This window comes from Gossypium arboreum, chromosome 7 (assembly GCF_025698485.1).
Source record: "Gossypium arboreum isolate Shixiya-1 chromosome 7, ASM2569848v2, whole genome shotgun sequence".
Classification (NCBI taxonomy): domain Eukaryota; kingdom Viridiplantae; phylum Streptophyta; class Magnoliopsida; order Malvales; family Malvaceae; genus Gossypium; species Gossypium arboreum.
In genome coordinates, this window is record NC_069076.1 from 83,828,024 (window position 1) to 83,900,112 (window position 72,089).

Here is a 72,089-nt window from a genome sequence, read left to right on the forward strand (position 1 = left end):
AAGGATACTAGGTCGTTCTTGTCTATCAATATCTCGCCAATGCCATGTCTTTGACATGGACTTACATGAATTATTCCTCGCTCCAATGCCATATATAATATGGACTTACATGACTCAATCCTGTCTCCAAAGCCATATTTCTAATATGGACTTACATGGCTCATTTCGTTCGTCTCTGTCAACCCTAATATCCTAACATTCCTAGGGTTCAACCGGCTTTCTAACACTTTTCCTCTCATACTTCACCTTAAATTCGACTTTAAATATTTTCATAACATAAATATATAAATGCTGAAATTGACAATAATAATGTAAAATAAAAGAATATTGCATTTATTTATCAGTAAACTTACCTCGATACAAAATGTGACTAAACTTTACAATTTAGTCCTTTACTTTTCTTTTCCCGATCTACTCTCAATTTCGCTCTTCTTGATCTATAATAGCAAATTTAGCTTATTTAATATCAACATTTATCAAAACAACCCTTTACTCAAACTTTGGAAAAATTACATTTTTGCCCCTAAACTTTCACATATTTGCACTTTTGCCCCAAGGCTCGTAAATTAAACTTCATCCTATTTTCTTATGTTTTATGACATGCTGATCATTTTTCCCTTCTATGGCAACATCAAATTCACACACTAACATGTACTTATGCCTATTAGGTATTTTTACCGATTAAGCCTTTTTACTCGTTTTCGCTTAAAACCAAGTAGCACAAGTTGTCTAACATAATTTAAAACCTCATATTCCATCATAAAACATCAAAATACACAAATTTCACCTATGGGTATTTTTCCAAATTTGATTCCTAACTTAAATTATTGCTAGCATAAGCTTTATCGAGCTACTGGATTTCAAAACGTAAAGATCATTAAAACGGGCTTGGAATCACTTACTATGAAGCTTGAAAGTTGAAGAAACCCTAGCTATGGAGAGAGGTAAGGTTCTGCTGGTAACTTGAAGAAGATGATACAATTTTATCATATTTTTTACCTTTTTATTAATGTTAATAACCAAATGACCAAAATGCCCTCCTTACTAAACTTTCAAAAATTCCTTCCATGTCCTAATTTTGTCCATGAACTTAAAATTGGTCAAATTACCATTTAAGATCTCCTAATTAATATTCCAAAATAATTTCATACTAAAACTTCTAGAATGCAAGTTTTGCAAATTATTCGATTTAGTCCCTAACCTCAATTTAAGCACTTTATGCATAGAATTTTATCACGAAATTTTCACACAATCATGTAATCATACCATAAACCTCAAAATAATAATAAATTATATATATATATAATTTTTTTTACCCTAAATTTATGGTTTCGCAACCACTGTTCCGTTTAGGCCCTATTTCTAATGTTACATTTCTCCCCTTTAGGGATTTTCGTCCAAAATCTTACCGTGAAGAGATATGGGTACTGTTTTCGCATAGCCTCTTCGGGTTCCCATGTAGCCTCGTCTACCCCATGTCTATTCCATAGTACTTTCACAAGTACAATACTTTTGTTCCTTAATTGCTTTACCTCTCGAGCTAGAATCTTTACTGGGTTCTTCACCGTAAGTCATGTCCGGTGAATCTCAACCTCTATTTGAGAAATCACATGTGACGGATCTAAACGATAACGATGTAGCATAGACACATGAAATACATTATGAATCTTCTCTAACTCAATCGGTAAAGCTAACCGATATGCTAATGGTCCGACTCTCTCAATCACTTCAAACGGTCCAATAAAACGTGGACTTAGTTTGCCTTTCTTGCCAAATCTGAGAACTTTCTTCCACGGGGATAATTTCAAAAAAACTTTGTCACCAACTTGATATTCGATCTCTTTTCTTTTTAAATCTGCATACGACTTATGCAGTCTGTTTGAAGCTGCTTTTAAACAATTTCTGATAACTTTCACTTTTTCTTCCGCTTTTTAACTAGATCAACCCCAGAATCGGCTTTCTTTAAGCTCATCCAATATAAAGGTGTGCGGCATTTACGTCCATACAAAGCTTCATAAGGTGCCATCTTCAAACTTAACATCCTTCCGTAGCAGGTCTCAAATCAATGGGGTAGCTATCATGGAAAATCCTCCACAAATCGCTACAATATCCGCAAGACCAAGAAAACTTCTAACTTTTGATACATTTCTAGGAGGCTTCCAATCAACAATGGTTGAAATCTTACTCAGATCAACCTTAATACCTTCACCGAGACAATATGTCCAAGAAAACCAACTTCTCGTAACTGAACTCACTTTTGTTGAACTTGGCATACAACCGATTATCTATCGAATTTGTAAATCGTTCTCAAATGCTCGCATGCTCGGTCTCATCATGAGAATAAATCAAAATATCATCAATGAACACAACTACAAACTTATCTAAGTATGGTCTAAAAATTCGGTTCATTAAGTCCATAAAATGGCAGGAGCATTAGTCAAGCCAAATGGCATCACAAGGAACTCATAATGACCATACCTAGTCCGGAAGCGCTCTTCAGACATCGACTCTTTAACTCAGAATCGATAGTATCCGGATCTCAAATCTATCTTGGAAAACACAGTAGCTCCCTTCAATTGATCAAACAAATCATCAATTCTAGGCAATGGATACTTGTTCTTTACTGTTACCTTGTTAAGTTTCCGATAATCTATGCACAATCTCATCGATCCGTCTTTTTTTTTCACAAATAGCACTGGTGCACCCCATGGTGAACTACTGGGTCTTACAAAGCCTTTATCTGTTAATTCCTGCAACTGAGCTTTCAATTCTTTCAATTCCAATAGAGCCATTCTATAAGGAGCAATAGAAATGGGCGTGGTACCTGGAATCAACTCAATACCAAACTCAACTTCTCTAACAGGAGGCAAACCTGGTAGTTCTTCCTAAACACATCGGAAACTCACATACCACGTGCATCGATTCAATTTTCAATTCGGATCTTTAGTGTTCAACACAAAAGCAAGATAAGCTTCATACCCTTTTCTCAAGTATTTCGAGCGGACATAACGAAATTATAGGAAATGAACTATCGACTCTTCCGAATTAACCCAAGAATTTCACCATTTTCACACTTCAACTCAATGAATTTCTTTCCACAATTCACTATCACATCATGTGTAGTCAACCAATCCATACCAAGAATCACATCAAACTCATCAAATGGCAATAGCATGAGATCGACCGGAAAACAAGAGCCTCTAATCATTAAAGGACAATTTCTACATACCTTATCTACTAATACATGCTTGCCTAATGGATTCGATACTTTAATCACAAATTCAGTAGATTCTATAGGCATACTTATACTAGGCATCAATTTCATACAAACATAAGAATAAGTTGAACCCGGATCAATCGAGCAATGACATTAATATCATGTAGAGAAAATGTACCCGTAATCACATCGGGAGGATGCCTCTTCGTGCACGAATAACATAAGTCCTTGCAGGGCTCTAACATCCGGTTTCACACCGAATCTCTAGAGGTACCTCTCACTTGCTCCTACTCCCGGTTGCCTCGGTGATCCGCCTCTAGTAGGAGCATTTCGGATCTAGCACTCTGTGTTACCTCTCGGCTAGCCACTTCTGGACATTCTCGTACAAAATGATCTGGAGCACCACATTTATAGCAAACATTTTCGCCTGCCCGACAAGGACCATAATGAAGTCTACCACACCGTGGACACCCTGATCTACCCTGTCTGACATTACCTACACTCGTAGTCAAGGTGGTCTGAGCCTTCGGATCCTTAAATCTGCTACCTCTATTCTGACTAGATTGCCCTGTCGAAAAGCTAGATCTGGTAGAAAACTCTCTGGGCCTCTTGGATGTAGCCTGAAATGATCTGCTTATCTGTCTCTTCTTTGTATCTTGTGTCTCTATCTCAACTTTGCCTTTTCTTTTTAATAGCTCCTCTGCCTTACAGGCTCTCTCAACTAAAATAACGAACTCTTTTATTTCTAGGACACCCACCGACAATGGATATCATCATTTAACCCATCCTCAAACCTTTTATACAGGATAGCCTCTGTGGACACACATTCTTGAGCATATTTACTGAGCCTGACAAATTCACGCTCATAATCGGTCACCGTCATATTGCCTTGTTTCAATTCCAGGAATTCCTTTCTCTTCTGGTCAATAAACCTCTGACTGATGTACTTTTTATGAAATTCTTCCTAAAAGAAATCCCAAGAGACCTCTCTTTTCGGTACAACCGATACAAGTGTCTTCCACCAGTAGTAGGTGAGTCTCTAAGAAGTGATACTACACATTTCATACATTCCTTGGTGTACAAGATAATTCGTCAAAGACTCTGATAGTATTTTCTAACCAAAATTCTGCTCTTTCTGCATCATCATCTTTTGTTGCTCGGAACTCTTCTGCCCCTTGTTTCCTGATTCTATCAACTGGTGGTTTTTCTCTTACCACTGCACTGTGGATCGGGAAGCTTGAGCTACATGGGTAGCCCGAGAATCATGAGAGGGTGGAGGTCTAATCTGCGGGATTCGCAATGCGAACGAACTCGGCAAACAAATCATTCAAAGCTCGGAAGAGAGCTTCGAGTCACTCATCCCGATCAACTACTACTGGCCTATTCTCGATGGCGCTGCCCTTCGTGGAAGCAGCGCATTACTTTCTACATCATCATCACCGGCTCGCTCGGATCCATTACTATAAAACAAAATATTTAAAAAATCGCCGAGTCGTCACACTATCAAAATACAAGTATGGCATGTATAGCTAGACTTTTCTCACACTAACTGCTACGAGAACCGACTAAACCTGCTCGATACCAATAAATGTAACACTCCTTACCCGAGACTGTTTCGAGAATCGAGCACGAGGCATTACTAAACTTATTCTATCCCTTAAATAGGTTTAAATTGTTTATTTAAGCATTTCGGAATGTACTGCCATTCTGCGTCAGAGTCGCCTAAAAATTCATATCTTGAGTTCAAACTCGAAATTAAGATCCGTAAATTTTTCCTGAAACTAGACTCATATATCTATCTACTAATTTTTTCATAGATTTTTTACTTGGCCAATTAGTACAGTTTATTAGTTAAAGTTTCCCTGTTTCAAAACTCGACTGCACTAACCTCTTGTTACTACGAACCATGTTTCTTCCTGTACAAAATTCATATCACTAAGCCGTTTGTTTCTCTTAAAACTAGACTCAACAAGGATTATAACCATATAAAGTATACCTTCTAATTAGTTTTTACAATTTATGGTGAATTTACAAAGTTGAAACAGGGGTTCCAGAAATCGCTCTGACCCTGTTTCACTAAAACTCAGATATATCATGAAATATAATACCTTTACCTATTTTTCTTATTCCATAAGAAAATAGACATAATAAGATTTAATTTCATATATTATTCATCTTCAAACTATGTTTATAAAATTTTAGTGATTTTTCAAAGTTACGTCATTGCTGTTACTTGAATCTGTTTTTAGGTTACTTTCACATTTTTCATAATTTTCATGTGATAATCACCATTCAATCATACATATTAATAAACATGCATATCATCGGCCATTTTTATTAGCTAATCACTAGCAAGTATTTAACATCATTCATTGTTCATATTATACCAAAAGTGGCTAAGTTTCTATACATGCCATACACAAAACAAAACGTCTAATTATACCGAGTTATTTCTTTGATAGTGTGATCGGCCTCCGACGTTTCCTTCGATCCCCAAGTGGCTAGATAAGTACTATAAGAAGAAGAAAATAAAGAGATTAAGCACTAGGCTTAGTAAGCTTACAAGCAAATAAATCACAACATTCAACATAATGGATAATTATGCATAATATCATCTAACATCATAAATTTCTTTACTTCTCAATTTCTATCTTCTTCTTTATTCCCTTACCTTCTTTCTTACGACCTTTCCTTTTCATAAGTATAATCTACTTTTCCTTTGCTGTTAATTCACTGTAATTTAACTCGTATCCTGACCCGTTGAACCACTCGGAATACTAAGGATACTAGGGTCGTTCCTGTCTATCAATATCCTGCCAATGCCATGTCTTTGACGTGGACTTACATGAATTATTCCTGTCTCCAATGCCATATATAATATGGACTTACATGGCTCAATCCTGTCTCCAAAGCCATATTTCTAATATGGACTTACATGGCTCATTTCGTTCTGTCTTGTCAACCCTAAGAATGTCAACCCTAATATCCTAACATTCTTAGGGTTCAACCGGGGCTTTCTAACACTTTTCCTCTGTCACTTCACCTTAAATTCGACTTTAAATATTTTCATAACATAAATATATAAATGCTGGAAATTGACAATAATAATGTAAAATAAAAGAATATTGCATTTATTTATGTAAACTTACCTTGATACAAAATGTGACTAAACTTTACAATTTAGTCCTTTACTTTTCTTTTCCCGATCTACTCTCGAATTTCGCTCTTCTTGATCTATAATAGCAAATTTAGCTTATTTAATATCAACATTTATCAAAACAACCCTTTACTCAAACTTTGGCAAAATTACATTTTGCCCCTAAACTTTCACATATTTGCACTTTTGCCCCAAGGCTCGTAAATTAAACTTCATCCTATTTTCTTATGTTTTATGACATGCTGATCATTTTTCCTTCTATGGCAACATCAAATTCACACACTAACATGTACTTATGACTATTAGGTATTTTTACCGATTAAGCCTTTTACTCGTTTTCACTTAAAACCAAGTAGCACAAGTTGTCTAACATAATTTAAAACCTCATATTCCATCATAAAACATCAAAATACACAAATTTCACCTATGGGTATTTTTCCAAATTTGATTCCTAACTTAAATTATTGCTAGCATAAGCTTTATCGAGTTACCGGACTTCAAAACGTAAAGATCATTAAAAGCGGGCTTGGAATCACTTACTATGAAGCTTGAAAGTTGAAGAAACCCCAGCTATGGAGAGAGGTAAGGTTCTGCTGGTAACTTGAAGAAGATGATACAATTTTATCATCTTTTCACCTTTTATTAATGTTAATAACCAAATGACCAAAATGCCCTCCTTACTAAACTTTCAAAAATTCCTTCCATGTCCTAATTTTGTCCATGAACTTAAAATTGGTCAAATTACCATTTAAGATCTCCTAATTAATATTCCAAAATAATTTCATACTAAAACTTCTAGAATGCAAGTTTTGCAAATTATTCGATTTAGTCCCTAACCTCAATTTAAGCACTTTATGCATAGAATTTTATCACAAAATTTTCACACAATCATGTAATCATACCATGAACCTCAAAATAATAATAAATTATATATATATATATATATATATATATTTTACCCCTAATTTGTGGTTTCGCAACCACTTTTTCGTTTAGGCCCTATTTGAATGTTACATTTCTCCCCTTTTAGGAATTTTCGTCCGAAAATCTTACCTGAAGAGATATGGGTACTGTTTTCGCATAGCCTCTTGGGTTCCCATGTAGCCTCGTCTACCCCATGTCTATTCCATAGTACTTTCACAAGTACAATACTTTTGTTCCTTAATTGCTTTACCTCTCGAGCTAGAATCTTTCTGGGTTCTTCACCGTAAGTCATGTCTGGTGAATCTCAACCTCTGTTTGAGAAATCACATGTGACGGATCTAAACGATAACGACGTAGCATAGACACATGAAATACATTATGAATCTTCTCTAACTCAATCGAGAAAGCTAACCAATATGCTAGTGGTCCGACTCTCTCAATCACTTCAAGCGGTCCAATAAAACGTGGACTTAGTTTGCCTTTCTTGCCAAATCGAGAACTTTCTTCCACGGGATACTTTCAAAAAACTTTGTCACCAACTTGATATTCGATCTCTTTTCTTTTAAATCGCATCGACTTACGCTTTTCTGCAAGTCGCTTTTAAACAATTTCGATAACTTTCACTTTTCTTCCGTTTCTTTAACTAGATCAACCCGTAAATCGGCTTTCTTTAAGCTCTGTCCAATATAAAGGTGTGCGGCATTTACGTCCATACAAAGCTTCATAAGGTGCCATCTTCAAACTTAACATCCTTCCGTAGCAGTCTCGTCAATGGGGTAGCTATCATGGAAAATCCCTCCACAAATCGTCTATAATATCCGGCAAGACCAAGAAAACTTCTAACTTTTGATACATTTCTAGGAGGCTTCCAATCAACAATGGTTGAAATCTTACTCGTATCAACCTTAATACCTTCACCTGAGACAATATGTCCAAGAAAACCAACTTCGTAACGAAACTCACTTTTCTTTGAACTTGGCATACAACCGGTTATCTCTCAAAATTTGTAAAAGCTGTTCTCAAATGCTCGCATGCTCGGTCTCATCATGAGAATAAATCAAAATATCATCAATGAACAAAACTACAAACTTATCTAAGTATGGTCTAAAAATTCGGTTCATTAAGTCCATAAAATGGCGGAGCATTAGTCAAGCCAAATGGCATCACAAGGAACTCATAATGACCATACCTAGTCCGGAAAGCGATCTTGAGGACATCGACTCTTTAACTTCATGGCGATAGTATCCGAATCTCAAATCTATCTTGGAAAACACAGTAGCTCCTTCAATTGATCAAACAAATCATCAATTCTAGGCAATGGATACTTGTTCTTTCTTGTTACCTTGTTAAGTTGCCGATAATCTATGCACAATCTCATCGATCCGTCTTTTTTTTCACAAATAGCACTGTGCACCCATGGTGAACTCTTGGGTCTTACAAAGCCTTTATCATTAATTCACTGCAATCGAGCTTTCAATTCTTTCAATTCCAATAGAGCCATTCTATAAGGAGCAATAGAAATGGGCGTGGTACCGGAATCAACTCAATACCAAACTCAACTTCTCTAACAGAGGCAAACACGGTAGTTCTTCCTAAACACATCGGAAACTCACATACCACGAGCATTGATTCAATTTTCAATTCGGATCTTTAGTGTTCAACACAAAAGCAAGATAAGCTTCATACCCTTTTCTCAAGTATTTTTGAGCAGACATAACGAAATTATAGGAAATGAACTATCGACTCTTACGAATTAACCCAAGAATTTCACCATTTTCACACTTCAACTCAATGAATTTCTTTCCACAATTCACTATCACATCATGTGTAGTCAACCAATCCATACCAAGAATCACATCAAACTCATCAAATGGCAATAGCATGAGATCGGTCGGAAAACAGTAGCCTCTAATCATTAAAGGACAATTTCTACATACCTTATCTACTAATACATGCTTGCCTAATGGATTCGATACTTTAATCACAAATTCTGTAGATTCTATAGGCATACTTATACTAGGCATCAATTTCATACAAACATAAGAATGAGTTGAACCGGATCAATCGAGCAATGACATTAATATCATGTAGAGAAAATGTACCGTAATCACATCGGGGAGGATGCCTCTTAGCGTGCACGAATAGCATAAGTCCTTGCAGGGCTCTAACATCCGGTTTCACACCGAATCTCTAGAGGTACCTCATTACTTGCTCCTACTCCGGTTGCGTCGGTGATCGCCTCTAGTAGGAGCATTTAGGATCTAGCACTCTGTGTTACCTCTCGGCTAGCCACTTCGGACATTCTCGTACAAAATGATCTGGAGCACCACATTTATAGCAAACATTTTACTTTGCCCGACAAGGACCATAATGAAGTCTACCACACCGTGGACACCTGATCTACCATGCGACATTACCTACACTCGTAGTCAAGGTGGTTTGAGCCTTCGGATCCTTAAATCTGCTACCTCTATTCTGACTAGATTGCCCTGTCGAAAAGCTAGATCTGGTAGAAAACTCTCTGGGCCTCTTGGATGTAGCCTGAAATGATCTGCTTATCTGTCTCTTCTTTGTATCTTGTGTCTCTATCTCAACTTTGCCTTTTCTTTTTAATAGCTCCTCTGCCTTACAGGCTCTCTCAACTAAAATAACGAACTCTTTTATTTCTAGGACACCCACTGACAGTCGGATATCATCATTTAACCCATCCTCAAACCTTTTATACAGGATAGCCTCTGTGGACACACATTCTTGAGCATATTTACTGAGCCTGACAAATTCACGCTCATAATCGGTCACCGTCATATTGCCTTGTTTCAATTCCAGGAATTCCTTTCTCTTCTGGTCAATAAACCTCTGACTGATGTACTTTTTATGAAATTCTTCCTGAAAGAAATCCCAAGTGGCCCTCTCTTTCGGTACAACTGATACAAGTGTCTTCCACCAGTAGTAGGCTGAGTCTCTAAGAAGTGATACTACACATTTCATACATTCCTCGGGTGTACAAGATAATTCGTCAAAGACTCTGATAGTATTTTCTAACCAAAATTCTGCTCTTTCTGCATCATCATCTTTTGTTGCTCGGAACTCTTCTGCCCCTTGTTTCCTGATTCTATCAACTGGTGGTTTTTCTCTTACCACTGTACCTGTGACTGGGGAAGCTTGAGCTACATGGGTAGCCTGAGAATCATGAGAGGGTGGAGGTCTAACTGCCGGATTCGTACGAACGAACTCGGCAAACAAATCATTCAAAGCTCGGAAGAGAGCTTCTCGTCACTCCTCCCGATCAACTACTACTGGCCTATTCTCGGATGGCGCTGCCCTACAGTGGAAGCAGCGCATTACTTTCTACATCATCATCACCGGCTGCTTGGATCTATTACTATAAAACAAAATATTTAAAAAAATCGTCGAGAGTCGTCACACTATCAAAATACAAGTATGGCATGTATAGCTAGACTTTTTCTCACACTAACTGTTACGAGAACCGACTAAACCTGCTCTGATACTAATAAATGTAACACTCCTTACCCGAGACTGTTTCCAGAATCGAGCACGAGGCATTACTAAACTTATTCTATCCCTTAAATAGGTTTAAATTGTTTATTTAAGCATTTCGGAATGTACTGCCATTCTGCGTCGTAGTCGCCTAAAAATTCATATCTTGAGTTCCGAAACTCGAAATTAAGATCCGTAAATTTTTCCTGAAACTAGACTCATATATCTATCTACTAATTTTTTTCATAGATTTTTTTACTTGGCCAATTAGTACAGTTTATTAGTTAAAGTTTCCCCTGTTTCAAAACTCGACTGCACTAACCTCTTGTTACTACGAACCATGTTTCTTCCTGTACAAAATTCATATCACTAAGCCGTTTGTTTCTCTTAAAACTAGACTCAACAAGGATTATAACCATATAAAGTATACCTTCTAATTAGTTTTGTACAATTTATGGTGAATTTCCAAAGTTGAAATAGGGGTTCTAGAAATCGTTCTGACCCTGTTTCGCTAAAACTCAGATATGTCATGAAATATAATACCTTTACCTATTTTTCTTATTCCATAAGAAAATAGACATAATAAGCTTTAATTTCATATATTATTCATCTTCAAACTATGTTTATGCAATTTTTAGTGATTTTTCAAAGTTACGTCATTGCTGTTACTTGAATCTGTTTTTAGGTTACTTTCACATTTTTCATAATTTTCATGTGATAATCACCATTCAATCATACATATTAATAAACATGCATATCATCGGCCATTTTATTAGCTAATCACTAGCAAGTATTTACACATCATTCATTGTTCAGATTATACCAAAAGTGGCTAAGTTTCTATACATGCCATACACAAAACAAAACGTCTAATTATCTGAGAGTTATTTCTTTGATAGTGTGATCGGCCTCCGACGTTTCCTTGATCCCCAAGTGGCTAGATAAGTACTATAAGAAGAAGAAAATAAAGAAATTAAGCACTAGGCTTAGTAAGCTTACAAGCAAATAAATCACAACATTCAACATAATGGATAATTATGCATAATATCATCTAACATCATAAATTTCTTTACTTCTCAATTTCTATCTTCTTCTTTATTCCCTTACCTTCTTTCTTACGACCTTTCCTTTTCATAAGTATAATCTACTTTTCCTTTGCTGTTAATTCACTGTAATTTAACTCGTATCCTGACCCGTTGAACCACTCGGAATACTAAGGATACTAGGGTCGTTCTGTCTATCAATATCACGCCAATGGCATGTCTTTGACATGGACTTACATGAATTATTCCTCTCCAATGCCATATATAATATGGACTTACATGGCTCAATCCTGTCTCCAAAGCCATATTTCTAATATGGACTTACATGGCTCATTTCGTTCATCTTGTCAACCCAACCCTAATATCCTAACATTCCTAGGGTTCAACCGGCTTTCTAACACTTTTCCTCTGTCACTTCACCTTAAATTCGACTTTAAATATTTTCATAACATAAATATATAAATGCTGAAATTGACAATAATAATGTAAAATAAAAGAATATTGCATTTATTTACTGTAAACTTACCTCGATACAAAATGTGACTAAACTTTACAATTTAGTCCTTTACTTTTCTTTTCTCCGATCTACTCTCGAATTTCGCTCTTCTTGATCTATAATAGCAAATTTAGCTTATTTAATATCAACATTTATCAAAACAACCCTTTACTCAAACTTTGGAAAAATTACATTTTGCCCTAAACTTTCACATATTTGCACTTTTGCCCCAAGGCTCGTAAATTAAACTTCATCCTATTTTCTTATGTTTTATGACATGCTGATCATTTTTCCTTCTATGGCAACATCAAATTCACACACTAACATGTACTTATGACTATTAGGTATTTTTACCGATTAAACCTTTTACTCGTTTTCACTTAAAACCAAGTAGCACAAGTTGTCTAACATAATTTAAAACCTCATATTCCATCATAAAACATCAAAATACACAAATTTCACCTATGGGTATTTTTCCAAATTTGATTCCTAACTTAAATTATTGCTAGCATAAGCTTTATCGAGCTACCGGGATTTCAAAAACGTAAAGATCATTAAAAACGGGGCTTGGAATCACTTACTATGAAGCTTGAAAGTTGAAGAAACCCTAGCTATGGAGAGAGGTAAGGTTCTGCTGGTAACTTGAAGAAGATGATACAATTTTATCATATTTTTTACCTTTTTATTAATGTTAATAACCAAATGACCAAAATGCCCCTCCTTACTAAACTTTCAAAAATTCCTTCCATGTCCTAATTTTGTCCATGAACTTAAAATTGGTCAAATTACCATTTAAGATCTCCTAATTAATATTCCAAAATAATTTCATACTAAAAACTTCTAGAATGCAAGTTTTGCAAATTATTCGATTTAGTCCCTAACCTCAATTTAAGCACTTTATGCATAGAATTTTATCACGAAATTTTCACACAATCATGTAATCATACCATGAACCTCAAAATAATAATAAATTATATATATATATATATATATATATATATTTATATTTTATCAATTTATGGTTTCGCAACCACTGTTCCGTTTAGGCCCTATTTCGGAATGTTACAGGATTGGTCAATCGTTTATGACATGCTCAGCGGAAAAAACAATAGCGGTTTTGGTTGGGATGAGCATAGGCAGCTTGTTGTTGCTGAAGATGCGGTGTGGAACTCATATATAAATGTAAGAATTATTTCAAGTCTTTATTATCTTAACTTGACCAAACTTATATCTACTATGAATTCTTCTTTTTTTCAGAGCCATAAAGAAGCCGCTCAATTCAAACATCGTAGTTTCCCTTATTATGACCAACTTACAGCCATCTACGCAAAAGATCGAGCCACTGGGAAAGATGCTCAAACAGCCGCTGATATTATTGAAGAAATAGATGCTGAGGATGTAGCTATTACAAATACTCATGAAGAAAGAAATGATTTCCATGGATGCGAAGCTGATGTTTCTTTGGATGACATGGATCTTTCAGGCACACAACAACAACCGGCTATAAACCAAGGTGATTCCACATTTTCAAAGAGGAAGAAAAAGACTTCTGATGCAAGTGATCATATTTCATCTACTTCATTTAATGATGCTGCCACTTTATTAGCGGAAAAGATCGAGACCGTTGGTGTTGAAATCAGTAGGAGTATTGCCTCTGAGGTGTTAATTCAACAAAGGTCAGAAATGACACTTCAAGAAAGTGCTCTAAAATTATATCCAACGTTATGTGAAGTAGAAGGTTTAACTAAGGATGAGCGCTATCGCGCATTGAGCAAAATTCGGATAATCCAACGCAAATGCTCATTTTCTTTAGTTTACCTTCTTACATGCGATTGGGATGGGTCGGAAGATTTCTTGACGACCATTAAAAATCATAGTTGTGTTGATGATATTTTGGTAACTTTTGTGTTTGTAATAGTTGGATGGTATAATGACATGATAAAATGTCATTACAATCTGTAACTTTTGAGGTTGTAAAATTTTATAACATATGGATTATGACATATAAACTAATGAAATCATGTCACTTTTTGTTAATATATGAATATTATGTTTGGATGTGAAATATGATTCTCAAGTTATTTATTACTTCTTATATTTTACTTTTTATTGTAGAATAATCAAATTATTTGTTTCACTTATGATATTTTAGCACATTATGTAGTGCGGTTTAAAAATAATAAAGTAGATTATATATTATGATTTTTAATTCATTTAATAATAATTATATAAAGAATTTTATTAAATTATATTTAGTAATAAGCTTGAACTTCAAGCATTTTTCCTTCATATTTTACCCGGGTATAATACGTTGCTTCTGGTGCTCTGTTTGAAATTCTTACTTTACCCGGTAAAGTGTGTTGAAACTCCAACATTTTTATTAAATTATTTTTAATAATAATTTTATTAAAATTTAATAATAATAACAATAATCATATGATATGCTAAACTCATTTTTTATATTGACAATTGTGACCTAAGACAACGGTGAAAGGCTAGATTAAAACAAATATATTAGGCATTGAAATGTTCTTAATAATAATTTTATATTAAAATTATTATTAAATATTATTAATAATTATATTAATAATGTTATTAAAATATATATTATTTTATTAAATTATATTTAATAATAATTATATTAAAATATAATTAAATTATTTATTTTTATTTTTATTAAAATATATGTATCAATAATCTTATTAAAATTTAATAACAATAATCATCTACTAACAAAAATTACATTAAGGGTACTTTAGTCATTTTAACCTTTTTTTCTTATGCTATTACAACATCATTCCATTCAACCAAACATAAGAATTCTATTACAATTTATTCCATTCCATTCAACCAAACAGTTGAATTCATTGATTCTGTTCTGATACATTACGAACTTTATTCCATTACACTCTATTCAATTCTGTTTTATTCCATTCTGATGAACCAAACGTACCGTAAAAATAGCCTTTTAACTGGGTGTTTGGTCACTTTTACCTTTTATGATTTTTTTGAAAATTTTAACACCTAATATTTTTTGGTCAAATTGATATGTTCTTGACGAATATGCTGTCGTGTCGTGATTATTAATTAACTAACTATCAACATTTAACCGTTGATACTACAGTTCAAATATAATCAAATACTGACAAAATAATGCCACGTCACTAAATAATTTTAAAACTATTTTTTTAAATATAAAATTATTAAATGCATATAATTTCCAATTTCCACAATTTCGTCTTCCCCATTGTTTCTTTCCATCGTTCACCATCGTCGTCGTCATCTCCAATCTTCTTCCCCATTGTTTCTTCCTTCCATAGTTTCTTTAATATTTAACTTGAGATTTCATGTAAAAATATTTGAAGATTTCATGAGACGGGGAAATATAAAAAATAGGAAAGATCAAACATTCAATTTGAGATTATGCCAATCAACGAATCAAAATTATATAAATATAAACACAACAAAATAAAAAGAAGAAAAGTGAACATCACTGTTGAAATCAAGAATTCTTGGTCAACATTTTCTTGGACAATTTTATTTCCAAAAGAAGAAGAGAAATCCAGTTTTAGAGAGAAACCATGGGCATCATAAAGTGAAAAGACTTTACCTCGCTTGTAAACTGAAAATTGGAAGTACAAGCAGAAATTGAAGTAGCGAGAGAAATAGAGAAGAGGGTTGATTTCTTCATGGTTGGGAATAAGCAATCTGGTTCAAAAGACCTTGATAGAAGCGGAAACCAAAATGTTATTATCTTGGATGGGAAGTTAAATAAGTGAAGAGAAATGGTGAGAAAATATTGGGTTATTGTATTGCGGGGGTTTTGGGCGTGGTGGTTCAACGATGGGAAAATGGGTTATATTAGGGACAGGGGGTGATGGTAGATGGGTATGGTGGTTCTGTTAGGGGGAAATGGGTTTGGTGGGAGGCTATCTAATGAAAATGAACTAGAGATAACAGTGATGAAAATGAACTGTTAGGGGGTAATGGGTTTGTTAGGGGGCAATAGGGGGCGATAGCAGTGATGAAAATGAACTGAAGATTCAGTTGAAAAATGGAGGCCATCTGACGAACGGAAAATAAAATCGGAGACAAGGAAGGCCGAAGCTCAAGGATGGATTTTAAGGTTTTTAAAAAAAAAAACAATGGGGAAGAAGAAACTGTGGAAGGAAGAAACAATGGGGAAGAAAATCGGAGACGATGACGATGATGGTTAACGATGGAAAGAAACTATGGAGAAGAAGAAACTGAGGAAACTGGGAATTATATGCACTTAATAATTTTATATTTTTAAAAAAATAATTTTAATATTTTTAAAATTACTTCTTGACATGACATATAATATAAAATAATATTAAATTAACATTTAATTACATTTGAATCACCACATTAATGATTAATGTTAACCGTTAATCAATTAACGACCAGGTCAATATATCTTATAGTGATCAAACAATCAAACATTGAGGCTATTTTTGGCATTATACCTAACCTTTTTGCCAAGATATTTCTAGTCCATAAAGAATCGCCCATAACTCGGTCGTAAGAGCTGAACCTCTTCCTTTTCGAAAACCTGTTATCCAATTGCCATAAAATCTCGTAACACCCCCTATTGCCGACTAGTTTCCCTTCACGTTAAATGCACCATCAATACTTATCTTCACCCAGCCATGACTAGGTGACTTCCATTTGATTGGAATATTTCGAACAAGCTCACTTGAACCTTCTACTCTTGCTGCATTATAGATATTAATAACAAAGTTTTCAGTTTGTCTTAAAAGCTCCTTAGAATTACTACTTTTTTGCTTAAATATTGCTTTGTTTCTACTTTTCCATAAGTACCAACAGATTACTGCAAATAACACCCCTATTCTGTAGTGTCGGTATTTAATTCTATTTGATTCCTCAAATTAGCAATCATCCATTCTTCCAAAACCATCCCAAAAAATTGATTGTAGGAACTAGAAGGAATCACCTTGGACCAAATACTTTAGCAATTGGACAGTCTCTCAAAATATAGGTAATAGTTTCCTTGCAGCCACCACATGAGAAACAACTAATATCATCAGTCAGCTTTCTTCGAGCCCTTTCTTAGTTTGTTAATAACATTTTACTCATCACCAACCATAAAAAGTGCTTTATTCTAGGAGACAGATCATTCTCCCAGACAACTTTCCATAGAGAATTATGTGAAGTGATCAGATTGGACAAGACTTTTATAAGCTTCCTTCATGAATAACCTACCCGAAGTGCTAGTCTTCTATAAGCACATATCCTTGCCCAAATCATCCTTCTGTGGAGGGCAGACTACTATACACTCCAATATTTCCTTATCAAAACATTGAGTCAACGTACTCCACTTCCATTTACCAGTTGAATCTGTTAAATTAGCAACTTTAAACTCCATAGAACAATCGAAGGATCTCATATGTGGTTGCGGAGAGTCCCCAAACTTGGTATCCAGTTATCACAGAGGAAGCTAACAAACCTCCCATCTCCTATACTCTAACAAATATTCTCACAAAATGAGTCTTATACCTTATTAAGCGATTGCCAAATGTATGAGCAATTAGTTTTATGAATAGAAAAAGGGCATATGTCACACATCTGATATTTATTACGCAAAATTCTTACCCATAGCTTATCCGACATGGTTACAATTTGGAAAGCTAATTTCATCAAGAAGGAAAAATTTTGGGGAACCATTCTTTTTAAGCCTAACCCACATTTCTTCATCGGTTGACAGCAGGTTTCCCAACTCACCAATGCCATTTTCCTCACTCCATTAGAAGACCCCTACACAAAATTTCTCACCATTTTTTCGATTGTTTGACACACACCCACAGGGATCATGGTTGTCTGCATAAAATAACTGGGAATAGTCAACAAAACAAACTTTGACAAAGTTACTCTTCCAGCCAACAAGATAGCATCGATAACAAAGCAATTAGGTATTCAATACAAACTAATGTAAAAAAAAAGATGCTAGCTTACCTTTCGATCTAGTAGAAGCCTCATGTTGTTGCTTGGTATTAAGTGCCTGCTTCAGCTTGTAACCAAGGTGGATTGGTAAGGTACTCAGCAAGGCACCACCTATCTTCACAAGAAACAAAAAGGTTCTAATGAATTGAAAGTGAACCAACTACACTAATGAAAAAACGATACTTAAATTGCATGATTTCAATTATGAGAGCAATTTGAATAATAAAAAATGCAATTAATTTGTTCAACTAACAAAGAGCAGGTGTAGCCTCTCTAAGAAAATCATCATCCATGGTTAAAATGTTTAAAACAACGATATAAACACGATCGACATCCCAAGCATTAAAATGAATTTACAAACACTAGATAACATCTTAAAAACAGATGAGCCACAAGTCAAGTTGGTTTAAAGTTGAAATAGATAACAAAGAGTAGGTTTAGCCTCTCTATTTTGTATGCAAGAAATGTGCTTACAGTTGCAATGGTCTGCAAATTTCATCGATATGTTTAGAAAAGAGAAAACCAAGCCGCTGGATTTGAACAATTTAATATACAGTTTCTCTTTAAACAAAAACTATTAAATATCCAAAAATAGGCGATAGCATGTGATTATATTATGTGTATAATCGTTCATTTCTTGTATGAATTCCGTCATTTCTGCTTCCAAAGAATGTAGATAACTGGTCTCGTGAAAAGTACATAATCATTTGATCTTTTCCCTATTAGCACTCATGTCCATTAATACATGGTTCCTCATTTAGACCGAGAAAGATGCAAGTGCGCATTAAAATAAGGGAAAACAATTAAAGCATCCACTTGCCAATCCTTCTTTGCATGGATTGGCGCATGTAAAATTGGTGACACGGCATCATTGCACATGCTATTGCTACTTGAGGCCTGTAAGTAAAATTTTCAATCACCACTTAAAAAATGTTACACACACTAAAACACAAAACAAAACTTAATGCTTCAAAAGCACTATTATGCGAAACAACTTGAGAACTGCAAAACTAAGGACCTAATTGGTGATATATTAGAAAGCAATTAGCATCTCATCAAGTTAGTAAAGAACTTCAAAATAGGCATAGCCCTTGCGCTTACACTCTAAGCTTCATTCCAAGCTCTTGAAGAAAAGAACAATATGACTTCGCAAATACTCCTCTCTTCCAAGGTCAATTCTGTCCTTCCTAGATGGAGAATGGTTCTCAATTACTTCTCGGCTGAAGTACTACTTGCGCGTAGATGAATGCAATTACTCTTGGTTCTCAAAATTTAACAAGTTTCAAAAACCCAAAAAAGGTTTAAGGAGGTTTTATTTAAAATAAACAATCCCTTTAAATCCAAGATAACTTTAAAAAAACAAGCTTTTGAAGTATCAAAAAACACCCATTAAGCTGATTTTATCCAAAAACAATAGAAAAAATTTAAAAAAAAACCCTTGAATCTCGTTTCTGAAAACACGTGGCTTTTGAAGAAAATCTTTTAATCTAAGATTGCTTTCAAACCAATGTCAATTACTGAAAACAAAAAACATACCCAAAAATCAATTTTTTTAAAAAAAAAAGATGATTGACAAAAAGGGATTCAGAGAACCGGAGATTAACAGAGAAAAACATAAAAAACCCAAGCATCAAAGATTCATATTTTTCAGTTTTCAAGTTCTTGAACAATTTAAGAAAAAAAAATCCCAAAAATTCAAATCAAACTTAAGCATCAAAGATCCATATTGTTCAGTTTTCAAGAAGCTTGAATCTTCCCCATGAAAGTTGATGCTTACCTAGAGACGACTTCGAGCGTTTTGAGCTTTCCTTCCCCTCAGCTCGATAGAACAATGAAAACTGAAAGTTTGGAAGAAAATGGTGAATGAATAACGTCCCCAAGTTTTTGCTAAATACAAGCTTGTAAACTTGTGATTTTTTTATGGGTACGACAAGGAAGAAAAAAAAATTAAGCTATTCCTTGTATTTGCTGAATAACCATTCCATGGGCTAAGCGCTGAATGACCATTCAGCATTTTCAAGGAATACTATCGGAATGAAGATTAGTATTCTGTGAACCAAACAATGAAATAGCTACCTTACTCAGAATAATCCCTGAATGGAATCACAATTCCATCCAAGCAAACATAGCGCTAAAGTTTGCTTCCATTACACAGTTTACCTGAAAACGTTAACACATTAAAAAATATCAGCTGCCTCCTTCAACCAATCAAAAGTTGCCACGTGGCACATTTTGGGTAAAAACACTTAAAATTACAAAAGAATCATAAATTTGTAAAAAATATAAAATATTTAAAATTTGAAAAAATAAAAAGATTATATAAAATCAGTAAAATTTTATAAATAAAATAAATTATTTTTAAAAATAAAAATTAAATTAAATTCAAAAAATAAACATGATATATTAAAATTCTCTGAATTATAAAAAATTATAAATCCAAAAAAAATTATAAAAAATTATATATCAAAAGCTTTCTCGACACTTCTCATCTACTTTATATTTTCTTTATTTTTCTTGGTTTGTCGTTTTTTTTCTTGATTTGGTGTTTTTTTAAGGTTGAGGCTTTGTGTCTGTTCTTTTTTTTTCATTTTTCTTTTTCTGGGTTTTCAATTTTCAACACTGACGAAAGTTGGTAGAAATTTTTATATTTTTATTGAAAAAATAAAACGCATTTAATACAGTATTCATCTGGCGAGTATTATTGCTTGCTTCAATTCTTTTTAACTTTTCTGGGTTTCGTAAAACATGAGAGAAAGTTTTGGGAAAATGATTATGGGTTTTGAGCCATAAGTTTTGCTAATTTTTTTATATTTTAAAATTTTAAATGAATTTTTAGATTTTTATATACTTTTCGAAATTTTCATAAATTTTATATACTTTTTTATATTTTTAATTTTAAAATTTAAATTTTTTTACATTATATATATTTTTATGAATTTTACATTTCTAGCAATATATTTTTTTAAAATTTTATGATTTTTTGTTAATTTTAAGTTTTACCGAAATGCGCCTCGTGGCGTCTTTCGACTGGCTAGAAGAGGCGGCCGGTTTACAGTGTTAACTTTTGGGGGTAAACCGTGTAAAGGAAACAAACTTTCAGTCCTGAAATACTTTAGGGGCAATTTGCTCAATAAGCCTATTTTGTATTTAATTGTTTGCCAATTGCTTTATTTTACTTTGTTTTATTTATATTTTAATTATTTTAAAAACTAAAATAAATTTAACATTTTAAAATATATTAATGCTTAATTTTCAATATTAACAAAAAAAAATGAAATGAATATATTGATGAATGTATTAAATTAATTTCTATATTATTAAATGAAGTAATTTAGTGGGGAGAATTTTAAAAAGCCTTTTTAATTTAATGACTTGAATATTTTAAGATAAAAATTATATGGATTTTAAAGCATTGAGTTGGAAATTTTACCATCAGACTAATCCCAAAACCCGTAGAATCTGAAAGCTCAAATTTGAGAAAATACCCAAATTCAATCTATTTTCCTATTTACTGCATTCATTAAAATAATTCAATGTCTGTTAGGGACTAATTTAATATAATTATAAAACAAGGAAATGATAAACACCCAATTTTGCCCTGCACCACTCCAACTTGAAAAACACCACGTTTTATTTGTTTTCCTTTCCAAAGTCATTTTCCAGCAATTAACCTTTGATTGCGGAAATTCCCTACCAAATTTCATCTCATCAAACTCACTTTTTACCTTCTTCCACTCCCCCGTGTGTTTCACGTGGTCTTTTTTTTTTAATTTAATTTAATTTTAATGAAACTTCTTTATAAACAAAAAAATTATAAAATCACCGACAAAAGCAGACTAGTAATAACAATAAATTTATAATTTTATTGAAAAATGCTCCTTTAGCATTCTCTTTTGTTCATCTTTTAAATTATTACAATAATAAAGGTCCATGAGTAACCAAATATCGAATTGATATTTTCCAAGGCAACTATTCTCACTAAAACACAACCAAATATCATAAATTTTCCTATAAACATTTAAAAGGCAATGGTATTTGATTATTGATCACTCTTTATCATAATCTTTCAACTTAAAACTGAACTACTTAATAAATTTGTGACCGGGGTTACCTTTGGTACCTGGTTAACAGATAAACAGCAATACAGGGAGAACCATTCCATAAGGTGGAGTGTAATCTAAGGATTCCCCTGGCTTTCTCTTTGACATATGCGGCACAATCTGCTTGCATTACCATGCAAAGCTTTGTTACTGCCCCAACCTTCAACATCTCTACAAGTACATGATTTGTTGCAGCATATTTGGAGATTGATTTAAGTATTTGAACAGCTCGATCATCTGTCGCCGGAGAGACTCTTAGGATCCTTTTAGCCACCATGGCTATGCTCCCGGCGTGGCCTAGAAATTGAGCTCTTCCATCGGCACATGAACAGAGATGTGCCAAGAGATTGATGATCAGTTCCGTGACATGCTTTTCGGGTTTCTCCAGCTCAAATTCGATGAGCTCGAAAATCACATTGGCTTCCATCATTTTGGCTTTGTTTCTTCCCCAAAGACATGTTTGGATCAAGATGTGCAAGGCGGATTTGGTAGCTTGTTGAGAGGTTTTGGATTTCAGTACCCGTAACATTTGTTTGAAGAATTCGGGTTTCAACTTCTCCAACAACCTTGAATTAGTGACTTCAATCACCCTTTTCAAGATTACCATTACATGAGTCCTGACAATAACAGGATTCTCAGTCTCACACAAAAGAATCCATGTCAAACAGTCTATGAAATCGCAATTTTGATTTACAAGAGCCTTGATTTCACTACATGGTGTCCAAATAAGATGCAGAATCCTCAAAGCTTGTTCAAGACAGCTAATTTTACCTTGTCTGTGACATGTGATTAATAACAAAATCACAGCCTTCGGGACACCTGCTTCCTCCAGACATTTCCGGTTCCTCTCATTGTCCTTGGCAAGGACTTCCATTTTCTTCAAAGCGTTCATATAAAAACTAGGGACCCCAAAGTCACGAATGAGTTTAACAACACGGCTCTTGCTGACAGGAGTTTTGGGTGTGGGAACTAAATCCATGCCATTACTTGCATTTGCTGCAGACCATGCCTGAATCAGCCGCCACAGCGTGTGGTTGGGTGTTAAATCAGAATCCGATGGCAAAGCCTGCTTGGTAACGGGGCAGGTCGTGTCCTTTGAAGTCTTCAACCATTGCTCTATGCTTTCCCTGTCGTAAGTGATGCCTGTAACCGCTGTAACAGGGTCCTTCATGATTTGCAGTGATATTGGACAGATGAAATATTGAGGTATTTCTATTTCATCCATTGATTAGCTCAAATTCTAAGATGCTGAAAATTGCCGAGTTTGCTTAAGAAATACAGAGATGTATACAAAACTGATTAGTCAGGCCACAATGATATGAAAAAGAGACTTACATATGTACATATTTAATTGCGATGGATTGGAAGACTAAAACATTTAGACAAATAATTTGTAAGCAAAGGAGAATTCCGAGTATTCTTAAATGTGTTCTAATTTGTGTACTTGGGTTTAATTAATGTAGCATGCAACAAAGTTTAGAATTTCAATTCTAATATTTTACTACAAAGAACAAATGTTTTGTTACACGTATAGTATTTACAACCCTAAAAAACCAAAACTAATGTTTTATCTATATTCAGCTGGTTCTACTATTTTCTTGTTTTACCGGTCATAGATTCGCGTGTGAGGGCTTCAATGGTCAAAGCAAGAGGAATAATACAAATCACATTGGTTAGAAGTTTCTTGGGGCTGGTAATTGACCACCACCAGTTGGCAATGGTTTATTGGTCAGGCTGTATGCTTCACGCTAAGAAAAGGCAATGGTGGTCCTGGCCTGCCCCATAAAAACTCCTAGATGCCGGGTGTATGAGTAGTAAACTATGGATTATTATGCTTTTAAAAATTCAATTCAAAGTAGGTAAGATCAGGGCAAAATTTGTAGGCCGCACAACTTGGGGCAATGGGACTTTTGAGGAAAAGAGAAAATACCAAACCAAAACCATATATAATAACGTCTTGATAATGTAATTAGATAATAATAATAATAAAAGGTTAATTAGGTCATATATCATTTTATTAAAAATTAAAAGACTATAAATATAAATAAATTTTTAAATGGAATAATGTTATTTGATTCAGTTATATAAACAGATATTATTAATACATAAAATGTAAATTATATATTCTTTTCTAAAATAAGAAAGGATACTCTTAAGTATTAGACTCCCATAACATCATTAGTGACCTTATTCCACACACTCAAAGATTTGCAGTGTGATACTCTTGGTTTTTGAACATTATAAGAACCTCGGTTTGCTCTCTGTCTGATTCAATGTTCAGACAAATGGTCAGACATGTGTTCAAACAATAGCTACTCAAACAAATATTTGAACACAAGTTCGAACAGAACACAAGTATTAATTAAATAAGAGGAAGGGAGAAATAAATACAAGAGATTTGTTAATGCAATCTAGATTCACAAGTCTACTCTACAGGGCTTCACTTACTGAATGGTTCTTATTCAACAATCTTCCGGATCACGTATTAATTAAAGCCCAATCTACCATTATACAAAAAAGTAATTGTAGCCCCAATAATGAACCCAATTATTACAAGTCACTCAACCCAAATGATTTTACAATGCAATTAGTAAAATTATCCAATAACAAGCTTAACACAAGAGTCCAAAATACCAAGTAAATGATACACAAATAGCTCGCCAAAACAACTAAAAAAAGGCACTCTCATATGAACAGCACAACAACCACCAAATTGCTCGCCAAAATCTATAGCTTCGCCAAGTAGTTTTGATAAGATAAAACCCTTAATTATAATCTAAATATATTTTTCCAATAATTATCGCAAAACAAAACCTTATCAACCAAGTAAAAACAATTGATAAATCACCAAATAAATAACTTGAAGAATAAGTGTAAGTCTTATGGGATAAGATCTCATAGTCCCTTCAATCATCCAAATTTGACCACTATCGTTTGGGATGAAATAAAACACATTCACAGACTCTTTTGCTTATGGAGAAAACACTTGTGAAGGCCCAAGTAAAAAAGCCAACATTTCACATAAGTTGTCCCAAGGTCTTGTCTAAACAGTTGCCTAAATAATTGTTTAAACATGCAGTGTTCAAACAAGTGTTTGAAAAAGAGTCAATTTAGCCATGGACAACCTTGGTCCTAACAATCTCCCTTTTTGGCTTTTTGACAGAACATAAGCAAATGATTAGAACTCCGCCTATATTATCATGCCATATAAACATATGAGATACCAAAAACAAATCAACATAACTCATAACAAATGACGTCCAATACACCAACATTGCTCATACAAGAGCACAAATTAACTTCCCCCTAAAACATGACACTATAGTAGCAAAATCATAAAAGCCAACAACAAGGATAAACCAACAAGCTCTCCTTAAAAAATACAGCAACATTAGCAAAAATCAATAACAAGCAACCATCAACTTATCTCCCCCTTTTTGTCAAAAGGCTAAAAGAATCCCCCTATTAGTTATGTTCTATTCCATTCTTTGTTCAAACATGAGTTTAAACATCTATGTTTATTTCAGTTCAACATTTTCTTTCAAAAAGTAATGAGCCTCAACCCAACCTTCACGTGAAAATAAGTTCATCTACATGTACTTCCAATCACCAAAAATGGATGCATGCTAAAAAAATAGCCACCAAGTTAAATAATCTCAAATGCATGAACCATAGTCAACATAAACATGAACCATACCATACCAAAATCAACAAACTTACTCCCTCTTACTCTATGCTCCCCTTATTTGTTTTGCCTTAAGTTTATTTAAGGGGATAAGATGATACCTTTTCAATAGCAAGGGTTATAGCTCGTGGAACAATAAGTATCTTTTTCCACAAGATGGAGTATGTTTGACCTTTGAAATATCCTCACTATGATTAACGTGAATTACAACCTCATGCTTCACTTGAGCATCAGTAACTTGATGATATTTAAAGCTCAAATGTGGACTTCACACCAAATTGTCTTGTTCTTCTACCTATCTTAACGATTGTTTGAACAATTATTGTACTGGATTTAACTTTCTAGAAGCCATTTTGGAACTTGAAACAATAAGGCCTAATATGGCCAACCTTTCCACAGTAATGACAAATCATTCTCTTTGTTTTATTCTTCCATTTCATTTTGTTGCAAACAAATCGCTATTTAAGTGATGTTCTATTCAGTTTTGCAATATTAGATTGAAAAATCATTGTTTTTCTCCATTTTTGATCTTTCATTAGCTTGTAACAATGAAATTTAATATGCTCGGCCTTTCTGCAATAAAAACAAATATATCTCTAGTTTTCTGTCACTTGTCTCAAAAGAAAAAGTAGCGACCATCCTTTAGATTTAACAAAATTCATAGGAGATAGGTTTTTTTGACTGTGTTCATCATGACCAAGTTTAGGTCGTACAACAACAAATGACTAATCACTTTCTTTAATAGTTTTGTCAAGCATCTCATTAGCCTTTTTGAGATCAACATTTATAAAATCCATTATTGCACTTTCATTTTGAACTTTTGATTCTCATCCTTTAAGATACACACTTCCTCTCAAATCATCATTCATCAAACACAATTTCCAAATTTTAATCATTTGGAAATATGCATTTTCAGGAGTACCAATGTCACAGTCAGATTCTTTAGAAGTTTCATACGCTGTCTAAAAAGGTGTTTGAACAAGTTGGAAAAGCTACATAGTTTCCCAAATCTTCATCCATATCAGAACTATTTTCTCCATCACTTCGAGTGATAGCAATAGAATTCTTCTTCTTGTTGGTATTAGCATATTCATACTGGATATGACCATGACCTTTGCATTTAAAACATCGAACAACCATTTTCTTTGGTTCTGAATTCTCCCTCTTCATATGAATCTTTATTGTTCCACCAGAAACTAATTTTGTTACCTTTTTAGAGGGTTTCTTCATGCTCTTTTGAGCAAGGCTAATTTCTCCTTGATCTTATTAGTAGCCTCCTTAATCAATTTTCCTATCTAATTAGGTATTAATTTCCACGCTTTGCTTTTCTAGATTTAGCTCAAAGGTTTTAAATGAACCAACCAACTCATCCAATTTAAGAGTGGTGATATCTTTGGCTTCTTCTATTGCTGTGACCTTGATAACAAAACGTGTTAGCAGTAACATCGGAACTTTTCTCACCAATTTCAAATCAGAAAAACATTTACCAAGACAAAACGCCACATTAAATATGTCACAACTAGTATAGAAATTTTAAATAGTTTCATCTTCATTCATTTTAAGATTTTCGAATCTGGAAGTCAAGATTTGTAATATAAACATTTTGACAATAACATTCATGTAACAACCTGTTTCTCAATAGTGTTGAAAATGGTGGTTCCGAAACCAGATTTCTAACGAGTGAGCCCGTAAATATTATTATTAAATATTTACGAGGTTAGTATAAGGTTTAATTAAATTTTTTGTTCTTTAGTTTTTTCAATCAGGTAGTTAATTAAGGTACAATGACTAAATTATAAAAGTAGTAATAATTAATCGCTATATATTTCAAATGCTTAAGAACTTATAAAGTAATTTAAAATAGGGCCTAAAATGGTAATTAATCCATTTTAAAATGTTAGTGCACGACTGGTTTAATAAATTTTATAAATAATATTTAAATTATAATTATATTAAAGTTATAAAATAAAAATAATAAAAAGAAACATAAAACAGGAAAAGAAAGAAAACATTTCCCATTTTTTATTTTCATGCATCGAGACCCCATTGTTGAAGAAGAGAGAATTGACCGAGTTTTAAGCTTAGGTCCCTTAATTGGTAAGTTCGATTTAGTATTTTTCTTGTAATTTTTATGTTTTAAGTTCCCATGAGCTTGATTTAGCTAACCCGTGTACTATTTTGTAAAAAATTCATTGATGATTTCTTGAAGTTTTTGGTACTAAATTATTAGATTTTAAGCTTAGAAATGAAAAAAAAAGTACTAATTTGTAAAGTAAAATTTGTTAGTTTTGAACATAGGGACTAAAGTGTAAATATTTTAAAATTGGTATGAAACTTCTGTAATTATTGATAATATAGGGATATAGAAGGATGGAATTGAGGTCGGTTTGAAATTGAAGATCAAATTTTAAAGTATAGCAATTTCGATTTTAAGGACTAAATTGAATAAAATAAAAAATTTAGGAAACATTAAAAAATAAAATAAAATTGTCATATGTATAAAATAGAATGTTATAAAGTATTTGAAATTGATAATTGGAATGAACTATTATTAAAGATCGAGAATTGAACCAAGCGGAAGATAATAAGGAAATGAGAAAATTGTAGATTAGTCCTAGGACATTTCTTGTTGTAGCTTTTGTCAAGTAAGTTTGTATGTAATTTACTATGTTATTTTACTTTTATTTTAATTATAATTAGTGTATATTAGCTTAGATTAATTGTAACATTGTTGGTTTGGCATATGAGGGATTAACTCGTAAAATATGAGATATATGATAAATACAAGTAAGTAAATGGAATCAAATGGATGTGAAATGAAATATGATTGAATGATATGTATATACTGATTTTAGAAATGTTAAAATATTATAGAAACACAAATAGTATTCGTTGGAACTTAGTAAATGTTATTAAGGTTCGAAGGAATTGGATGTTTGATCAGGGATTCCATAATCTATGGCTTGAGATTCAGCATGTAACATCCCGGAATCTAGGGTTTGAAGTTTTGAGGTTGTGGTTAAGGTCAATGAGTGGGTTGAACATTTGGGTTCAACTTTGCATTTTAATATTAGAATGGGCTTGCTGGTCTGGTGGTTAGTTGTGTGTTAGTGTGTCTTTGGGATCCAAGTTCGAATCCCTGTGAATGTTTTGATATTTATTTGTCTTTATGTTTTTTTAAAGAGGAAGTTATTTTTTTTAAAGAGAAAAATAAGCTTACGTTCTTTTGCTTTTACTTTTTATTATTTTCTTCCCTATCGTTCTTTTTCTGTTCTTACCAAATTCCAATTTTGTTTGTTTCTTCTATTTTACACACGTTACGTGTTGTCTGTCAAGACTGACTGCACTTGTGTGTTTCGTTTTATCGAAGGTGAAATGCGTAAGTTTTGTTCATGAGAGTTTACGATAGAATTACTTCTATTTCTATTAATTGTTAATGGAAGTTCTTATAGTTTAAGTTTATTTGTGAAATAGAGGTCTCCGAACAGTCTATGAGGGAGAATTGATTGACCTTTACTGCTTGATATCATGTTCTAAGGTGTGTGTTCTGAAATGGTTTAACTTCGATATCGAATTGCGGTGAAATTCGATAATGTCTTGTGTGTTTATGAGATTGGTTATTTGAAGTATCATATTGTTTTTGAAGTGCATGAAATTCTGTATGTTTTGGCATAATTCTGGGTTACCAATGCTTGGGGATCGTTTCGACATCAAAAGAATGAATTTTGGGCTATTTCGGGTGGTTTTGTGACCACACGAGTGGCCACATGGGCGTGTGCCCCACATAGGTGGCTCAAACGACCATGCAAAATTGGGAATTAGAGTTTTGGGGTGAATTTTGGTGTCACACGGCCTAACCACACGGGCATGTGACCTACACGGGCGTGTGAGATCTCCACACGGCCGTGTCACCCCTATTCTTTATTTTTGGCATTTTTGGACAGTAAGTTACATGGGCTGTTCACACGGGCGTGTGCCCTCTCCACACAGGCGTGTGCCCTCTCCATACGGGCGTGTGTGACCTTCACATGGGCGTGTAGATCCCCACACGGTTTGGGCACATCCACATGGCCGGGGCACATAGCCATGTGCCCTTATTTTGCAGAATTTTTGTTTTGAGTAATAAATTGTCTGTTTTATGTTTTTGTGTAATCTGACCTTCGTTCAAGCCTCGGTAAGTGTGTTTGGAACTCGGTTTAGTTTGATTCGTATATATACATGCGTTTATGGGCTTCAATTTTATTACTTTGTTATGTGATGAATATGTATGAGTTTATTATTGTTGTCGTAACTGAATATTTGAATACAAGTGTAATTAAATTTGAATCTGTTCAATTGGAACTGTTAATGTTTGTTTCTGTATAGTGTCTGTGTAATGTGTGCATTGTTGCGTAGCATGAAAATTTTAGGATCTGGTTATGAAGAGTAGGAAAATAGACTTAACAGTTTTATCTGCGATACTTTTGTATAGCAGTTTACCGTACTATCCTGTACGTATATCAACTCAGTTGTATACAGTTACTCAAGTGGCATAGTTCTACGTTGTGGTGTGCAAGGTGGATGAACTTATTATGGTTCTATGTGGTCTGCATGGTGGATAGGCTTACCATAACCCGTATATGGTGTGATGGATGGATGGAGTGGTGTACGGTTGGTGGGGTGAGATTTTGACTGGTGCATCTGTTTGCCTCAGAATATACGTCTGTTTGTTAGAACATTCTAACTATTTGTGTGAACTTCTGGTTCTTGACAATATAGTTAATGTCATGTAATTTGATCTGATAATTGCGTATGACAGAAAATCATTTTTGTTGTTTGATATTGTACTGGATATACCGATTGAGACTTTCATAAGTGATATTTATGCACACGTGTAACACCCCTCACCCATATTCAACATCAGAATAGGGTTGCAGAACATTACCAGGCTTATACCACATTTTAAAAATACATTTCACATACAATTAACCAAATAATATACATTCAATTCACAACTAAACATTTTGTCCCTAATACGAGCCTACGAGGCCCAAACATACGTTGGGAGTGGTTCGGAACTAAACCGATAACTTTGGAAACTCTTAGAACACTTAGATTTTTTTTTAAAAAAAATCAGGGGATACACGCCTGTGTGGCCCAGCTGTGTGTCTCACACAGCCAATAGACACGTCCATGTCACAAGCCATGTGGACATTCGAAATGAGATCACATGGCCGTGTCCCAACCCGTGTCCAACCCCGTGTAACTCTCTGACTTAGGTCACATGACCAACACACACGCTCGTGTGACTATCCCGTGTGCCCTAAAAATAGCCATACACGCCCATATGTCACGCCGTGTGCTAGGCCGTGCCAAACCTGTATGGTATACTGACTTATGCCACATGGCCAAGTCACACGTCCGTGTGTGAGGCCGTGTGGAGCATACTGACTTGATTTCAACTTCAACACCAAGGGACACACGACCATGTACATGACCCTGTATCACACACGACTGAGAAACATGCTCGTGTCTCTGCTTGTGTGGACAAAAATAGGCTATTTACCAAACCATTTTGCCACCCTATCTTATACACACTTACATCAACCCAATTGGCACCAAAACATAGCATAATATGACATGTTAACCAACCAATTCAAGCTTAATTCATACATAATCTATACCAACTTTCTCAATACACACAAGACACAAAAATATACCATACCATTTAGACCAAAATCACATATACAATTCAATTAGATATACACTTCAAAATATACATCGTTTAGCCTAATTTCACAAGCAAACCAATATCCACAAATCAACCATTTTATACATATAATGCCTATTACCATTTAGCATCATACAACTATCATTCAACACATTTCACAAGACATAGACACATATATATATATACATTATTCAAACATACCAAAATAATCCAAAATGAGCCATCACTCATGGCTATATATACAAACCAAAACATATACATTTACAAACCAATTCATATGGATAAATTCATTACCAACACATAATCAAAATGATGAAAGTCCCTATACATGCCATATACTCAAAACATAAGCTCAAATGTACCAAATTGACAATTAGATAGTGTGATGTAGTCTCCGATGATCCCCTAGTCTGAGTTAGCTTTAAGATCTCTATAAAACACGATAAAATGAACATAGTAAGCTTTATAGCTTAGTAAGCTCATATGAATTATACTCAATCTTAACATGAATAAAAAACCATCAATTTTGAACATAACAACATGTAATTCATTTAACTAACAAACCTTTCACATTTCCAATCATAATTTTATATATGAAATTCACAACTTCTTCGATTTAAGCTTATACGGTTCATGTACATACTTGTACCATCTTGTATCAATCTCATACACAACTACATCTTTCATTTACCTGTTGAACCATTCAGAATACTATTAGATACATGGGAAGCTTGCACCCAAAATGCCACATATTTAGCCGAAGCTATCTCAATCTCATATCACGTGTACTGCTCACACTAGAGCTATCAACGGGCCTGCTTACATAAGCTGTGGTTCAAGATGTAGCTACAGGTGCTGCTCACACAAGCTGTCAAGTAATCGCAACACATACCGGTATACTCAGCCACCAGTAGGATGTACAGGACTAGCACCCGGATCACATAATCACAATAATCCCTAATGACATGTCACTATTATTTAAATCTATTCCTAAGGTTCAACCGGGATTTCGATTATCGAATCATCGTAGAATCGTTGTCGAACATATCTGAAGTCTCGTATTCATAGTTTATGAAATATCAAAGCATTTAAAATACATTTATAATGAAACTTATTACATACGAACTTACCTCGGATGTAAAAACGACTAAACTGGTTGATTAGTCGAGAACTTTGTTTTTCCCTCGATTTAGATCCGAGTTTCGATTTTCTTGAACTATATGTAATCAAAATTAACTTATTTAATCATCTTTCTATTTAATTTAGTCCAAAATTCACTTTAAGACATTTTTACACAATTGCCCCTAATGTTTCACATCTTTTACAATTTAGTCCTTATTTCATTAAAACACAAATGCATGCAATTTAACCACAACCCATGCTAGTCGAATTACAAAGAAGTCCCTTGCAGCCCATATTTTCCATTTATTTCACATTTTAATCAGAAAGTTTCCACATTTCACTATTAAACCCCTAATTTGCATTTTCACTAAAAATCACTTAACAAAACTTGTATAACTATCATCAAACATTCATAATCTATCATTAAACATAAAAATACTCATGTATTCATCAATGGAAACATTCAAAATCTTTAAAAATTTTGCAAAATAGTCCCTAGGCTAGCTAGACCTAGTTGCAACGATCTCAAAAACATAGAAATCATTAAAAACGAGACAAAAATCATACCTTAATGAGCAAAATAGCCTAGACGAATGAAGAACATAAAAATGGATTCTTCTAGCCCTAACAATTGGTTCCAAAATGAAGAAGAACATAAAAATGGATTCTTATTTTATTTATTTTTAATTATCATTATTTACCAATTTACAAAATTAAACTTATTCATTAACCTTTATAATATCATTTTAATGACCATATTTGTCCACTCAAACTATTAGTGGTCTGATTTTAGCATAAGGACCTTAACTTTATGGCTTTATAACTATTGAATACCTTTAACTAATAGAATAACACATTTGCACTTTATGCGATTTAGTCATTTTTATCAAATTAAACACTCAAATGATAAAATTTCTAAACGAAACTTTCACACAATCATATGTTCATGTTGTAGACCTTAAAATAATAATAAAATAAATATTTCAACTTTGGATTTGTTTTCCTAAAACCAGTGTTCCGATTTGACTAAAAACGGGCTGTTACAACTCTCCCCCCTTAGGGATTTTCATCCTCGAAAATCTTACTAGTGAATAGGTTAGGGTACTGTTTTCTTATAGCTTGCTCAGGCTCCCACATAGCCTCTTCAACCCCATGACGTTGCCATAAGACTTTCACTAAAGCTTTGCTTTTATTTCTCAACTGTTAACCTTTCGAGCTAAAATTATGATCGATTCTTCGTTGTACGTCATATCAGGTTGAATTTCAATCTCTGCCGGAGAAATTACATGTGATGGATCTGATCTATATCAACGCAACATTGACACATGAAACACATTGTGAATCTTTTCCAATTCTTATAGTAAAGCTAGCTGATATGCCACTGGCCCTATCCTTTCAATTATCTTATACGGTCTAATAAATCACAGACTTAATTTACCTTTACGACCAAATCAAAGGACTTTCTTCTACGGAGATTCTTTCAAAAATATTTTATCACCGATTTGAAATTCAATGACTTTTCTTTTCAAATCTGCGCACGATTTCTGTCGATCTGAAGCTACTTTCAAACTGTAGCGAATTACTTTCACTTTTTCTTTAGTCTCTCAGATCAAATCAACCCCGTGAATCTTTTTCTCACTCAACTCGGTCCAATACAATGGACTTCGGCATTTGTAACCATAGAAATCTTCATACGGTGCCATCTTTATGTTTGATTGAAAGTTGTTATTGTATGCAAATTCAACCAACGATAAATATTTTTCCCAATTGTCTTTAAATTCCAATACACAACAAAGAAGCATATCTTCGAGAATCTGAATTACTCTCTCAGACTGACCATCAGTTTGTGGATGAAAAGATGTACTAAAATTCAACCTCGCATCCAAAGTTTCTTGCAATTTCTTCTAAAATTGTGATGTAAACCTCAAATCTCTATCTGAAATTATCGAAATTGGCACCCCATGCAATCTAACGGATCTCAGATATATACAGTTCAGCTAATTTATCAAGTGAATAGTCAGTACGTACCGGAATGAAATGTGCAAATTTTGTCAGTCGATTAACGACAAGTCTAATAGCATCTTTCTTTTTCGTAGACAAGGGTAATCCTGATACGAAACCCATCGTAACTCTATCCCATTTCCACTCTGGTATCATCACAGGTTGTAGTAATCCCGAAGACACCTGATGTTTAGTTTTGACTTATTGGCAAATCAAACACTTTGATACAAACTCAAAAATGTTTCGTTTCATACCTAACCACCAATATAATTGTTTCAAATCATTGTACATTTTGGTACTCCCCGAGTGAATAGATAGACAACTACTGTGTGCTTCATGCAAAATTTTCTGAATAAGTTCAGAATTCTTTGGTACGTAAGTTCTGTTTCGGAACATTAAATAATCATCGGCTCCGATTTGATAGTCTAAATCACTATTTGACTTACATTGCACTCTTTTAGCTTGTAACTCATTATCACACTTTTCAGCTTCCCAAATTTGTTGAAACAAACCTGTTTAGCTTTCAACTCTACTAGAATGGAACCATCAATAGAAAAAATCAGTCTCGTATTCATTGCTCTTAAAGAAAATAGAGATTTTCTACTCAAAGCATCTACGACTACTGTTGCTTTTCCTAGATGATAATCAATTAGTAACTCGTAATCTTTTAATAGCTCAAGCCATCTTCGTTGTTGCAAATTTAAATCTTTCTGAGTTGTTATATAATTTAAACTCTTGTGATTGGGAAAGATGTGACACTTTTCACCGTATAAATGATGTCGCTAAATTTTCAATGCAAAAATAATAACGACCAACTCTAAATAATGTGTCGGATAGTTCTTTTCATGCGGTTTCAATTGTCTAGAGGCATAACCTATAACTTTTCCTTCTTGCATCAAAACGCACCCCAAACCATTCAATTACACGTCGCTGTAAATCACAAATTCTTTACCTAACTCAGGTTGAACCAACACTGATGCCTTAGTTAACAATGTTTTCAACTGTTCAAAACTCTGCTGACATTTTTCTGACGACTCGAACTTCACATCTTTTTGTAGCAATCTAGTTATTGGTGTCGCAATCATTGAGAACCCGTTAACAAAACGTCGATAGAGGCCAGCTAGTCCCAGAAACCTTCTGACTTCAGATACATTTCTCGGTGGTTTCCAATCAACAACTGCTGAAATTTTGCTCAGATCAACTCGTATACCATCCGCTGAAACAATGTGTCCTAGAAATCCAACCTCTCGGAGCCAAAACTCACATTTACTAAATTTAGCATACAATTGCTTATCTCTCAAGATTTGTAGCACAATTCTCAAATACTCGACATGCTCAGATTCATCTCGAGAGTAGATTAGAATGCCGTCAATCAATACAATAATGAATTTGTCTAAATACGGTCTAAAAATCTTATTAATCAAATCCAGAAAAACGGAAGGAACATTATTTAATCCAAAAGGCATAACAAGGAATTTATAATGTCCATACCTCGTTTTGAAAGCAGTTTTCTACACATCCGAATCTTTAACTTGCAACTGATAATAACCAAACCGGAAATCAATTTTCGAATTCACTGTTGCTCCTTTTAACTAATAAAATAAATCATCTATTCTTGGCAACGGATACTTGTTCTTTATTGTAACCTTGTTGAGTTTTCTATAGTCAATACACATTCTCATTGACTCGTCTTTCTTCTTTACAAACGATACTAGCGCACTCTAGGGCAAAAAACTAGGTCGTGCAAAACCTCTATCTGTTAACTCTTGCAACTGAGATTTCAACTCTTTCAATTCTATCGGAGCCATTCTGTATAGAGCTATAGATATCGGTGAAGTTCCAAGTACTGACTCAATAGCAAATTCAACCTCTCTTATCGGTGGTAAGCCCGGTAATTCTTCTGGAAATACATCTGGATATTCACAGACTACAGGCATTGGTTCAATATTTGATTCATACACTTTTATATCTAAAACATAAGTGGGATAAACTTTGCATCCTTTTCTCACACATCTCTGAGCTGACATAGACAAAATCACAATAGGTAATTCATTCGATTCATCAGATTCAATTCGAAGGATTTCACTATTCTGACATTTCAATTCAATAATCTTTCGTCTACAATTCACAACGACATCATGTATCCTCAACCGATCCATACCTAGAATTACATCGACTTCATCAAAAGGTAGTAGTATCAAATTAGCCGGAAAACAGTAACCCCAAATCATTAAAGGACAGTTCTTGCAAACTTTATCAACTAGAACATACTTGCCTAAGGGGTTCGATACTTTAATCACAAACTTAGTAGAATTAACAGGAAAATTCTTACTAAACACTAAATTCGTACAGATATACAAATGATTTGATCCAGGATCAATCAATGCAATCAAATTAGTTTCGTAAAGAAAAAATGTACCAATGATAACATCGGGTGATGACGCCTCTTCGCGAGCGTAAATGTTGTAAGCTCTAGCAGGTGCTTGATAACATATTAATTTGCATGTTATTTTGTGTATAATTTGGTTTATTTCTGAATTGATCCTGCTAAATTTGTAATTTTATGTTTTAATCTTATCAGGGATGCAATTGGGACCTTAAGAGACAAAAACGAGCAGAAAATGACCAAATTGAAACACAATCAATAAAAATGAAGTCGAATAAAAAACTGGAGAAAAGCCAATAACTCATCAGAATTTTTGACTTTGTAAAAGCCAAAAATAGAAAAAGATCATATTTTATTTTTATTTATTTTATTTTATTTTGATTTTATGTTAAATTAGTTAATGCCAAAAATAACAAATTCTATGTATATAAATAAGGCCTTAATATCCTTTGGAAAATCATCACTTAATTCTACATTCCTACTTCGATTTGGAATTGAATTATTCTTTTTCTTTTCAATTTGGCATTAACATTCTGTAACACTGTTTCCAATTCTTGTTTCTTTTCCAAAATTGGTCCAATTGCTTTCCAAGTACCTTTCTTTTCCTTTCTTTATCATAATCATCAAACCACCTTCCAAAGTTAACAAAGCATGAATAATTTCATACTTCACTAAATTTTATCTTAGCCTTAGGCTAGTGTTCTTCCGGTCGGGAATCGTGAGATACGAACTCGTGCTAAAAAATCCTTCCAATCGATATTCATTTGTTTCTTAAGTATCAGGATAGACCAATCATCCCATAAAGTTAAACTCGATTTCAAGTCAAAATGCACGTTGGGTTGGAGTTGTGTTTGCTGACAGTTGGAGAAATGAGTCGGCCGTGCTGTATTTGGATCTCTAAGAACAAACCAAGGAAGGACAACCCACGTGGTTGAGTCCGTTGATTCGAGTTGGTTTTTTCAGAGTGCAAGGCTGTCGGAATCTTAAATCAGGAACACTTGTATCTCGATTAGATAATTGGTGGTTAGGATGTTCTTAACTGCTATAACCAACTTATCGTTTGTAAGAGAATATTAATATTTCGAGGATCGATTCTTGATACAAAATTTACCAAGTCTAAGGCTAAGGCTTATCATTTCTGTTTGCAAAATTCTAAATTTACTTCCCGAACTAAATTTATTTCTAAAACTATTTAATTGTTTATTTACGCTAATAGATTATTACTTTCTGAACATTTTCAAACCCCCTCGATTTACTTGTTTATTTTTGTTACAGGTACGTTTGGAGTCGTGGGCACGACTCTTGCCACGACCTTTGATACGACAAATATTCTGTTCATAAGTAAACACGAAAGTTGATTACAACGTCCAATCCCTGTGGACTCAACCCTACTACCACTATTTACTACAATTTAAAGTTATTTTTGTAGGAATTATTTTTAATGGTTTCGACGCCCATCAAATTTTGGCGACGTTGCCAAGGATTAGAGATATTTTTCTAATTTTTGTTCGTTTACCTTATGAGTAGTTTAGAACCGAGAACTATAGAGTTTGGAACTGCAGAAAGAAGCCATTCGATGTGGTAAACGGCTAAATCCTAGATTCAAAACCATATCATACACCGAGGAAATTTTCTGGTTTGATGAACCAAACGAGATGGTTGAATAGACGATACGCCAACTCGCTGCGACATCATATGAGAAACAACCCTTATGTATAACCTATCTAATGGAAGGAACGTCGTTCGAGTTAAAATCGGGTTTAATTCATTTACTACCCACCTTCCGTGTACTACAGAACGAAAATCCACACACCCACCTTAAGGAATTCCATATGGTGTGTACCAACATGAAGCCTTAGGGAGTTATCGAAGCCAAATTAAACTTTGTGCTTTTCCTTTCTCACTAACCGACTCTACTAGAGAGTGGTTATTTTATTTACTTTCGAAATCTGCCAACATATGGTCTAACATGTCTCATTTTTTTCTTGATAGGTTCTTCCCTACAACTCGAGCGGCTGGACTAAGGAGAGAAATCGTGAAAATCTATTAGAAAGAGACTGAATCACTCTACGATTATTAGGAGCGATACAAAAAAGTTGTGTGCAAGTTGCCCACAACATGGACTGACTGAACAGTCACTTTTGTAGTATTTTTATGAGAGATTACTTTCGATGGAGATAAAAAGGATAGATGCTGCAAGTGGGGGGCACTCGTCAACATGACTCCTCAAAGAGCACAAAAGTTGGTTTCAACAGTAGCTGCTAACCCTCAGCAATTCTGACCGTCCACAGAATCCACAAAACGGGTTCATGGGTTAAACTCTCTATCTCTAGAGGATAAAATTGACAAGCTGACTAACGTTGTTCAAACTTTTCTTGTAGATAAAATTAGGCCCAACATGGTTGTGCGAAATTTGTGCTAAACCAGATCATCCAACGGACTCATATCCGATTCTACATGAAGATTCGACAGAACAAGCAAATGTCATCGAAAACTTTTCAGGGCCACCCCAAAAGTGATATGACCCGTACTCGAACTCATATAATGTAGGGTAGAAAGATCACCCGAATCTCAATTATGGGTCGAACCCTCAGTTCAATCAATCGTACCAACAAAGGCCGCCTCAGAATCAAAAGTTACCACCCTCAAAATCATCTTTGGAAGTCATAGTGGAAAGGCTAGCCAATAGTACTGAGAAATTTCAACAAAAAACTGACATGCATTTGCAGGAGTTGGATAAGCAAGCGAGCAAGCTCAAGCTCACGGTTAGCCGTTTGGAGTCCCAAGGTAAGCTGCCATCCCAAATTGAGCCAAACCCTTGACACAATGCAAGTGTTATGACATTGAGGAGTGGAAAGGTATTGGAGCCCGTATTTGACACAAGTCGCGCCCACGACACTAGTCAAGAGAAGGAGATGCTTGATACGGAGGCTCCAGTAGAATCAGCACCACATTTGCAGTACTGCCTCTATTTCCTAGAAAACTTGTCTTGTACAAAAATGAGCAAGAAGAGAAGGAGATCCTCAACACTTTTCAAAATGTAGAGATTAACATATCTCTTCTCGACGCGATTAAGTAGATTCCAGTATACATAAAATTTTTAAAAGAATTATGCACGAGTAGAAGTAAACTCCTGGGCAATGAAAAGGGAAGTGTCGGAGAAAATGTCTCCGCCATTTTGCAAAGGAAAATACCACCCAAATGTAAGGACTAAGGTATGTTTCTCATAGCTTGTAAAATAGGTAGTGTCGGTATTAAAAAACCAATGTGTGACTTAGGCGCATCAATTAATGTTATGCCTTTGTTAATTTATAAACTACTTAACGCGGGTCCTTTGAAGAAAACAGGTTTAATTATTCAGCTTGTAGATAGATCTATGGTATATCTGGATGGAGTATTAGAGGACGTTCTTGTTAAGGTAAACGAGCTAATATTTCCTGCAGACTTCTACATTATCATCATGGAGGATGAAAATTTGGCTAATTCGTCTGACATACTTCTCTGGAGGCCATTTTTGAGTATCGCACAAACAAAAATTGACGTACGAAGTGGGGTACTCACTATGGAGTTTGATGGGGAAGTGGTGAAATTCAATATCTATGAGGCCATTAATCGCCCCAACCTGATTTCTAATATTTTTAATATTGATATAATTGATCCTTTAATTGAATTACATTTAGAATATCATGACGAGGATGAATTATGAATTTTTCTTTGTAGAAGTCTAGACTTTGATGCCATAGAGGAACAAGAAGAGTGGAAACCTTTGAAGAGTCTGTTCGTGAAACAGTGGCTTATTTGGAGGTGCCGCAATTATGGAGAAATCCAGGTAAATATCTTGAATTATTACCTTTAAAAACTGAGCTTGTACCATCCGTTTTGCAGGCTCTAGAGTTGGAATTCAAACTACTTCTAGACCATTTGAAGTACGCTTATCTTGGCAAAGGAAATACCTTACCGGTAATAATTTTGAGTAAACTCTTGAAGGCAGAAGACGAAAACTTGGTATGAGTTCTTAGAGACTATAAAGAGGTAATTGGATGGACGATAGCCGACATTAAGGGGTTGAGCCCCTCGACTTGCATGTACAAAATTTAAGTGGTAGATAATGCTATTCCCAAAAGAGAGATTCAAAGGTGTCTCAATCCTCCTATGATGGAAGTGGTAAGGAAAGAAGTGCAAAAGTTACTTGATGCTGGGATGATGTATCCCATTTATGATAGTAATTGGGTCAACCCAGTCCATGTAGTACCGAAAAAGATCGGCGTAACCATAATTGAGAATTCGGTAGGTGAGATGGTTCCCGCTCGGGTCCAAAATGGGTGGAGAGTCTACATCGATTACAGGAAGTTGAATTCTTTAACTCGAAAAGATTATTTTCCACTTCCGTTTCTTGACTAGATGTAAGAAAGTTTAGCTGGAAAGTCTCATTATTGTTGTTTTAATGGTTACTCAGGGTTTTTCCAGATTCTAGTGGCACCGGAGGATCAAGAAAAGATGACATTTACGTGTCCATTTGGCACGTTCGCTTACAGACGGATGCTGTTTGGACTTTGCAACGCACTAGCCACGTTGCATGATAAGTATATTTTTCGACTACGTCCAGAAAATAATTGAGGTGTTCGTTGACGACTTTACTGTGTATGGTGAGTCTTTTGAGGTATGTTTATCAAATCTTGCAAAAATCTTAGAAAGATGCTTAGAATTTAATTTTGTTCTAAATTATGAGAAATGTCATTTTATGGTAGATAAAGAGTTAGTTTTAGGTCATATCATTTCTGCTGAGGGAATTTTTTTCGATAAAGAAAAAATCGATATCATTAACTCAGTGCCATATCCCATAACTGTGAGAGAGATTCGTTGTAACATTCCGAAATAGGGCCTAAACGGAACAGTGGTTGCGAAACCACAAATTTAGGGTAAAAAAAATATATATATATATATATTATTATTTTGAGGTTCATGGTATGATTACATGATTGTGTGAAAATTTCGTGATAAAATTCTATGCATAAAGTGCTTAAATTGAGGTTAGGGACTAAATCGAATAATTTGCAAAACTTGCATTCTAGAAGTTTTTAGTATGAAATTATTTTGGAATATTAATTAGGAGATCTTAAATGGTAATTTGACCAATTTTAAGTTCATGGACAAAATTAGGACATGGAAGGAATTTTTGAAAGTTTAGTAAGGAGGGCATTTTGGTCATTTGGTTATTAACATTAATAAAAGGTGAAAAGATGATAAAATTGTATCATCTTCTTCAAGTTACCAGCAGAACCTTACCTCTCTCCATAGCTGGGGTTTATTCAACTTTCAAGCTTCATAGTAAGTGATTCCAAGCCCCGCTTTTAATGATCTTTACGTTTTGAAGTCCCTTAGCTCGATAAAGCTTATGCTAGCAATAATTTAAGTTAGGAATCAAATTTGGAAAAATACCCATAGGTGAAATTTGTGTATTTTGATGTTTTATGATGGAATATGAGGTTTTAAATTATGTTAGACAACTTGTGCTACTTGGTTTTAAGTGAAAACGAGTAAAAGGCTTAATCGGTAAAAATACCTAATAGCCATAAGTACATGTTAGTGTGTGAATTTGATGTTGCCATAGAAGGAAAAATGATCAGCATGTCATAAAACATAAGAAAATAGGATGAAGTTTAATTTACGAGCCTTGGGGCAAAAGTGCAAATATGTGAAAGTTTAGGGGCAAAATGTAATTTTGCCAAAGTTTGAGTAAAGGGTTGTTTTGATAAATGTTGATATTAAATAAGCTAAATTTGCTATTATAGATCAAGAAGAGCGAAATTCGAGAGTAGATCGGGAAAAGAAAAGTAAAGGACTAAATTGTAAAGTTTAGTCACATTTTGTATCGAGGTAAGTTTACATAAATAAATGCAATATTCTTTTATTTTACATTATTATTGTCAATTTCAGCATTTATATATTTATGTTATGAAAATATTTAAAGTCGAATTTAAGGTGAAGTGACAGAGGAAAAGTGTTAGAAAGCCGGTTGAACCCTAGGAATGTTAGGATATTAGGGTTGACAGATGAATCGAAATGAGCCATGTAAGTCCATATTAGAAATATGGCTTTGGAGACAGGATTGAGCCATGTAAGTCCATATTATATATGGCATTGGAGAGGAATAATTCATGTAAGTCCATGTCAAAGACATGGCATTGGCGAGATATTGATAGAGCAGAACGACCCTAGTATCCTTAGTATTCCGAGTGGTTCAACGGGTCAGGATACGAGTTAAATTACAGTGAATTAACAGCAAAGGAAAAGTAGATTATACTTATGAAAAGGAAAGGTCGTAAGAAAGAAGGTAAGGGAATAAAGAAGAAGATAGAAATTGAGAAGTAAAGAAATTTATGATGTTAGATGATATTATGCATAATTATCCATTATGTTGAATGTTGTGATTTATTTGCTTGTAAGCTTACTAAGCCTAGTGCTTAATCTCTTTATTTTCTTCTTCTTATAGTACTTATCTAGCCACTCGGGGATCGAAGGAAACGTCGGAGGCCGATCACACTATCAAAGAAATAACTTCGGTATAATTAGGCGTTTTGTTTTGTGTATGGCATGTATAGAAACTTAGCCACTTTTGGTATAATATGAACAATGAATGATGTGTAAATACTTGCTAGTGATTAGCTAATAAAATGGCCGATGATATGCATGTTTATTAATATGTATGATTGAATGGTGATTATCACATGAAAATTATGAAAAATGTGAAAGTAACCTAAAACAGATTCAAGTAACAGCAATGACATAACTTTGAAAAATCACTAAAATTTTATAAACATAGTTTGAAGATGAATAATATATGAAATTAAAGCTTATTATGTCTATTTTCTTATGGAATAAGAAAAATAGGTAAAGGTATTATATTTCAAGATATATCTGAGTTTTAGTGAAACAGGGTCAGAGCAATTTCTGGAACCCCTGTTTCAACTTTGGAAATTCACCATAAATTTTACAAAACTAATTAGAAGGTATACTTTATATGGTTATAATCCTTGTTGCATCTAGTTTTAAGAGAAACAAACGGCTTAGTGATATGAATTTTGTACAGGAAGAAACATGGTTCGTAGTAACAAGAGGTTAGTGCAGTCGAGTTTTGAAACAGGGAAACTTTAACTAATAAACTGTACTAATTGGCCAAGTCAAAATCTATGAAAAAATTAGTAGATAGATATATGAGTCTAGTTTCAGGAAAAATTTACGGATCTTAATTTCGAGTTTCGAACTCAAGATATGAATTTTTAGGCGACTCTGACGCAGAATGGCAGCACATTCCGAAATGCTTAAATAAACAATTTAAACCTATTTAAGGGATAGAATAAGTTTAGTAATGCCTCGTGCTCGATTCTGGAAATAGTCTCGGGTAAGGAGTGTTACATTTATTGGTATCAGAGCAGGTTTAGTCGGTTCTCGGAACAGTTAGTGTGAGAAAAAGTCTAGCTATACATGCCATACTTGTATTTTGATAGTGTGACGACTCTGACGATTTTTTTAAATATTTTGTTTTATAGTAATGGATCCCAAGGCAGCGGTGATGATGATGTAGAAAGTAATGCTACTGCTTCCACGTAAGGGCAGCGCCATCTGAGAATAGGCCAGTAATAGTTGATCAGGGAGGAGTGACTCGAGAAGCTCTCTTCCGAGCTTTGAATGATTTATTTGCCGAGTTCGTTCGTACGAATCCGGCAGTTAGACCTCCACCCCCTCATGATTCTCGGGCTACCCATGTAGCTCAAGCTTCCCCGATCCGCAGTGCAGTGGTAAGAGAAAACCACCATTGATAGAATCAGAAACAAGGGCGAAAGAGTTCCGAGCAACAAAAGATGATGATGCGAAAAGAGCGAATTTTGGTTAGAAAATACTATCGAGTCTTTGACGAATTATCTTGTACACCCGAGGAATGTATGAAATGTGTAGTATCACTTCTTAGAGACTCGACCTACTACGGTGGAAGACACTTGTATCGCTTGTACCGAAAGAGAGGTCACTTGGGATTTCTTTCAGAAGAATTTCGTAAAAAGTACATCATCGAGGTTTATTGACCGAAGAGAAATGAATTCTGGAATTGAAACAAGGCAATATGATTGTGACCGATTATGAGCGTGAATTTGTCGGGCTCGATAAATATGCTCAAGAATGTGTGTCCACAGAGGCTATCCTGTAAAAGGTTTGAGGATGGGTTAAATGATGATATCCGATTGTCAATGGGTGTCCTAGAAATAAAAGAGTTCGTTATTTTAGTTGAGAGAGCCTGTAAAGGCGAGGAGCTATTAAAAAGAAAAGGCAAAGTTGAGACAGAGACACAAGATACAAAGAAGAGACAGATGAGCGAGATCATTTCAGGGCTACATCCAAGAGGCCCAGAGAGTTTTCTACCAGATCTAGCTTTTCGGCAGGGCAATCTAGTCAGAATAGAGGTAGCAGATTTAAGGATTCAAAGGCTCAGACCACCTCGACTACGAGTGTGGGTAATGTCGATTGAGGTAGATCGGGGTGTCCACGGTATGGTAGACTTCATTATGGTCCTTGTCGGGCGGTAAAATGTTTGCTATAAATGTGGTGCTCCAGATCATTTTGTACGAGAATGTCCGTAAGTGGCTAGCCGAGAGGTAACACAGAGTGCTAGATCCTAAATGCTCCTACTAGAGGCGGATCATCGAGGCAACCGGAGTAGGAGCAAGTGTGAGGTACCTCTAGAGATTCTACTGTGAGACCGGATGTTAGAGCCCTGCAAGGACTTATGCTATTCGTGCACGCCAAGAGGCATCCTCCCGATGTGATTATTGGTACATTTTCTCTACATGATATTAATGTCATTGCTCGATTGATCCGGTTCAACTCATTCTTATGTTTGTATGAAATTGATGCCTAGTATAAGTATGCCTATAGAATCTCTGAATTTGTGATTAAAGTATCGAATCCATTAGGCAAGCATGTATTAGTAGATAAGGTATGTAGAAATTGTCCTTTAATGATTAGAGGCTCTTGTTTTCGGCCGATCTCATGCTATTGCCATTTGATGAGTTTGATGTGATTCTTGGTATGGATTGGTTGACTACACATGATGTGATAGTGAATTGTGGAAAGAAATTCATTGAGTTGAAGTGTGAAAATGGTGAAATTCTTGGGTTAATTCGGAAGAGTCGATAGTTCATTTCCTATAATTTCATTTATATGTCCGCCGTAAATACTTGAGAAAAGGGTATGAAGCTTATCTTGCTTTTGTGTTGAACACTAAAGATCCGAATTGAAAATTGAATCGATGCTCGTGGTATGTGAGTTTCCGATGTGTTTAGGAAGAACTACCGTGTTTGCCTCCTGTTAGAGAAGTTGAGTTTGGTATTGAGTTGATTCCGGTACCACGCCCATTTCTATTGCTCCTTATAGAATGGGTCTATTGGAATTGAAAGAATTGAAAGCTCGATTGCAGAATTAATGATAAAGGCTTTGTAAGACCCAGAGTTCACCATGGGGTGCACCAGTGCTATTTGTGAAAAAAAAGACGGATCGATGAGATTGTGCATAGATTATCGGCAACTTAACAAGGTAACGATAAAGAACAAGTATCCATTGCCTAGAATTGATGATTTGTTTGATCAACTCAAGGAGCTACTGTGTTTTCCAAGATAGATTTGAGATCCGGATACTATCGATTATGAGTTAAAGAGTCGATGTCTGAAGACGCTTTCCGGACTAGGTATGGTCATTATGAGTTCCTTGTGATGCCATTTGGCTTGACTAATGCTCCGCCATTTTATGGACTTAATGAACCGAATTTTTAGACCATACTTAGATAAGTTTGTAGTTGTGTTCATTGATGATATTTTGATTTATTCTCATGATGAGACCGAGCATGCGAGCATTTGAGAACAGCTTTACAAATTCGAGAGATAATCGGTTGTATGCCAAGTTCAAAAAAAGTGAGTTCTCGTTACGAAAGTTGGTTTTCTTGGACATATTGTCTCGTGAAGGTATTAAGGTTGATACGAGTAAGATTTCAACCATTGTTGATTGGAAGCCTCCTAGAAATGTATCGAAGTTAGAAGTTTTCTTGGTCTTGCGGATATTATAGACGATTTGTGGAGGATTTTCCATGATAGCTACCCGCTGATTTAGACCGCTACGGAAGGATGTTAAGTTTGAATGGATGAGAAGTGCCAACAAAGTTTTGACAAGTTAAAGGCATTGTTGACGAAGCTCTATCTTAGTACAAATGGTAACCGGGTAAAGAGTTTGTGATTTACAGTGATGCATCCTTGAATGGGCTCGGTTGTGTACTCATGCAGGAAGGAAAGGTAATTGCTTATGCCTCTAGACAATTGAAGCCACATGAGAAAAATTATCCGACACATGATTTAGAGCTAGCTGCTATTGTATTTGCATTGAAGATTTGGAGACATTATTTGTATGGTGAAAGGTGCTTGATATTTACCGATCATAAAAGCTTGAAATACTTGATGACTCAAAAAGATTTGAATTTGAGGCAAAGAAGATGGTTGGAATTGCTTAAAGATTATGAGTTAGTGATTGATTATCACCCAGGTAAGGCAAATGTAGTTGCTGACGCTTTAAGCAGGAAACTTTTATTTACATTGCGAGCTTTGAATACCAATTTAGCCATGTCGATGATGGTTCTATTTTAGCTGAATTTAGAGCTAAACCGGTATTTCTTGAAGAGATTTGTGAAGCTCGAAAAGATGATAATGAGTTACAAGCTAAAAGAGTTCAATGTGAGTCGGGCATAGAATCGATTTGGATTGGTTCGATGGTTGTTTGATGTTTAGAGACGAAATTTGTGTACCAAAGAATGATGAGCTTATTCGGAAGATTTTACAGAAGCACATAGCAGTTCTTTATCTATTCATCCAGCAAAGACAAAAATGTATAATGATTTGAAGAAATTGTATTGGTGGGTAGGAATGAAAAGAGATATTTGAGTTTGTTTCTAGATGCTTGATCATCAATGGTAAAGGTGAACATCGGTACCCTCGGGATTATTGCAACTTTGTGCTAGTTCCTAATGGAAATGGGACAGAGTTACTATGGATTTTGTGACAGGATTGCCGTTAACACTTGAAAAGAAAGATGCAATATGGGTTGTGATTGATAAGCTAACTAAGTCGGCTCATTTTATCCCAATCCGTATGGATTATTCACTTGACAAGTTGGCCGAGTTATACATTTCAGAGATAGTTAGACTACATGGAGTGCCATTATCGATCATTTCAGACAGAGATCCAAGATTTACTTCACGGTTCTGGAAGAAGTTACAAGAGGCTTTAGGTACGAAGTTGAGTTTTAGTACGGCTTTTCACCCTCAGACCGATGGTCAGTCAGAGAGAGTTATTCAGGTACTTGAAGATATGCTTAGATGTTGTGTATTAGAATTTCAAGGTAGTTGGGAAAAATACTTACCATTGGTAGAGTTTGCCTACAATAATAGTTATCAGTCAAGTTTGAAGATGGCACCTTATGAAGCTTTGTATGGACGTAAATGCCGCACACCTTTATATTGGACAGAGCTTAAAGAAAGCCAGATTTACGGGGTTGATCTAGTTAAAGAAACGGAAGAAAAAGTGAAAGTTATCAGAAATTGTTTAAAAGCAGCTTCAGACAGGCAGAAGTCGTATGCAGATTTAAAAAGAAAAGAGATCGAATATCAAGTTGGTGACAAAGTTTTTTTGAAAGTATCCCCGTGGAAGAAAGTTCTCAGATTTGGCAAGAAAGGCAAACTAAGTCCACGCTTTATTGGACCGTTTGAAGTGATTGAGAGAGTCGGACCATTAGCATATCGGTTAGCTTTACCGATTGAGTTAGAGAAGATTCATAATGTATTTCATGTGTCTATGCTACGTCGTTATCGTTCAGATCCGTCACATGTGATTTCTCAAACAGAGGTTGAGATTCAGCCAGACATGACTTACGGTGAAGAACCGGTAAAGATTCTAGCTCGAGAGGTAAAGCAATTAAGGAACAAAAGTATTGTACTTGTGAAAGTACTATGGAATAGACATGGGGTAGACAAGGCTACATGGGAACCCAAGAGGCTATCGAAAACAGTACCCATATCTCTTCACGGTAAGATTTTCGGGACGAAAATCCCTAAAGGGGGGGAGAAATGTAACATTCCGAAATAGGGCCTAAACGGAACAGTGGTTGCGAAACCACAAATTTAGGGTAAAAAATATATATATATATATATATTATTATTTTGAGGTTCATGGTATGATTACATGATTGTGTGAAAATTTCGTGATAAAATTCTATGCATAAAGTGCTTAAATTGAGGTTAGGGACTAAATCGAATAATTTGCAAAACTTGCATTCTAGAAGTTTTAGTATGAAATTATTTTGGAATATTAATTAGGAGATCTTAAATGGTAATTTGACCAATTTTAAGTTCATGGACAAAATTAGGACATGGAAGGAATTTTGAAAGTTTAGTAAGGAGGGCATTTTGGTCATTTGGTTATTAACATTAATAAAAGGTGAAAAGATGATAAAATTGTATCATCTTCTTCAAGTTACCAGCAGAACCTTACCTCTCTCCATAGCTGGGGTTTATTCAACTTTCAAGCTTCATAGTAAGTGATTCCAAGCCCGCTTTTAATGATCTTTACGTTTTGAAGTCCCTAGCTCGATAAAGCTTATGCTAGCAATAATTTAAGTTAGGAATCAAATTTGGAAAAATACCCATAGGTGAAATTTGTGTATTTTGATGTTTTATGATGGAATATGAGGTTTTAAATTATGTTAGACAACTTGTGCTACTTGGTTTTAAGTGAAAACAGTAAAAGGCTTAATCGGTAAAAATACCTAATAGCCATAAGTACATGTTAGTGTGTGAATTTGATGTTGCCATAGAAGGAAAAATGATCAGCATGTCATAAAACATAAGAAAATAGGATGAAGTTTAATTTACGAGCCTTGGGGCAAAAGTGCAAATATGTGAAAGTTTAGGGGCAAAATGTAATTTTGCCAAAGTTTGAGTAAAGGGTTGTTTTGATAAATGTTGATATTAAATAAGCTAAATTTGCTATTATAGATCAAGAAGAGCGAAATTCGAGAGTAGATCGGGAAAAGAAAAGTAAAGGACTAAATTGTAAAGTTTAGTCACATTTTGTATCGAGGTAAGTTTACAAGAAATAAATGCAATATTCTTTTATTTTACATTATTATTGTCAATTTCAGCATTTATATATTTATGTTATGAAAATATTTAAAGTCGAATTTAAGGTGAAGTGACAGAGGAAAAGTGTTAGAAAGCCGGTTGAACCCTAGGAATGTTAGGATATTAGGGTTGACAGGATGAATCTAAATGAGCCATGTAAGTCCATATTAGAAATATGGCTTTGGAGACAGGATTGAGCCATGTAAGTCCATATTATATATGGCATTGGAGACAGAATAATTCATGTAAGTCCATGTCAAAGACATGGCATTGGCGAGATATTGATGACAGAAGCGACCTAGTATCCTTAGTATTCCGAGTGGTTCAACGGGTCAGGATACGAGTTAAATTACAGTGAATTAACAGCAAAGGAAAAGTAGATTATACTTATGAAAAGGAAAGGTCGTAAGAAAGAAGGTAAGGGAATAAAGAAGAAGATAGAAATTGAGAAGTAAAGAAATTTATGATGTTAGATGATATTATGCATAATTATCCATTATGTTGAATGTTGTGATTTATTTGCTTGTAAGCTTACTAAGCCTAGTGCTTAATCTCTTTATTTTCTTCTTCTTATAGTACTTATCTAGCCACTCGGGATCGAAGGAAACGTCGGAGGCCGATCACACTATCAAAGAAATAACTCGGTATAATTAGGCGTTTTGTTTTGTGTATGGCATGTATAGAAACTTAGCCACTTTTGGTATAATATGAACAATGAATGATGTGTAAATACTTGCTAGTGATTAGCTAATAAAATGGCCGATGATATGCATGTTTATTAATATGTATGATTGAATGGTGATTATCACATGAAAATTATGAAAAATGTGAAAGTAACCTAAAAACAGATTCAAGTAACAGCAATGACATAACTTTGAAAAATCACTAAAAATTTTATAAACATAGTTTGAAGATGAATAATATATGAAATTAAAGCTTATTATGTCTATTTTCTTATGGAATAAGAAAAATAGGTAAAGGTATTATATTTCATGATATATCTGAGTTTTAGTGAAACAGGGTCAGAGCAATTTCTGGAACCCCTGTTTCAACTTTGGAAATTCACCATAAATTTTACAAAACTAATTAGAAGGTATACTTTATATGGTTATAATCCTTGTTGCATCTAATTTTAAGAGAAACAAACGGCTTAGTGATATGAATTTTGTACAGGAAGAAACATGGTTCGTAGTAACAAGAGGTTAGTGCAGTCGAGTTTTGAAACAGGGGAAACTTTAACTAATAAACTGTACTAATTGGCCAAGTCAAAAATCTATGAAAAAAATTAGTAGATAGATATATGAGTCTAGTTTCAGGAAAAATTTACGGATCTTAATTTCGAGTTTGAACTCAAGATATGAATTTTAGGCGACTACGACGCAGAATGGCAGCACATTCCGAAATGCTTAAATAAACAATTTAAACCTATTTAAGGGATAGAATAAGTTTAGTAATGCCTCGTGCTCGATTCTCGAAATAGTCTCGGGTAAGGAGTGTTACATTTATTGGTATCGAGCAGGTTTAGTCGGTTCTCGGAGCAGTTAGTGTGAGAAAAGTCTAGCTATACATGCCATACTTGTATTTTGATAGTGTGACGACTCTGACGATTTTTTAAATATTTTGTTTTATAGTAATGGATCCGGGCGAGCGGTGATGATGATGTAGAAAGTAATGCTTTGCTTCCACGAAGGGGCAGCGCCATCGAGAATAGGCCATAATAGTTGATCGGGGAGGAGTGACTCGAAGCTCTCTTAGAGCTTTGAATGATTTATTTGCCGAGTTCGTTAAATGCGAATCCGGCAGCTAGACCTCCACCCCTCATGATTCTCGGGCTACCCATGTAGCTCAAGCTTCCCCGATCCACAGTGCAGTGGTAAGAGAAAACCACCATTGATAGAATCAGAAACAAGGGCGTAAGAGTTCGAGCAACAAAAGATGATGATGCGAGAAAGAGCGAATTTTGGTTAGAAAATACTATCGAGTCTTTGATGAATTATCTTGTACACCGAGGAATGTATGAAATGTGTAGTATCACTTCTTAGAGACTCGACCTACTACTGGTGGAAGACACTTGTATCAGTTGTACCGAAAGAGAGGGTCACTTGGGATTTCTTTCAGAAGAATTTCGTAAAAAGTACATCGATCGAGGTTTATTGACCGAAGAGAAATGAATTCTGGAATTGAAACAAGGCAATATGATTGGTGACCGATTATGAGCGTGAATTTGTCGGGCTCAATAAATATGCTCAAGAATGTGTGTCCACAGAGGCTATCCTGTAAAAGGTTTGAGGATGGGTTAAATGATGATATCCGATTGTCGGTGGGTGTCCTAGAAATAAAAGAGTTCGTTATTTTAGTTGAGAGAGCACGTAAGGCGAGGAGCTATTAAAAGAAAAGGCAAAGTTGAGACAGAGACACAAGATACAAAGAAGAGACAGATGAGCGGATCATTTCGGGCTACATCCAAGAGGCCCGAGAGAGTTTTCTACGGATCTAGCTTTTCGGCAGGCAATCTAGTCGAAATAGAGGTAGCGATTTAAGGATTCAAGGCTCGCACCACCTCGACTACGAGTGTGGGTAATGTCGAACAGGTAGATCGTGGTGTCCACGGTATGGTAGACTTCATTATGGTCCTTGTCGGGCGGTGAAAATGTTTGCTATAAATGTGGTGCTCCAGATCATTTTGTACGAGAATGTCCGAAGTGGCTAGCCGAGAGGTAACACAGAGTGCTAGATCCGAAATGCTCCTACTAGAGGCGATCATCGAGGCAACCGGAGTAGGAGCAAATGAACAGAGGTACCTCTAGAGATTCGGTGTGAGACCGGATGTTAGAGCCCTGCAAGGACTTATGCTATTCGTAACGCCAAGAGGCATCCTCCCGATGTGATTCTTGGTACATTTTCTCTACATGATATTAATGTCATTGCTCGATTGATCCGGGTTCAACTCATTCTTATGTTTGTATGAAATTGATGCCTAGTATAAGTATGCCTATAGAATCTACTGAATTTGTGATTAAAGTATCGAATCCATTAGGCAAGCATGTATTAGTAGATAAGGTATGTAGAAATTGTCCTTTAATGATTAGAGGCTCTTGTTTTCCTACCGATCTCATACTATTGCCATTTGATGAGTTTGATGTGATTCTTGGTATGGATTGGTTGACTACACATGATGTGATAGTGAATTGTGGAAAGAAATTCATTGAGTTGAAGTGTGAAAATGGTGAAATTCTTGGGTTAATTCGGAAGAGTCGATAGTTCATTTCCTATAATTTCATTATGTCCGCTCGAAAATACTTGAGAAAAGGGTATGAAGCTTATCTTGCTTTTGTGTTGAACACTAAAGATCCGAATTGAAAATTGAATCGATTGCACGTGGTATGTGAGTTTCCGATGTGTTTCCTAAGAACTACCGGGTTTGCCTCCTGTTAGAGAAGTTGAGTTTGGTATTGAGTTGATTCGGTACCACGCCCATTTCTATTGCTCCTTATAGAATGGGTCTATTGGAATTGAAAGAATTGAAAGCTTCGATTCCATGAATTAACAGATAAAGGCTTTGTAAGACCCAGTAGTTCACCATGGGGTGCACCAGTGCTATTTGTGAAAAAAAAGACGGATCGATGAGATTGTGCATAGATTATCGGCAACTTAACAAGGTAACAATGAAAGAACAAGTATCCATTGCCTAGAATTGATGATTTGTTTGATCAAGCTGAAGGAGCTCTGTGTTTTCCAAGATAGATTTGAGATCCGGATACTATCGATTGCGAGTTAAAGAGTCGATGTCCCAAGACGCTTCCGGACTAGGTATGGTCATTATGAGTTCCTTGTGATGCCATTTGGCTTGACTAATGCTCCTGCCATTTTATGGACTTAATGAACCGAATTTTTAGACCATACTTAGATAAGTTTGTAGTTGTGTTCATTAATGATATTTTGATTTATTCTCATGATGAGACCGAGCATGCGAGCATTTGAGAACGCTTTACAAATTCGAGAGATAATCGGTTGTATGCCAAGTTCAAAAAAAGTGAGTTCAGTTACGAGAAGTTGGTTTTCTTGGACATATTGTCTCGGTGAAGGTATTAAGGTTGATACGAGTAAGATTTCAACCATTGTTGATTGGAAGCCTCCTAGAAATGTATCGGTTAGAAGTTTTCTTGGTCTTGCCGGATATTATAGGCGATTTGTGGAGGATTTTCCATGATAGCTACCCGCTGATGAGACCTGCTACGGAAGGATGTTAAGTTTGAATGGATGAGAAGTGCCAACAAAGTTTTGACAAGTTAAAGGCATTGTTGACGGAAGCTCCTATCTTAGTACAAATGGAACCGGGTAAAGAGTTTGTGATTCTGATGATGCATCCTTGAATGGGCTCGGTTGTGTACTCATGCAGGAAGGAAAGGTAATTGCTTATGCCTCTAGACAATTGAAGCCACATGAGAAAAATTATCCGACACATGATTTAGAGCTAGTCTGCTATTGTATTTGCATTGAAGATTTGGAGACATTATTTGTATGGTGAAAGGTGCTTGGGATATTTACCGATCATAAAAGCTTGAAATACTTGATGACTCAAAAGATTTGAATTTGAGGCAAAGAAGATGGTTGGAATTGCTTAAAGATTATGAGTTAGTGATTGATTATCACCCGTGTAAGGCAAATGTAGTTCTTGACGCTTTAAGCGAAAACTTTTATTTACATTATGAGCTTTGAATACCAATTTAGCCATGTCAGATGATGGTTCTATTTTAGCTGAATTTAGAGCTAAACCGGTATTTCTTGAAGAGATTTGTGAAGCTCAGAAAGATGATAATGAGTTACAAGCTAAAAGAGTTCAATGTGAGTCAGGCATAGAATCAGATTTCTGGATTGGTTCTGATGGTTGTTTGATGTTTAGAGACAGAATTTGTGTACCAAAGAATGATGAGCTTATTCGGAAGATTTTACAGAAGCACATAGCAGTTCTTTATCTATTCATCCAGCGGTACAAAAATGTATAATGATTTGAAGAAATTGTATTGGTGGGTAGGAATGAAAAGAGATATTTGAGTTTGTTTCTAGATGCTTGATCATCAACAGGTAAAGGTGAACATCGGTACCCTCGGGATTATTGCAACTGTGCTAGTTCCTAATGGAAATGGGACAGAGTTACTATGGATTTTGTGACAGGATTGCCGTTAACACCTAAAAAGAAAGATGCAATATGGGTTGTGATTGATAAGCTAACTAAGTCGGCTCATTTTATCCCAATCCGTATGGATTATTCACTTGACAAGTTGGCCGAGTTATACATTTCGAGATAGTTAGACTACATGGAGTGCCATTATCGATCATTTCGAGACAGAGATCCAAGATTTACTTCACGGTTCGGAAGAAGTTACAAGAGGCTTTAGGTACGAAGTTGAGTTTTAGTCTGACTTTTCACCCTCGAATCGATGGTCACCGAGAGAGTTATTCGTGTACTTGAAGATATGCTTAGATGTTGTGTATTAGAATTTCAAGGTAGTTGGGAAAATACTTACCATTGGTAGAGTTTGCCTACAATAATAGTTATCATCAAGTTTGAAGATGGCACCTTATGAAGCTTTGTATGGACGTAAATGCCGCCCACCTTTATATTGGATGAGCTTAAAGAAAGCCGATTCTGGGGTTGATCTAGTTAAAGAAACGGAAGAAAAGTGAAAGTTATCGAAATTGTTTAAAAGCGACTTCACGACGGTGAAGTCGTATGCGATTTAAAAGAAAAGAGATCGAATATCAAGTTGGTGACAAAGTTTTTTGAAAGTATCCCGTGGAAGAAAGTTCTCGATTTGGCAAGAAAGGCAAACTAAGTCCACGTTTTATTGGACCGTTTGAAGTGATTGAGAGAGTCGGACCATTAGCATATCGGTTAGCTTTACCGATTGAGTTAGAGAAGATTCATAATGTATTTCATGTGTCTATGCTACGTCGTTATCGTTCAGATCCGTCACATGTGATTTCTCAAACAGAGGTTGAGATTCACCGAGACATGACTTACGGTGAAGAACCCAAAGATTCTAGCTCGAGAGGTAAAGCAATTAAGGAACAAAAGTATTGTACTTGTGAAAGTACTATGGAATAGACATGGGGTAGACAAGGCTACATGGGAACCCAAGAGGCTATCAAAACAGTACCCATATCTCTTCACAGGTAAGATTTTGGACGAAAATCCTAAAGGGGGAGAAATGTAACATTCAAATAGGGCCTAAACGAACGAAGGTTGCGAAACCACAAATTTAGGGTAAAAAAATATATATATATATATATTATTATTTTGAGGTTCATGGTATGATTACATGATTGTGTGAAAATTTCGTGATAAAATTCTATGCATAAAGTGCTTAAATTGAGGTTAGGGACTAAATCGAATAATTTGCAAAACTTGCATTCTAGAAGTTTTAGTATGAAATTATTTTGGAATATTAATTAGGAGATCTTAAATGGTAATTTGACCAATTTTAAGTTCATGGACAAAATTAGGACATGGAAGGAATTTTGAAAGTTTAGTAAGGAGGGCATTTTGGTCATTTGGTTATTAACATTAATAAAAGGTGAAAAGATGATAAAATTGTATCATCTTCTTCAAGTTACCAGCAGAACCTTACCTCTCTCCATAGCTGGGGTTTATTCAACTTTCAAGCTTCATAGTAAGTGATTCCAAGCCCGCTTTTAATGATCTTTACGTTTTTGAAGTCCCTAGCTCGATAAAGCTTATGCTAGCAATAATTTAAGTTAGGAATCAAATTTGGAAAAATACCCATAGGTGAAATTTGTGTATTTTGATGTTTTATGATGGAATATGAGGTTTTAAATTATGTTAGACAACTTGTGCTACTTGGTTTTAAGTGAAAAGCAGTAAAAAGGCTTAATCGGTAAAAATACCTAATAGCCATAAGTACATGTTAGTGTGTGAATTTGATGTTGCCATAGAAGGAAAAATGATCAGCATGTCATAAAACATAAGAAAATAGGATGAAGTTTAATTTACGAGCCTTGGGGCAAAAGTGCAAATATGTGAAAGTTTAGGGGCAAAATGTAATTTTGCCAAAGTTTGAGTAAAGGGTTGTTTTGATAAATGTTGATATTAAATAAGCTAAATTTGCTATTATAGATCAAGAAGAGCGAAATTCGAGAGTAGATCGGGGAAAAGAAAAGTAAAGGACTAAATTGTAAAGTTTAGTCACATTTTGTATCGAGGTAAGTTTACATAAATAAATGCAATATTCTTTTATTTTACATTATTATTGTCAATTTCAGCATTTATATATTTATGTTATGAAAATATTTAAAGTCGAATTTAAGGTGAAGTGACAGAGGAAAAGTGTTAGAAAGCCGGTTGAACCCTAGGAATGTTAGGATATTAGGGTTGACAGACGAACGAAATGAGCCATGTAAGTCCATATTAGAAATATGGCTTTGGAGACAGGATTGAGCCATGTAAGTCCATATTATATATGGCATTGGAGACAGGAATAATTCATGTAAGTCCATGTCAAAGACATGGCATTGGCAGGATATTGATAGACAGGAACGACCCTAGTATCCTTAGTATTCCGAGTGGTTCAACGGGTCAGGATACGAGTTAAATTACAGTGAATTAACAGCAAAGGAAAAGTAGATTATACTTATGAAAAGGAAAGGTCGTAAGAAAGAAGGTAAGGAATAAAGAAGAAGATAGAAATTGAGAAGTAAAGAAATTTATGATGTTAGATGATATTATGCATAATTATCCATTATGTTGAATGTTGTGATTTATTTGCTTGTAAGCTTACTAAGCCTAGTGCTTAATCTCTTTATTTTCTTCTTCTTATAGTACTTATCTAGCCACTCGGGATCGAAGGAAGCGTCGGAGGCCGATCACACTATCAAAGAAATAACTCGGTATAATTAGACGTTTTGTTTTGTGTATGGCATGTATAGAAACTTAGCCACTTTTGGTATAATATGAACAATGAATGATGTGTAAATACTTGCTAGTGATTAGCTAATAAAAATGGCCGATGATATGCATGTTTATTAATATGTATGATTGAATGGTGATTATCACATGAAAATTATGAAAAATGTGAAAGTAACCTAAAAACAGATTCAAGTAACAGCAATGACGTAACTTTGAAAAATCACTAAAAATTTTATAAACATAGTTTGAAGATGAATAATATATGAAATTAAAGCTTATTATGTCTATTTTCTTATGGAATAAGAAAAATAGGTAAAGGTATTATATTTCATGATATATCTGAGTTTTAGTGAAACAGGGTCAGAGCAATTTCTGGAACCCCTGTTTCAACTTTGGAAATTCACCATAAATTTTACAAAACTAATTAGAAGGTATACTTTATATGGTTATAATCCTTGTTGAGTATAGTTTTAAGAGAAACAAACGGCTTAGTGATATGAATTTTGTACAGGAAGAAACATGGTTCGTAGTAACAAGAGGTTAGTGCAGTCGAGTTTTGAAACAGGGGAAATTTTAACTAATAAACTGTACTAATTGGCCAAGTCAAAATCTATGAAAAAATTAGTAGATAGATATATGAGTCTAGTTTCAGGAAAAATTTACGGATCTTAATTTCGAGTTTGAACTCAAGATATGAATTTTAGGCGACTCTGACGCAGAATGGCAGCACATTCCGAAATGCTTAAATAAACAATTTAAACCTATTTAAGGGATAGAATAAGTTTAGTAATGCCTCGTGCTCGATTCTGGAAACAGTCTCGGGTAAGGAGTGTTACATTCGTTCTTTCCTTGTTCATGCAGGTTTCTACAGGAGGTTCATTAAAGACTTTTCAAAAATTGCGCAACCACTTTGCAATCTCCTACAGAAGGATAAGGAATTCGGGTTTTACCAATCATGCAAAGATGCGTTTGACACATTCAAACATAAGCTCATTTCGACACTTATTGTTCAACCACCACACTGGAATTATCCTTTCGAGATAATGTGCAACGCAAGTGACCATGGCATGGGGCAGTCCTTGGGCACAGAATCGAGAAAGAACCACACGTTATCTCCTATGCGTCTACGACTTTGGATGCTGCCCAAAGCAATTACTCGACTACTGAAAAGGAATTTCTAGCTATAGTTTTTTATTTGAAAAATTTTCGTTCGTATTTGTTAGGGACTAAGATTGTCATTTTTTCTGAACATGCAGCTCTTAAATTCAGATCGGGAAGAAGGAAACAAAATCGAGGCTTATTAGGCGGATATTACTTTTGCAAGAGTTCGATCTTGAAATAAAGGATAAAAAAGGACGCGAAAATTTGGTAGCTGACCATCTGAGCTGAATACCTCTATCAAAGGATGTCACACCACTTAAAGACGATTTTCCGGATGAAAGTCTACTTGCTACTCAGACAATTTTTCCTTGGTATGCAAACATGATGAATTACCTTGCCATAGGTATAGTCTCTTCTAACTTATCGCGTTTTGAAAAAGATAAGATCAAAATTGAATCGCGGTACTATGTTTAGGACGACCTCTACCTTTGGAAATATTGTTCCGATCAGGTAATTTGACAATGTGTTGCAGAAACTGAGGTAAACTCGATTTTATCTTTTTGTCATTCTTATGCATGTGGTGGGCATTTTGGTCCTAAACGAACCGCGTATAAAGTACTTGAATGTGGACTATTGGCCACATATTTTTTGAGATGCATATTTGTTCTGTAAAACATGCGAAAAGTGTCAAAGGGTAGGAAACTTGGGTCAGAAAAAGGAAATGCCTTTAACCCCTGTACATGTTTGTGAAATATTTGATATATGGAGCTTAGATTTTATGAGACCTTTTGTCTCGTCATACGGTAACGTCTATATTTTAGTTACAGTGATCAGCTAGCATTGATCAGCGATAATGGTGGGTGGAAGCAAAAGGCACTCATCATGCTGACGCCAAAATAAAAGTCGATTTTCTAAAGAGTTACATCTTTTTTAGATTTGGCACACCGCTAGCATTGATCAGCGATTGTGGAACGCAAATTTGTAATAAGGTAATCGACACACTTTTGAAAAAATACAGAGTAGTGCAACGAGTCACTACGGCTTATCACCCTCAATCAAACTGTCAAGTGGAAGTGTCGAATCATGAAATTAAGTTGATTTTGGAGAAGACCGTCAAGCGAAGATCCCGAAAAATTTTTTAAGGCCAACGGACAGTGATTAAAGCCTTTCTACGAGAATTTTCAAGTCCACGTGGTTGAGGAGTTAGTCCTCGAAGAGTCAGATAAATAAATTCCCAAGTCGTCGAGCTAACGACATTAAATAAAAGCGCTTTTTGGGAGGCAACCCAAATTTATTTTCATTTATTTAATTTTGAGTTTTAGTAAGATTTAGGTTGTAAATAAATAAATTTTTATTTAATCTAATGAATTTGCTATTTTTAGGAACATAATGGAGGTTATGAATTTTTCCGAATGTCGGATAATAATGGTGGCGTAAGGACGCCATGCTAAATGCTGAAAATTATTTCCCAACACCGACAACACCGTTAGAAACACATGAGGAGTATTCTTAACCTTTCTCTTTACTTGTTTGAGTTACTGAACTTTATTGCATATAAAACATGCTTGAGGACAAGCATAGAGTAAGTTGGGGGGATTGGAAATTGTAAGTATGCATGCATGATTTTTGCTGCATGTCTCTCTTTTGCATATGTTCAATCTTATACTAGAATTAATCGATAGTTTATTTCGACATTGAGCCTCTAATCTCATTACGTAGTCAATATGGACAATTGGGCAAATTTTGAATTGAAGTGTTCAAAGTATTTAGATTAGTCGACATTTGTGTTTTAAGGTTGATATATGTAACTAGACTTTTCATAAAAATTGATTGCTTGAAAACATGTTTGCTTGTACATAAATAATTTGCTTGTACATAAATAAATGAATAAAATGAATAAATAAATAAAGGCTTAAGTTATGGGTGAAAGTTTCGAAAACGTCACCGAATTGAGTAATAAGAATAGGGTGCTTAGGTTGTCACCCTAGTTCACGTAAAAAGGTTTGACCATGTCTAAATAAAATTAATTAATAATGTCTTGCAAATTTTGGATTCAAACTCAATTTAGTGAAATTATTTAGTTCACATATTTTAACTTTATGACACTTGTTGATTAAATTATATATTCTAAGCATTTTTTTTATTTTTTCCTATGTTGTTTGATTTGATTATGGATGCGGAAAAGAGGCTCGATTTGTAATAAATTGTAAAATAATTACTAGTGTTTGAAGGAGCAATATGCTTGAGGACAAGCATGAGCTAAGTAGGGGGATTTGATAACATATTAATTTGTATGTTATTTTGTGTTTAATTTGGTTTATTTCTGAATTGATCCCTGCTAAATTAGTACTTTTACATTTTAATCTTGTTAGAGATGCAATTGGGACGCTAAGAGACAAAAACGAGCAGAAAAAGACCAAATTAAAACACAATTAATAAAAATAAGGTCAAATAAAAAATGTAGAGAAAATCCAAGGACCTATTAGAATTTTTGACTTTGTAAAAGCCAAAAATAGAAAAAAAATCTTTTATTTATTTATTTATTTATTTGATTCGATTTTGATTTTATGTTAAATTAGTTAAAGGCAAAAATAGCAAATGCTATGTATATAAATAGGGCTTTAATGTCCTTTGAAAAATCATCAGTTAATTCTACATTCCTACTTCAATTTGGAATTGAATTATTCTTTTTCTTTTTAATTTGGCGTTAACATTTTGTAGCATTGTTTCCAATTCTTGTTTCTTTTCCAAAATTGGTCCAATTTCTCTCCAAGTACCTTTCTTTTCCTTTCTTTACCATAATCATCAAACCACCTTCCAAAGCTTACAAAGCATGAATAATTTCATGTTTCACTAAATTTCATCTTAGCCTTAGGTCGATGTTCTTTTTGGTCGGGGAACCGTGAGATACGAACTCGTGCTAAAAAATCCTTCCAATCGGTATTCATTTTTTTCCTAAGTATCGGGATAGACCAATCATCCCTTAAAGTTAAACTCGATTTCAAGTCAAAGTGGACGTTGGGTTGGAGTTGTGTTTGCTGACAGTTGGAGAAACGAGTCAGCCATGCTGTATTTGGATCTCCTAGAACAAATCAAGAAAGGAGTGATCGGGTTTAAATGATCCACGCGGTTGAGGCCATTGATTCGAGTTGGGTTTTTCAGAGTGCAAGGTTGCTAGAATCTTGAATCGGGAACACGTGTATCTCGGTTAGATAATCTGTAAAGGTTGGTTTGTAGGTCGTATCAGGACCAGCTATGAGAGTAAGAATTGATGGTTAAGACGTTCTTAACTGCTATAACCAACTTATCTTTTGGAGGAGAATATTAATTTTTCAAGGATCGATTCTTGATACGGAATTTACCGTAAGGTTTATCATTTCTGTTTGCAAAATTTTGAATTTACTTCCCGAACTAAATTTATTTCTCAAACTATTTAGTTGTTTATTTATGCTAATAGATTATTACTTTGTGAACATTTTCAAACCCCCTCGATTCACTTGTTTATTTTTGTTGCAAGTACATTTGGAGTCATGGGCAGGAATCTTGCCACTACCTTTGACATGACAAATATTTTGTTCATAAGTAAATACGGAATTGGTTACAACATTCAATCCCTGTGGACTTGACGCTACTACCACTCTTTACTACAATTTAGAGTTATTTTTGTAGGAATATTTTTGCTGGTTTCGACGCCCATTAGTGCTCTAGCCTCGGATCTTACTGTAGAATCTCTCATTGAACCGTGATTACCACTCGCATTTCCCACATTTCTTCGTGGCCTCCCTCTAGTGGCTGTGTTACTCAGTGCTCTAGCCTCGGATCTTACTATAGAATCTCTCATAGTACTGCGATTACCACTCGTATTTCCCATATTTCTTCGTGGCCTCATTCTAGTGGCTGTGTTACTCAGTCTTGCATTCTGAATCTTATCTTTCTCAGCTAACTCTAGGCAATCACGTATGAAATGATCTTGTGAACCATATTTGAAAGAAGCCCGGTTATTCATTCTACATTCATTAGGATGTCGTCTTCGACATTGCTGACATCCAGGTCTATAATTTCTAACATTGCTAACACTCGATACTGATGTAGCTTAAGCTTTAGGACTTGAGAATTGTTTTCCATGATCTCTACTTGAATGCCTGATTAAAACATTTGGATGAGTGAACAAATTTCTGAATTTCTTTGACGAAGATTGATATGGCTTACTCATCGATTTTTTTCTCGAGTCTTTAGCCTCTGAATTTGCTTTTCTCTTTTCTTTGCTAAGCTCCTTGGCTTTGCAAGCTCTATCAACCAGGACAACAAATTCTTTCAATTCTAGAATTCCTACTAAAAGTTTAATGTCCTAGTTCAACCCATCAACGAACCGCTTGCACATGATTTATTTAATAGAAACATACTCCCGAGCATACTTACTCAACTGTATAAATTCTTTTTTCTATACAGTCATAGTTATATGGCCATGTTCCAATTCTAGAAACTCTTTATGCTTTTGATCGAGAAATCTCTGACTTATGTATTTCTTCTGGAACTCAGTCTAAAAGAATTCCCAAGTCACTTTTTTCTCTCGGTACCACAGACACTAAAGTATTCTACCACTGATACGCTGTATCTCTCAGTAAGGAAAAGGCACACTTTAAACACTGGGCTGACATACACGACAATTCATCAAATACCCAAATAGTGTTTTCAAGCCAAAATTCAGTTTGCTCGGGATCATCATCAACGGTAGCTCTGAACTCTTCAGCCAAGTGTTTTCGGATCTTATCTACTGGCGGCTTATTCAGTCGTTGAAGTTCCACGGGAACCCACTAGGAATTAGGTAGGGGTGGAGGTTGTTGAGCAGTAAGATTTGACTGGATAAATTACGTGAACCATTCGTTCATCATTTGGAAAAAGGCTTCTTTAACCTCTCCTCTGTGACTACTCGATACGTTTCTAGATTCAGAAGGCGTTTCCCCTTGAGCAGAAGCTGGCGTATTACTCTCGACATCATTAGCCACAGCTCGACCGGGATTCATTTACTATACGAAAACATAGTATAACATGTATAGCATGTATAGCATGTATATGGCATGTATAGCTAGACCCTCACACACGTTACGTTTGTCTGAGAATCGACTAAATCGTAGCTCTAATACCAATAAATGTAACATCTCTCACCTATTTTCAATGCCAGAATAGGGTTAGGGAGCATTACCAGACTTATACCACATTTTAAAAATACATTTCACATACAATTAATCAAATCATATACATTCGATTCACAACCAAACATTTTGTCCTTAATAGAAGCCTACGAGTCCCAAAACATACATCGGGAGTGGTTCAAGACTAAACCGATAACTTTGAAAACTCTTAGAACACTTAGAAAATTTTCTCAAAAATAGGGGACACACGCCCTTGTGGCCCGGCCGTGTATCTCACATGGCCAACAGAAACATCTGTGTCAGAGGCCGTGTGGACATTCGAAATGGGATCACATGGCCGTGTCCTGGCCCATGTCTGGCCCCATGTAACTCTCTAACTTGGGTCACACAACCAACACAAACGCCCGTATGACTATCGCGTGCCCGTGTGTTAGGCCGTGTCTAGGCCGTACTAAACCTGTAGGGTATACTGACTTATGCCACACGGCCAAGTCACACGCCCATATGTGAGGCCGTGTGGAGCATACTGACTTGCTTTCAACTTCAACACCAGGGGACACACGGGCTGTATACATTACCGTGTATCACACGCGACTGAGACACACGCCTATGTCTTTGCCTGTGTGGACAAAAATAGGCTATTTACCAAGCCATTTTGCCACCCTATCTTATGCACACCTACATCAACACAATTGGCACCAAAACATAGCATAATATGACATTTTAACCAACCAATTCAAGCTTAATTCATACATAATATGTACCACCTTTCTCAATACACACAAGATACAAAAATATACCATACCATTTAGACCAAAATCACATATACAATTCAATTAGATATACACTTCCAAATATACATCGTTTAGCCTCTGTTCACAAGCAAATCAATATCCACAAATCAACCATTTGATACACATAATGCCTATTACCATTAAACAATACATAACTATCATTCAACACATTTCACAAGAGATAGACACACATATAATACATGATTCAAACTTACCAAAATAATCCAAATTGAACGATCACTCATGGCTATATATACAAACCAAAACATATACATTTACAAACCAATTCATATGGCTAAATTCATTACCAACACATAATCAAAATGAACAAAGTCCCTATACATGCCATATACTCAAAACATAAGCTCAAATGTACCAAATTGATAGTTGGATAGTGTGATATAGTGTAACATTTCGAAATAGGGCCTAAACGGAACAGTGGTTGCGAAACCACAAATTCAGGGTAAAAATATATATATATATATATATATATATATTTTATTATTATTTTGAGGTTCATGGTATGATTACATGATTGTGTGAAAATTTCGTGATAAAATTCTATGCATAAAGTGCTTAAATTCAGGTTAGGGACTAAATCGAATAATTTGCAAAACTTGCATTCTAGAAGTTTTAGTATGAAATTATTTTGGAATATTAATTAGGAGATCTTAAATGGTAATTTGACCAATTTTAAGTTCATGGACAAAATTAGGACATGGAAGGAATTTTTGAAAGTTTAGTAAGGAGGGCATTTTGGTCATTTGGTTATTAACATTAATAAAAGGTGAAAAGATGATAAAATTGTATCATCTTCTTCAAGTTACCAGCAGAACCTTACCTCTCTCCATAGCTGGGGTTTCTTCAACTTTCAAGCTTCATAGTAAGTGATTCCAAGCCTGCTTTTAATGATCTTTACGTTTTGAAGTCCCAGTAGCTCGATAAAGCTTATGCTAGCAATAATTTAAGTTAGGAATCAAATTTGGAAAAATACCCATAGGTGAAATTTGTGTATTTTGATGTTTTATGATGGAATATGAGGTTTTAAATTATGTTAGACAACTTGTGCTACTTGGTTTTAAGTGAAAACGAGTAAAAGGCTTAATCGGTAAAAATACCTAATAGTCATAAGTACATGTTAGTGTGTGAATTTGATGTTGCCATAGAAGGAAAAATGATCAGCATGTCATAAAACATAAGAAAATAGGATGAAGTTTAATTTACGAGCCTTGGGGCAAAAGTGCAAATATGTGAAAGTTTAGGGGCAAAATGTAATTTTGCCAAAGTTTGAGTAAAGGGTTGTTTTGATAAATGTTGATATTAAATAAGCTAAATTTGCTATTATAGATCAAGAAGAGCGAAATTGAGAGTAGATCGGGAAAAGAAAAAGTAAAGGACTAAATTGTAAAGTTTAGTCACATTTTGTATCGAGGTAAGTTTATAGTAAATAAATGCAATATTATTTTATTTTACATTATTATTGTCAATTTCAGCATTTATATATTTATGTTATGAAAATATTTAAAGTCGAATTTAAGGTGAAGTGACGGAGGAAAAGTGTTAGAAAGCCGGTTGAACCCTAGGAATGTTAGGATATTAGGGTTGATGACGGATGTAATGAAATGAGCCATGTAAGTCCATATTAGAAATATGGCTTTGGAGACAGATTGAGCCATGTAAGTCCATATTATATATGGCATTGGAGACAGGAACAATTCATGTAAGTCCATGTCAAAGACATGGCATTGGCAAGATATTGATAGCAGAACGACCTAGTATCCTTAGTATTCCGAGTGGTTCAGCGGGTCGATATCGAGTTAAATTACAGTGAATTAACAGCAAAGGAAAAGTAGATTATACTTATGAAAAGGAAAGGTCGGTAAGAAAGAAGGTAAGGGAATAAAGAAGAAGATAGAAATTGAGAAGTAAAGAAATTTATGATGTTAGATGATATTATGCATAATTATCCATTATGTTGAATGTTGTGATTTATTTGCTTGTAAGCTTACTAAGCCTAGTGCTTAATCTCTTTATTTTCTTCTTCTTATAGTACTTATCTAGCCACTCGGGGATCGAAGGAAGCGTCGGAGGCCGATCACACTATCAAAGAAATAACTCGGTATAATTAGGCGTTTTGTTTTGTGTATGGCATGTATAGAAACTTAGCCACTTTTGGTATAATATGAACAATGAATGATGTGTAAATACTTGCTAGTGATTAGCTAATAAAATGACCGATGATATGCATGTTTATTAATATGTATGATTGAATGGTGATTATCACATGAAAATTATGAAAAATGTGAAAGTAACCTAAAAGCAGATTCAAGTAACACAATGATGTAACTTTGAAAATCACTAAAATTGTATAAACATATTTTGAAGATGAATAATATATGAAATTAAATCTTATTATGTCTATTTTCTTATGGAATAATAAAAATAGGTAAACGTATTATATTTCATGATATATCTAAGTTTTAGTGAAATAGGGTCAGAGCAATTTCTGGAACCCCTATTTCAACTTTTGAAATTCACCATAAATTGTAAAAAACTAATTAGAAGGTATACTTTATATGGTTATAATCCTTGTTGAGTCTAGTTTTAAGAGAAATAAACGGCTTAGTGATATGAATTTTGTACAGGAAGAAACATGGTTCGTAGTAACAAGAGGTTAGTGCAGTCGAGTTTTGAAACAGGGGAAACTTTAACTAATAAACTGTACTAATTGGCCAAGTTAAAAATCTATGAAAAAAATTAGTAGATAGATATATGAGTCTAGTTTCAGGAAAAATTTACGGATCTTAATTTCGAGTTTCAGAACTCAATATATGAATTTTTAGGCTACTACGACGCAGAATGGCAGCACATTCCGAAATGCTTAAATAAACAATTTAAACCTATTTAAGGGATAGAATAAGTTTAGTAATGCCTCGTGCTCAATTCTGGCAACAGTCTCGGGTAAGGAGTGTTACATTTATTGGTATCAGAGCAGGCTTAGTCGGTTCTCAGAACAGTTAGTGTGAGAAAAAGTCTAGCTATACATGCCATACTTGTATTTTGATAGTGTGACGACTCTTGACGATTTTTTTAAATATTTTGTTTTATAGTAATGGATCCCAGGCGGCCGGTGATGATGATGTAGAAAGTAATGCTTTGCTTCCACGAAGAAGCGCGCCATCCGAGAATAGGCCGATAATAGTTGATCGGGGAGGAGTGACTCGAGAAGCTCTCTTAGAGCTTTGAATGATTTGTTTGCCGAGTTCGTTCGTGCGAATCCGTGATTAGACCTCCACCCCTCATGATTCTCGGGCTACCCATGTAGCTCAAGCTTCCCGATCCAGTGCAGTGGTAAGAGAAAACCACCAGTTGATAGAATCAGAAACAAGGGCGAAGAGTTCCGAGCAACAAAAGATGATGATGCGAAAAGCGAAATTTTGGTTAGAAAATACTATCGAGTCTTTGACGAATTATCTTGTACACCCGAGGAATGTATGAAATGTGTAGTATCACTTCTTAGAGACTCGACCTACTACTGGTGGAAGACACTTGTATCGGTTGTACCGAAAGAGAGGTCACTTGGGATTTCTTTCGGGAAGAATTTCGTAAAAAGTACATCGATCGAGGTTTATTGACCGAAGAGAAAGGAATTCTGGAATTGAAACAAGGCAATATGATGGTGACCGATTATGAGCGTAAATTTGTCGAGCTCGATAAATATGCTCAAGAATGTGTGTCCACAGAGGCTATCCTGTAAAAGGTTTGAGGATGGGTTAAATGATGATATCCATTGTCGGTGGGTGTCCTAGAAATAAAAGAGTTCGTTATTTTAGTTGAGAGAGCACATGTAAGCGGAGGAGCTATTAAAAGAAAAGGCAAAGTTGAGACAGAGACACAAGATACAAAGAAGAGACAGATGAGCGAGATCATTTGGGCTACATCCAAGAGGCCCAGAGTTTTCTACGGATCTAGCTTTTCGGCGGGGCAATCTAGTCGAGAATAGAGGTAGCAGATTTAAGGATCCGAAGGCTCGGACCACCTCGACTACGAGTGTAGGGAATGTCGACGGGTAGATCGGGGTGTCCACGGTGTGGTAGACTTCATTATGGTCCTTGTCGGGCGGCGAAAATGTTTGCTATAAATGTGGTGCTCGAGATCATTTTGTACGAGAATGTCCAAGTGGCTAGCCGAGAGGTAACACAGAGTGCTAGATCCGGAAATGCTCCTACTAGAGGCGGATCACCGAGGCAACCGGGAGTAGGAGCAAATGTGAAGGTACCTCTAGAGATTCATTGTGAGACCGGATGTTAGAGCCCTTGCAAGGACTTATGCTATTCGTGCCTTGAAGAGGCATCCTCCCCGATGTGATTACGGTACATTTTCTCTACATGATATTAATGTCATTGCTCGATTGATCCGGGTTCAACTCATTTTATGTTTGTATGAAATTGATGCCTAGTATAAGTATGCCTATAGAATATCTGAAATTTGTGATTAAAGTATCGAATCCATTAGGCAAGCATGTATTAGTAGATAAGGTATGTAGAAATTGTCCTTTAATGATTAGAGGCTACTGTTTTCCGGCCGATCTCATGCTATTGCCATTTGATGAGTTTGATGTGATTCTTGGTATGGATTGGTTGACTACACATGATGTGATAGTGAATTGTGGAAAGAAATTCATTGAGTTGAAGTGTGAAAATGGTGAAATTCTTCGGGTTAATTCAGAAGAGTCAGATAGTTCATTTCCTATAATTTCTGTTATGTCTACTCAGAAATACTTGAGAAAAGGGTATGAAGCTTATCTTGCTTTTGTGTTGAACACTAAAGATCCAGAATTGAAAATTGAATCACTGCCTATGGTATGTGAGTTTCCCGATGTGTTTACGGAAGAACTACCGGTTTGCCTCTGTTAGAGAAGTTGAGTTTGGTATTGAGTTGATTCCGGTACCACGCCCATTTCTATTGCTCCTTATAGAATGGCTCTATTGGAATTGAAAGAATTGAAAGCTCAGTTGCAGGAATTAATAGATAAAGGCTTTGTAAGACCCAGTAGTTCACCATGGGGTGCACCAGTGCTATTTGTGAAAAAAAAAGACGGATCGATGAGATTGTGCATAGACTATCGGCAACTTAACAAGGTAACAGTAAAGAACAAGTATCCATTGCCTAACATTGATGATTTGTTTGATCAATTGAAGGGAGCTACTGTGTTTTCCAAGATAGATTTGAGATCCGGATACTATCAGTTGCGAGTTAAAGAGTCAGATATCCTGAAGACTGCTTTCCGGACTAGGTATGGTCATTATGAGTTCCTTGTGATGCCATTTGGCTTGACTAATGCTCCTGCCATTTTTATGGACTTAATGAACCGAATTTTTAGACCATACTTAGATAAGTTTGTAGTTGTGTTCATTGATGATATTTTGATTTATTCTCATGATGAGACCGAGCATGCGAGCATTTGAGAACGATTTACAAATTCGAGAGATAATCGGTTGTATGCCAAGTTCAAGAAAAGTGAGTTACGTTACGAGAAGTTGGTTTTCTTGGACATATTGTCTCGGTGAAGGTATTAAGGTTGATCTGAGTAAGATTTCAACCATTGTTGATTGGAAGCCTCCTAGAAATGTATCGGTTAGAAGTTTTCTTGGTCTTACCGGATATTATAGACGATTTGTCGAGGATTTTCCATGATAGCTACCCGTTGACGAGATTGCTCTGAAGGATGTTAAGTTTGAATGGATGAGAAGTGCCAACAAAGTTTTGACAAGTTAAAGGCATTGTTGACGGAAGCTCCTATCTTAGTACAAATTTAACCGGGTAAAAATTTGTGATTCTGATGATGCATCCTTGAATGGGCTCGGTTGTGTACTCATGCAGGAAGGAAAGGTAATTGCTTATGCCTCTAGACAATTGAAGCCACATGAGAAAAATTATCCGACACATGATTTAGAGTTAATTTGCTATTGTATTTGCATTGAAGATTTGGAGACATTATTTGTATGGTGAAAGGTCTGGGATATTTACCGATCAAAAAAGCTTGAAATACTTGATGACTCAAAAGATTTGAATTTGAGGCAAAGAAGATGGTTGGAATTGCTTAAAGATTATGAGTTAGTGATTGATTATCACCCGTAAGGCAAATGTAATTCTTGACGCTTTAAGCGAAACTTTTATTTACATTGCGAGCTTTGAATACCAATTTAGCCATGTCGGATGATGGTTCTATTTTAGCTGAATTTAGAGCTAAACCGGTATTTCTTGAAGAGATTTGTGAAGCTCGTAAAGATGATAATGAGTTACAAGCTAAAAGAGTTCAATGTGAGTCAGGCATAGAATCAGATTTCTGGATTGGTTCTGATGGTTGTTTGATGTTGAGAGACCGAATTTGTGTACCAAAGAATGATGAGCTTATTCGGAAGATTTTACAGAAGCACATAGCGTTCTTTATCTATTCATCCAGCAGTACAAAAATGTATAATGATTTGAAGAAATTGTATTGGTGGGTAGGAATGAAAAGAGATATTTCAGAGTTTGTTTCTAGATGCTTGATTTGTCAGCGGTAAAGGCCGAACATCGG

At 35.0% G+C, this 72,089-nt stretch overlaps 1 protein-coding gene and 2 long non-coding RNA genes across 3 annotated transcripts; 1 reads left to right on the top strand and 2 right to left on the bottom strand.

Annotated features, from left to right (window-relative positions):
• Positions 1-15,507: 15,507 nt before the first annotated feature.
• LOC128295605 (uncharacterized) lies at positions 15,508-16,612 on the bottom strand. Its single transcript, XR_008286149.1, has 2 exons — positions 15,946-16,612; positions 15,508-15,671 (listed from the first exon to the last, which is right to left on the bottom strand). It is a non-coding gene; the product is annotated as an uncharacterized LOC128295605 (long non-coding RNA).
• Positions 16,613-22,075: 5,463 nt separating this feature from the next.
• LOC108471412 (E3 ubiquitin-protein ligase PUB23-like) lies at positions 22,076-23,810 on the bottom strand. The gene has a single exon (XM_017773035.2). The coding sequence runs from the start codon at positions 23,640-23,642 to the stop codon at positions 22,425-22,427; it is 1,218 nt and encodes a 405-aa protein (XP_017628524.1). The 5' UTR covers positions 23,643-23,810; the 3' UTR covers positions 22,076-22,424.
• A 33,318-nt stretch (positions 23,811-57,128) lies between these two features.
• On the top strand, positions 57,129-67,737 carry LOC128295618 (uncharacterized). Its single transcript, XR_008286169.1, has 3 exons — positions 57,129-57,205; positions 57,670-57,755; positions 67,557-67,737. It is a non-coding gene; the product is annotated as an uncharacterized LOC128295618 (long non-coding RNA).
• The last annotated feature ends 4,352 nt before the right edge of the window (positions 67,738-72,089 follow it).

Coding starts and splice junctions, on each gene's coding strand:
- LOC108471412 (XM_017773035.2), bottom strand. CDS start 23,642: ATGGATGAAATAGAAATACCTCAATATTTCATCTGTCCAATATCACTG.